Source organism: Cyprinus carpio, chromosome A23, assembly GCF_018340385.1.
Source record: "Cyprinus carpio isolate SPL01 chromosome A23, ASM1834038v1, whole genome shotgun sequence".
Taxonomy (NCBI): domain Eukaryota; kingdom Metazoa; phylum Chordata; class Actinopteri; order Cypriniformes; family Cyprinidae; genus Cyprinus; species Cyprinus carpio.
Genome location: NC_056594.1, coordinates 9,508,741 through 9,574,317, shown reverse-complemented (window position 1 = coordinate 9,574,317; position 65,577 = coordinate 9,508,741). Strand labels below are relative to the sequence as shown.

The 65,577-nt window shown below is 39.4% G+C and overlaps 2 protein-coding genes and 1 pseudogene across 2 annotated transcripts; 2 read left to right on the top strand and 1 right to left on the bottom strand.

Moving 5' to 3' along the window:
- Positions 1–5,247: 5,247 nt before the first annotated feature.
- LOC109055392 lies at positions 5,248–8,673 on the bottom strand (annotated as a pseudogene).
- A 1,490-nt stretch (positions 8,674–10,163) lies between these two features.
- fam120c (family with sequence similarity 120C) lies at positions 10,164–27,280 on the top strand. The gene is made up of 16 exons (XM_019072617.2): positions 10,164–11,469; positions 13,812–14,058; positions 14,144–14,226; positions 14,381–14,509; positions 14,630–14,732; positions 15,175–15,248; positions 15,340–15,626; positions 15,721–15,967; positions 16,373–16,544; positions 17,069–17,318; positions 17,461–17,575; positions 19,098–19,307; positions 19,398–19,623; positions 19,712–19,838; positions 21,910–21,973; positions 22,072–27,280. Exons 1-16 carry the CDS (start codon positions 10,954–10,956, stop codon positions 22,351–22,353), a joined length of 3,132 nt encoding a protein of 1,043 aa, XP_018928162.2. The 5' UTR covers positions 10,164–10,953; the 3' UTR covers positions 22,354–27,280.
- A 3,342-nt stretch (positions 27,281–30,622) lies between these two features.
- On the top strand, positions 30,623–34,323 carry hsd17b10 (hydroxysteroid (17-beta) dehydrogenase 10). Its single transcript, XM_042712956.1, has 6 exons — positions 30,623–30,833; positions 31,372–31,536; positions 31,692–31,870; positions 32,049–32,163; positions 32,599–32,707; positions 33,528–34,323. The coding sequence occupies exons 1-6, from the start codon at positions 30,810–30,812 to the stop codon at positions 33,716–33,718; spliced, it is 783 nt and encodes a 260-aa protein (XP_042568890.1). The 5' UTR covers positions 30,623–30,809; the 3' UTR covers positions 33,719–34,323.
- Positions 34,324–65,577: the final 31,254 nt, after the last annotated feature.

Genomic DNA, 65,577 nt, shown 5'->3' with positions numbered 1-65,577 from the left:
TGTAAATGTGGGGTATGGAAGGGAGGGTAAAAAGAGAGAGGAAAAAAAAGAGGAAAGGGCAAAGAATGAAAATACAAATACTGGGTTTTTGACAGTAAGTGTCAAAAAGGCAGCTTACACCATGAATCATATAACCTCCAGTCCTCTACAAAGCAAAGAGACAGGAGAGAAACAAAGATCAAAATGTTATGGACTGGTCTTATTAGGATTTATTTGTTAGTATATATATATATATATTATATATATATATATATATATATATATATATATATATATAATATATATATATATATATATATATATATATATACAGGTCCTTCTCAAAAAAATTAGCATATTGTGAAAAAGTTCATTATTTTCCATAATGTAATGATAAAAATTAAACTTTCATATATTTTAGATTCATTGCACACCAACTGAAATATTTCAGGTCTTTTATTGTTTTAATACTGATGATTTTGGCATACAGCTCATGAAAACCCAAAATTCCTATCTCAAAAAATTTGCATATCATGAAAAGGTTCTCTAAACGAGCTATTAACCTAATCATCTGAATCAACTAATTAACTCTAAACACCTGCAATGATTCCTGAGGCTTTTAAAAACTCCCAGCCTGGTTCATTACTCAAAACCGCAATCATGGGTAAGACTGCCGACCTGACTGCTGTCCAGAAGGCCATCATTGACACCCTCAAGCGAGAGGGTAAGACACAGAAAGAAATTTCTGAACGAATAGGCTGTTCCCAGAGTGCTGTATCAAGGCACCTCAGTGGGAAGTCTGTGGGAAGGAAGAAGTGTGGCAAAAAAAACACTGCACAATGAGAAGAGGTGACCGGACCCTGAGGAAGATTGTGGAGAAGGACCGATTCCAGACCTTGGGGGACCTGCGGAAGCAGTGGACTGAGTCTGGGGTAGTAGAAACATCCAGAGCCACCGTGCACAGGCGTGTGCTTTTGAACCAGAAACAGCGGCAGAAGCGCCTGACCTGGGCTACAGAGAAGCAGCACTGGACTGTTGCTCAGTGGTCCAAAGTACTTTTTTTCGGATGAAAGCAAATTTTGCATGTCATTCGGAAATCAAGGTGCCAGAGTCCGGAGGAAGACTGGGGAGAAGGAAATGCCAAAATGCCTGAAGTCCAGTGTCAAGTACCCACAGTCAGTGATGGTCTGGGGTGCCATGTCAGCTGCTGGTGTTGGTCCACTGTGTTTTATCAAGGGCAGGGTCAATGCAGCTAGCTATCAGGAGATTTTGGAGCACTTCATGCTTCCATCTGCTGAAAAGCTTTATGGAGATGAAGATTTCGTTTTTCAGCACGACCTGGCACCTGCTGACAGTGCCAAAACCACTGGTAAATGGTTTACTGACCATGGTATTTACTGTGCTCAATTGGCCTGCCAACTCTCCTGACCTGAACCCCATAGAGAATCTGTGGGATATTGTGAGAGAGAAAGTTGAGAGACGCAAGACCCAACACTCTGGATGAGCTTAAGGCCGCTATCGAAGCATCCTGGGCCTCCATAACACCTCAGCAGTGCCACAGGCTGATTGCCTCCATGTCACGCCGCACTGAAGCAGTCATTTCTGCAAAAGGATTTCCGACCAAGTATTGAGTGCATAACTGAACATTATTATTTGAAGGTTGACTTTTTTTGTATTAAAAACACTTTTCTTTTATTGGTCGGATGAAATATGCTAATTTTTTGAGATAGGAAATTTGGGTTTTCATGAGCTGTATGCCAAAATCATCAGTATTAAAACAATAAAAGACCTGAAATATTTGAGTTGGTGTGCAATGAATCTAAAATATATGAAAGTTTAATTTTTATCATTACATTATGGAAAATAATGAACTTTTTCACAATATGCTAATTTTTTGAGAAGGACCTGTATATATATATATATAGTTGTAAGGGACAGATAAATAGGTTCATTTTGTTTTTATTTCACATTACCTTGTTACCTTGTTTTTGTCTACTTTTCTAAGTGTATTTTTAGTGTTTCTTTGTCTAAACATTGACAAAAATCATTATTTTCCTTTAAATAATATTAACTATGATGACTAACTTGAACAGTTAACCACTTTTACAAAACATTCCTAATTTTCTTCCCTGTGACAGTTTGCTTTTTATGTCCAAGGTACAGATAGAAGGAAGGAGGAAAACAGAACAATCTAAGTGTTTCTTCTGTGAAGAGTGATGAAACTGCCATCCTCAGCACTCCTAGACTGAGAGACCGACTGTTTTGGAGAGCCCTCTTCTGTCTGTTACAGACAGCAAAATTACTTTTGGCCCTTTTCCGATTGATTCGCAAGCTGTTTTTCTCTGCGTTGCTGGAGCTGAGATGCTGAAGCTGTTTTTCTCATTTTACTTTAGAGGTACTTCAGTATATTACTAGCAAAGCGGTTGTAACAGCCCACCCGTGCCCCTCTCTCCCTCCTGCTGTGAGCAATACATATATATATTTTGCCAATAATTCAAATCATGCGAGAGAATCCATGTGTGATCAACAGAAAAATGTAATCAATATAACCCTGCTAAGGTCTTTGTTCTTCATTTCAGCATCATTTTTCCTTCCTTTTCACTGTTTTTTTGACATTCCATCACTTTCCTTTTCATCACCCTCTCGCTGGTAATGGCAAACTGTCTTTTTTCCACTCAATTGCTCGCTCATCAAGAGAGCACGCTTACATTGATTTAATAACCACAGGCTGACATTAGTTCCTCTGAAGACTTTCTCTACTTTGATGGATCTTTTTCTCATCTGACCTTTTTGTTTCTCCTCCTAACAATTAGTTGAACTCTTGCAGGTCAAAAACAAGTGTTACTGCTTGTCAAAGCTCACTAGTTCAGCCAAAATTCGCAGAGTTCCCTTTCTGTGCATCATTCATAAAAATAAATAAATAAATAAAAATCAACCTCAAAAAATGTCTATTATTAATAACAATCATAATATGAGAACTACCAAAAATCTTTGCACAGAGCACTTTCACAGGCATGTGTTTTGGGCAAGTATCTAAACCTCTTACTTTTGTATTCCTAATTCACTGAAGATAGATTTACTTACGCTCAACATTCCTACAGGATTTATGATGAAAAATATCTAACTGATGACCACCAAAGTTGAAAACACTCAAATGCCATGTCAAAAAAAAACCTTTTTTTTTTTTTATAGAATAAAAGTTTAATTTACATGTTCGGATATATATATTACTTTTTCCATGAAAATCACAAAGAAAACATTGTAGCTCACTCATTACTGCACACAACCACTAGAACTGAAAGTACACATTGCATGTCATGTTATCAATTTCAATAGCTTTTTATAATAAACAAATAAATGAATGCAAAAAGCATCCAAATTTGATGAAGCTGAAATGCAGCGTTTTAGTGCCACCTATTGGGGAAAAACTGTATTAGGAGGCATGAACATGAAGTTTGACGAGGTAATAGTGAGACATTTATTAATGAAAGTATTTGTTGCATCGTCAGTTAACGACAGGCAATAAATATAATAAATGAATAAGATGGAAACTTCAATACAGAAAGTGTTGGGTATGAAATAAAATATACACCAGTCCAGGTCTGGCTTTAACTCAACTTGATCATAACGGATAAATAACATCTGTAACATTTATACAGTTAGATACATAGATTTATAGATTAACCTACATCTTTACGGTCTCAGCATGTTTTCATTGAAGAATTCACCATGCGTCACGAGTATTTCTGTCACTTCCATGAGCTAGAGGTGTGTGTTAGCAGCTAGAACCTGCTGAAATGAAGTTCAGGTCTGTTCTGATGTGTGCTGTCCTCCTCTCTGGATCTCATAATGGAGTGGACCACTTCAGATGCTGTAACCCTGACCTCCCAAGTCAACAGTCTGCAACTGCAGGGATAGCAGATATAGAGACATGTGAAAACAAATGACTATTCAAGCAGTATGAGTATAGAAGAAATGTGGAGATGTAAAACTGCAGATGTGTTAGAGTGGATAAGAGGGTACTATAGAGAATTAGTATTTGATTTGGCTTGTCTTATAGGTGAGGTGAATGGCTTGCATTCTTATAGCCGCTCGACATAATGAGCATGTATTGTATGATACCCGAGTTACAGACAGTGTTCAGAAATGCCTTTCGAATCATCCTGGCATATGCATGAAACCCAGAAAAGCGCAAAGACAGCCAAGACATGAATGGAATGCACAATTCCAGTCCTACAGCAAACTTTTTTATTTATTTTTTTATAATTATGATTCATGTATAATGCATGAAGGAAATGAGGATTTAAACCTGGAATATAGGTAAAACCTCCAATGAAAACGATTCAATTAACAGTCACACACACTTTAATTGATCCAGCATCAGGCAGCTGGCCAGCAGTGTGGCCGTGGGGTTTGCAATTTTCTTGTTAGCAATGCATTTCCCAGTGTTGCTAGTGGCCTATGTAAAAACAAAGAATATCTCATGTGATCTCTAGTTCTCTAATGAATGACATAACTCCTGTCAACTGACATGACTCTATTCTTTCTTACAGTCTCAAAAACAGTGTAGTCCTTGCCATAGTTGACTCCAGGTACCAGACCTCGACCTCCAACAAGTCCAGCACACACATTGCGCACCACGCTTTCATAAAGATTACACAACTCCATCACAACAAACTGCTGGGGCTTAGCTATACCAACAAAAATGTATCTTAAAAAATTGGTAACATTTCAAGGCTTTTTCATAATGCACTGTAAAGGTATACTGTATAATGTAATTCATTATATCTTTTTATTAATAATATTAACCAACATTAAAATGCATTATAATATTTGCAGATTCCTTGTTACATCTGTAACTTGTAGTTTGTCATGTGTTTTAATGCATTATACTTTCTAAAGGTGTAACAAAGAATAGATCATTATTATAATGAATTAGAACTGTGGTTGCAGTTCTTCATGAGATCATGTAATACATTAAAAGGTGCAATACAATTAATGCATTAAAAACACTTTAATAATACATTATTTAAAGTAAGACTTCAGGTAAAGTGTAAAATATTCTCATTCTTATAATGTCTAATAGTGTAATTATGTGTAGCTTTTTATATTTCTGCTTTTTAAAGCCTTTTCTATGGACATACAGATGCTAATTACGCTATTATATCTATGTTAATACTGTCCCTATACAAATAAACCCAAAATAAATGAATAGATAAATAAGTAAACTTTTTATTATAACATTTAATACATAAAAACAAAATACACTACAGGTTAAATCTTTTAGGTCAATTAAATTTTCTAGTATGTTTTACATGTGCTTTCTAGAGTAATTAAATTATTAAATGTAACTTATTCCTATGATGCAAAGCTGATAGTTCATCTATAGTTTCTATACCTATCCTCTAGAACGATCCACGATCATGTTATCAAATGTGATTTCAGGATATCCAGCCGCCACCTCTTTACAGCACTGCAGGAAAAGGCCATCGCCAAGATTCCTATGAAGCACAGAAAAAACAATCCTTGTACCATAGAAAACCAAATTTCAGCAACATATATGCTGACATGAAGCAATGTTTTTGTCTGGTGATTTGGCTGAAAGTAAAGCAGAGATTGTCATTTTTAAGTAATAAGTGATATTAGCCTTATGTACTGCGGTGGCCTTTCTCTCTGGCCAAGTTAAAGGCATACTCAGCGATCCGCAGTGATTTCACACGTGTTATGATCTTCAGACACTCCACCACCCCTGGAACATTCTGGAAGAGAGGAGATTTAAACTTGAGGAATGAGTGTAACTGGTGTCCTTAAACTATAAGGGACCAACACACACGGACCTTGTGCTCCAGGCTGCTGTACTCTCCTTCTGTGTTCTCCCTAATGATGATGATGTCAGTGTCTTTGTGGTGGGTTGGGACTCCAGGAAGAGACTGACAGTGCATGACATTAGCATATTACAGGTCTAAAGATGTACTGTAGGAGAGTTAAAATCATTCATATAAATTAACCATCTGGATTTACAAGAGATAATCAAGTAAAAAAAAAAAAAACACATGGAAGATATCTTACCGAAGCAAATTGTTCCTGGATTTATGAGACGGAGGAAGGCTGTGTTTAGTCTCTATGCTACCTGTGAAAGATTTTTGATTTATACTTTATACAGTAGGAATGCACTGCAATTTAAAGGAATATTTCACCCAAAAAATGAAAATTTGCTGAAACTTTCAGGCCATTCAAGATGTAGACGATGTATAAGAATAAAAAATAAATCGTCAAGGTATTTTAACTTCAAACCGTCACTGCTGGCCAAAATACAAGTACATAATCCAGAATAACTCTTCCTCTGGTGAAAAAGTCCATCCGGTTGTTCTCTCACATCAAAATACACGGACATATTTGTTTAGTAACCTCTTAGATTGTTTTTGCATGTAAACGGTGCTTGATCTGTGCATATTTCTCTCCTGTTTAAGATGAGATTCAGATGATTTTGGCCAGAAGTAACAGTTGGTTAAAACGTCTTGATGATGGATTTGTTTATTACAGACACACAACTTTTCAGTTTAAGACTTAAATTGATGGACTGGAGTCGTGTGGATTACTTGTGGACTATTGTGATGGTTTTATCAGCTGTTTGGACTCTCAATCTGATGGCACCCATTCACATGAAGAGAATCCATTGGCGAGTAAGTGATGTAATGCTAAACTTCTCCAAATCTTTTCCGATGAAGAAACAAACTCATCCACAATCTGGGATGACCTGAGGGTGAATAAATATTCAGCAAATGTTTACTATTCCTTTAAATATAACGATAATTATTTGTATGTTATGGCCGATAAGTTAAGTGGTGATATTAAAACTCTATACCATTTTGTCTAAATACAATATAATACAATGAATTTTGGGATATTATACATGATTTAAATTATTATTGATTTTGAGATTTGCTAATGATGTGTTATTAAATGATTAGTGTTTTTAAAGGTTAACTTTAAGTGACTTTGTTAAATGATGACAAAGGTAATCTAAATGTAGAATTAGAGGAAATAAATAATAACTAAAATGCATCAAATTTCTGTGGTTGATGAACCATCTGTTCATGCTCACCATTAAGTGCTACTCCATTACGTCTGATTGCAGTAACAGCATTATTGATGTCATCCTCAGAGGAAGCAGATGAATCCACCCTGACAACCTCAAAATCCACAGGCACACAGCAGAATCTGTGAATATTACTGAATGATAAAAACATAAGAGTGCTACTTTATTGTTTTCTGGTGAAGTCTGTTTATAGAGAGCTTCATCTTCAAACCTGAGAAGCTCTCTGATGTGGTTCAGCAGTTCTGGTCCAATACCTTTTCAAGGGTGAAAAGTTGTCTTGTGTATTCCTCCATATTCAGCAGGAGGAGGCTGATGGGTAAAGATGCAAAACAAGACCATTGACAAAAGAAGGGAAAAAGTCAAGCTCACAACATTAAGTCAAATCTCAGGTACAAGAAATATTTAAACCCTACTGGTCCTAGTTTCATTATTTCACAATATTATACTTGCCTTTATTTATTTATCCAGATGTCACAGATGTCACTTTGTTCATTGTATTATTGATGTATCGAAATATCAAGCCCAGAGACATTACATATCTACACACATAGTTTGCAAAACCAGTACTCACAATAGTCTTGTCGTGGTGGTTTGATGAATCGGAGGAAATAAACAGAAGTTGTCAGTCAGAGGAGAGAGTCAAATCCATTCTGCTTTGGTTATGCTTACACCAATGAGCTTACAAGCACAAGAGAGAAGCAGGAGATTGGAGAAACAGTGGAGATGCATTTAAGTGCTTTGTTTAATTAAGATTTCATATTAACTACAAGGAAGATATTAACCAAAGTATATTACAGGCCTTAGATTAAAGTCATTTCAGATGAATAGGGAGAGGGAGTGAGGTGCCGGTAAAGGACTGCAGGAAAAGATTAGTCATGCTGTTATTTTTTTTTCATTAAATAAACCATCAGATGTAGGGCAATAGGGTCAAACATTATCATAAACCAAGACTTAAGCCCAAACCTGCTGTATATGAAGACTTCTTCCTCTGGCAACACACTGCAGGGCTCTTCAGCTGTCATTATGAGAGAAGAGAAAAGAAAAATTGCATAAGCAGGGTTCATTTTAACTGAGCCTTCAAAAAATATCTCATTCTGAACAGCTTTATAATTTGAATCATAGCATGGAATGTTCAGGTAAAGTCCAAAGTATCTCAATAAATGCATTGATGGCACCTGTAGCACCTGTGAGTAGACGGAGACCTTGTCACTGTCACACAGCGAGGCTATAAGCGCACCTTTCCCCGACCTGACTTTATGAATATCGCTTTCTGTATTCTGTGAACTAAATGTGCTTGACACCTGTTGACCGATACTTCAAGCGGAGGCTTACGTTGTTTGCGGGGCTCTTTGAGAAGAGGACGAGCGCTGATCTTGCTGCTATGGACATTTTGGATGAAGTTTTAAGCTTGCCGCTCCAGCATCAGCAAACACAACGAAATAAACGCCGCCGTGCGTTCCGTTTGAACCCGCGGAGCTTTTTCACAATCAGATGACAGGAGTTAACTTTCCTAACCAAACACTTTTACTTTGGCGCGCTCTAGTGTCGTTTATGCGTATCTTTATGTGTTGCGCAGTCATGACGTCAAGTTGTATGCCAACCACACACACCCTGCGTCTCAATGTGCCTACTTATACACTGTTTTGGTGAAGAAAAAGTACACACTTTGAGTGTGTAGTAGAAGAGTAGGCGAGCTTTAAAGGAGCGCTCTGTCGCACCTGTTACACGCACCCTGTCACTGTGAACTGGCCTGTCAATCATCTCTTCACGGTAAACATCCTCCACATTTAATTTAACTTCCTACCGTACTGGAGAGAAAATAAGTAGCTCGTTGATCTGCCAGTCGCGGGTCTTTCATGCGGAGAACTCTGCTCATATTTTCTGCATAATGATGCATTTAAGAGTTAACGACCAAATGGATGTTTATAAAAGTTCACATTGCTGTTGCAGATGAAATATAACACGGGTAACGATAAAAAAATATTTTTTTGCAGGATTAAATGTTGATTATTAGTAACTCAAACCCCTTTTTGTAAACCTCTACCTAACCTAGACAGTAAAAGAAAACCTAACCGTCGATCGCGCGCATCCGCCACGTTTGTAGTTTTTCTAACGCGTTTATTCGTGTTTGTAGTTCTGGACCCATAGTCTGGACCGAATCCTTCGCCAAAGCGCAATGGATTGTGGGCAGTGTTAGCCATTAGTGTGCGCATGAATCTACACTTCAAAAATCGACCTGAAATAGTAGACCATCCGGGGACTTTTGGCATACTCTTGTCATCATAATACTCTTATTCTAATCTCACATACTATTTAGGATGGATAGTATGAACATTGAGACGCAGGACTGTACTGAAGCCAACGAATGTTATTAAATATAACCTGGGAAATATTTATGATTTACTGTGTTTACAGGATGTCCTCTCTAGCTTAGGAAAAGTGTTATATATTAAGTTAGAGAAACATTTTCACTTAAATTCTTATTTATTTTAAAGTAGTTGAACAGACAATGGTAGAATAGGTCAACACAATATTTAAAAATCAATAAATATTATTAATATATGTAGACTTGGCTTTGATTTCTTACTGACAACCAGGACTGTGAAAACATGAAATAATCACTGAACAGTCTCTAGCAGAGCGAAAAATGAAACCGTAAAATAATAATAATTATAGTTTTTTGGTAAATGTATTGAAAATGTTGTGGTATAGGTAACTAATATCTGACAGCCCTTAAATAGGCATTTACATTTGTCACATCGTTCATTATTCTTCCTTATCTTAACTGCAGAGCCCCTGGTATCCGCTTGCGGTCCACCATTCCTAAATAGTGTATTTCCACACTAATTGAGAACTTCAGAGACAGTGATTTTAATCTAGCTTTTCCAACTTAATCAATTTTCCGTATCAACTTTTGAATGAAACGTTCCTTTAGGATATGGCACGCCACGGGTCTCTCCCTTTGCTGTACTGGTAGTTGTAGTCTTTTACTCTAAAATCCAGATACCTTTTCAGACGGAAAGAACTACATCCCCCAGGCACCGGGCTCATCGCTCCTCCCACTTTCCTCAGCTCGCCTGCCCTCCCACTTTCTGTCGGTCCGCGGGGAAGTCGCAAGATGGCCGACGTCGCATGAAAGTATGTTCCTCTCCTCAACATGAAGTCGTGAGTGAGACAGAGAGCGAGGGAGTTTACGTCGGGCTTTTGTTTTTGTTTTATTTTAGTTGTTTTACTTTATTTCCCCCTTAATTATTCATCTCATTCCGAATCGCGGCAGCCCCCGATTTGTCTCGACTAGTTGACGCGTCAATCACGCCGGGATCTTCGCTAACTGGCTAACTGCGCGAGCTAGTGTGTTAGCCACAAACTGTAGCTCTTATAACTGTTAACATCACAGTACATACTGTATTCACTAGCAGCTAGAGTTTGTTTGAATTATCTAACGCAGTCATGTTGGATATCAACGGCGTAGTTGTTGTTTAGTTTGCAGCTAGATGGGATACAAATACGATTATATTTTGATGTTACCAACATTTTCGACATCATAACTAGCGCGCGCGCCGTTATCCTCCATCGTTACGTTGCACACCGTGCAACACTGTAATTGATCAACATAGAAAGACTGTAGTGGGATTGTAATATTGGCACAGTAAGGAATGGACACAGATTGCATTTGCACGACCAAACGTACAAAATAGCCACGCGTATCTGGAATTTTACTGGGGGCGGTTCATAGTTAAATTTGTGGGATAATTTTACCAGACATTTCAGCTCTTTAGTTATCCAAGTATAACCGGACAGATCTAGTTCTGAGCACACGGCCTAGAAATCAACTTCTTAACAAGGTTCATCCATCTCACGCGCTCAGACACAATATGGGAGTGCAAGGGTTTCAGGAGTATTTGGAGAAGCGCTGCCCCGGGGCGGCAGTTCCAGTAGATCTTCTCAAGCTCGCGCGAACGGTAGGCCGTCAGCCCCCACATCACCACCACCACTACCACCATCCCCATCACCCCAGCTCGCTGCCTCCGCCTCCCCCGCCAGCGCGCATTCTGGTCGACGCAGACTCCGGCCTTCAGCGGCTCTACGGGGGATACCAGACCGACTGGGTCTGTGGAGGCGAGTGGAATGCAATGCTCGGCTATCTGGCGGCGCTCTCCCAGGCCTGTCTGTACCAAGGCGGACTGGAGCTGGTGGTGGTCTTTAACGGAACGCTTGGGAAGGACCGCTGGCCGGAGTGGGCGCGGCGGGCGCAGGGGCAGCGACAGACCGCACAGCTCATCGTCAACCACGTCGGAAGCAAGGCCACGCCCCCTCCTCGGGCCTGGTTCCTGCCCCCGGCCTGCCTGAGCCACTGTGTCCGCCTCGCCATGTTCCGTTTCCGCGTGCGGGTGAGTGGCCTGATGCCCTCTTCGAGAGGCATTGTGGATTGCGATGTCCGTTTAGCAAATTTCCTCCGTTTTTACATTTAAATGTGGAGACATTGTGCCAGTTTGTGCTGCGAATGCATTGTCAGTTTCAGTTATTTGTTTCATTGCAAAAATGTTTGGTAAAGCTAGTAAAATAATCTTCATAATCATCCATTCATTAAACCGTGATTTTAAAGGTGCACTCTTCCCTCTTCAAAGTTTTACACGTAATGCAATAATTAATATTTTGAGAGAGGTTTTAAATGATGTACAGATGAGACTCCAGTCAAAACAGAATCTTAATAAAATAAGTTTTATTTTGCACGGAGTGGGTCTCCTCATGAAGGCTGCCACGTTATGATCACATGACTAGCCGAATGCGCCTTGATGTATTTAGTAACCCTCTGACATTTTGCTTAAAGCTGCAGTCCGTAACTTTTTTTTTTTTTTGGTTGAAAATGATCAGGAATCAATATTTGAGCAAGTACATAACCAGCTAGTGTTTAAAGCTATCGCCTTACTTTAGCCTGATTCACAGCGGTTAGCTTATAACAGTGTTTATAATTTTAGTGGTAGGTTTTCGCGGGAAATTCGAGCATGCTGCCGCGTCATTACGTCACGTCTGTAAACATAAAGAAGTTGTTCCGGCTAGTATTCTATCATGTGAGGATCCTTCAGGTGGCCGATCGTTTATAGCCTTTTCTCACAGCAGCCAGAATAACTAAATGTAAAATTTTGATGGCGGATTGTAATCAATAAAGGATTATGTGTTTATGAAACACATGTGAATTAAATTATATTCCAGTTATAAATGCGCTTCTGATTACAGAGAGCCTGGGGTTACAAAGATTTGTATTTGAAAGAAAACCAGTTTGAAGGGAGTATAATCTGCTTTTCGGGTAAAATAATTTCTTAATATGAAATTCGAATGGTATGACAATTAGATATTAGACTGTGCAGAAACAGAAATCTACACACTAATGCACACTATACTCATAGTCACCAATGCTGATGTAGTTAACATTAATCATTTGAGAATAAAGTATAACAGTAATAATCATTTTCACTGTTTGATGTGATATGAGCTAACCGATCTTTAGATTTAATCACCATTGGTAGTGAGATTTATGGTAATGCTTTTTTCCTCAGTTGGTCAGAACAAATGTGCCAGACTTGTTACTTACTTGTTCAGATGGCAATATACAGTGAAAATTCTTATTTGGGTCGTATTCCAAGACGTAGGCTAGAATCTGTGATTGCAAAGTACAGTAAATATCCACACCGGTGCGGTGACTGACAGCCACACACTCCTAAAAACATGACATTCATCCGCACTGGAGCCGCGCCGAATCACAACCCACGCAAGGAAGATAATTCTGCACACAGCTGCAGTTCCGGGTTTTCAAACAGAGATGGTGACAAAGAGGCTAAACTTACGGACTGCAGCTTTAAAAAAATAAGTTAATCATGGCTCACAGTCAACAGTGGATCTTTAGCTAATATGCAATATAGAGTTGACACAATATTGGAATTTATAACTTTGCTACAGTACCTTGTAAAATATTGATATTCAACACAGTTTTTGACACTACAAGTCAAGGAAAATTGCTGCAAAACTTTATGCAACATTCAAAGTATTTTCTAGTCACCTGAAACTCTGCTGTCCGAGATAGTCCTGATACCGCTGAGTAAGATTATATAATAACATAAGACAAACATATCACTATTACTAATACACCCAAACTTTAAAGTAAAGTAAAAAAATAAAAAAAAAAAAAAAAAAGAGAACATTTCTTGAACAGTATATGAATTAAAGTATCTGTGACCACAGGTTTACAAAGGCTTCTCATTAGAAATTAGTTTGAAATGCTGGGATTATCTGTCCACAAAATTGTTGAAAATTATGTAGATGTGAAAAAGTAACTGGCAGTGCGCATTGTGTTCCAAAGTGCATGTTAAACTCAGAGCACAGAGATGGAGTTTGCTGCGTTTACTTTCAACCAAGCCACTCGCATTTAAAAACACAGTGATGCATTTCACCTTGAAGCAACGATGTCAGAGCTGGTACCAGTGTATAATTGCTGCAGAAAGTTTCAAATTTTCAGAATTTATATGTATTAAAAAAATATATTTTGACATCACTAATGTGTTAGTATAAATCCAAGATGACTGTCACATCAGCCAGTGCAACAAAACAGTACCTAGGTGGACCTTCAGGCTGGATGGTCAAAGTGCTGTTTGATCATAAATTCAGAGCAATAGGAGCTTGTTTATCAGTAGATCACAAGAATACATGGTCTCCTTCCACCCTGCTTGTATTGTAGGTGGTGCAGACCCTGGAGGACCACCATCAGGAGGTGCTATCCCTGTACAGAGACTATGGTTTTCAGGGTCTGATTGCACAGGACTCAGAGTTTGCCCTATGCAATGTTCCGGCCTATTTCAGCTCCCACGCTCTCAAGCTCTCCTGGAATGGCAAGAATCTGACCACTCACCAGTACCTGCTATCGGAGGCGGCTCGCCAGCTCGGCCTCAAGACCCAGCACCTTCCCATCTTTGCTGCTCTTCTTGGTAAGCGACACTGCAGATTTCTGGTCCAGACTTTGCTTTTTTTCAATATATTGTTTGGTTCTAAATGTGGGTCTTTAAAAAACAGGTAACCACATTATGCCAGATGAAGACTTGGCTGCCTTTCATTGGAGTCTACTAGGCCCAGAACACCCTCTTGCCTCTCTTAAGGTGCTTATACAATTTGTCATTTCACAAATTCTCAGACATTTTCATTCTTCTGTATTTGTAATCAATCATATAGACTTAAGCATCCTTGAGCATTAGTTTTATCAATATAACCCATTCTTTTAACTTCATTCTTTGTTTTCCTTTCTCTGTTCAGGTAAGGGCTCATCAGTTAGTGCTCCCTCCATGTGAGGTTGTTATTAAGGCTGTATCTGAGTACGTGGCTTCCATCAAAGATCTTGGGAATTTAGATTCGGTGGCCAAGGATGTTTTCAAGCAGTCACAGGTGAAGCATCGGCTGTGTTAACATGTGCATTTTCATGTACTTCTTTTTTTTACACGTTTAGTGTTATTACCTTAAAAGCTTATCATTACATGGGGACTGTGCCTTTTTTCTAACCTCCAGTCACGAACCGAAGATAAATTTGAGAGGTTTAAGAAGGCAGTGGAATATTTTTCAGCAGCCAGTAAACCAAGACCTCTCTCCATGGGACCTTCTCCTTACCTCTGTAGGTATAATGTGGTGTTTGAAGTCCATTCACAGTACATACACTACCGTTTCAAATATGTTCAACAATAATGATATTAATAAATGGTTAATGATCACCAAATCAGCATATAAGAATGATTTTTGAAGGATCATGTGACACTGAAGACTGGAGTAATGGCTGATGAAAATTCAGCTTCGCCATCACAGGAATAAATTACAGTTTATAATATAATCAAATAGAAAACAGTTTTAAATGGTAACAATATTTTACAATATTAATGTTTTACGGTATTTTTGATTAAATGCAGCTTTGGCAAGTGTAAGAGAGTTCTTTAAAAATGTAAAAAAAAAACAGACCTCCAAACCTTTGAACAGTAGTGTTTGTTTATTTTTCAGAAGTCATAAAACAAACTTTGTTATACTCCTACAATATTCATTTGGGTTCCTGACTCTTCTTTCAGTTCCAGGCTTTGGGCCTAGTCAGTTTAGCGGACCTCCAGGCCATATGGGGGCAATGCAGCCTATAAAAGCTCAAGTAATTTTTTTTTTTACTAATTTTTAAATTTAGTGCTGCAAATCATGTTTATTTTCCAGAAACTGATCTCTTTTTTTGCTGTTCTCCACAGTTTGGTCCACCCCAGGTGTCAGGTGTTAAGGTGCCTTATCCAGGTGGGCTCTACGGACCCAGCCCTGCCACTGGTCCAGCCCTTTTATGCCAGAACCCAAATCAGCCTCTGCAGGACTGTAATGATTCACTAGTTGGGAAAATGGGCTTTGCTGATTGGTCTGCTCCATATGATTCCTCTCAAAGTGGCAACCGACAGCCCAATCATCACACTGCTGCTCCTACAGGCCCCTCCCCCTCATCATCGTCATCTTCAGATGGGGAGGACCAAAATGACACCAGCACTAAGTGAGTCTATAGTGTACAGAATCTGTTCATTATGTTGTATACCTGCAAGCAATCTGCTATTCGGAGTAGAATGAATATTCATTTTCTGTCGTAGTCATTTGGCTGACAAGTCTACAAGATGGGAAGATCCCAGTGGACGGGGTGGCAGTGGCTCTGGGGATGGGCACCATGGTAATGGAAGTGGGCCGTCCATTCCATCATTGCTGTCCATGCCTACGCGGAGTCACATGGACATCACCACTCCACCCCTTCCACAGGTCAGTGCCGAGGTGCTGAGAGTGGCAGAACACAGACACAGAAGAGGACTCATGTATCCACAGATCTACCACATCCTGACCAAGGTACCACAGTCACACAGCATGTGCTCACAAATTCTGGGAGGGTTTCATCCCTAATATTTTTTGCTGCTGAATCTTCCATATCACAGCCAAAGAAATGACTTTTTACTCAAGTTGCGGGGTTTTTACTTTACTAAATGAACTCTAAATTAACATGTGGTTCAATTTTTCTTTTCCCTCTTTTTATGCATTTAAGATCAGTATTATGACTTATGTTTTTGTGATGTGTATTTCAAAATTAATTATAAACTTCAGTGTTTAAATGGGAGTTTAATAAGGGTATACCAAAATTTGTTTACATTTATGGTGACCGATGCCCTGATAAAACCTGTCAGAGCTCTAACACTCTTCTCTCTGTCCCTTTTGCTGTTTCTCATTTCCCTTTCTCTCTGTTCTGTCACCTCCCAGGGGGAGATGAAGATGCCAGTGTGTATAGAGGATGAGTGCAACCCCGACCTGCCTCCTGCTTCTCTACTTTTCCGTTCTGCCCGCCAGTATGCCTACGGGGTGCTGTTCAGCTTGGCTGAGACCCAGCGGAGGCTGGAGAGACTGGCCATGCGCAAGCGTAGTCCAGTTGACGGTGAGCAAAGACCTCGGTTTGGTTAGATTGTACAATAGCATGCACGTTTCAAGTGTTGTCAGAATTCCAAAAATCAACAGCTAATATTAGTGCCAGGCAACTTTTGAGATTCTCAATACTGATTTCAGTACCACAGCGAAAATGAATGTGCCATTCAACGTTAATGTTTAGATTAAATATTAGCAAGTTACATTAAGACAATGGGCCATTACTTGTTAAATAAGTAAACATTGCTTGTTTTTATGGTTATAATAATAATAATAATAATAATAATAAAAGGTATGAGTAAATATTAATAAACACAAATTGCCAGATAAAAAGTTGTAAGTGTATTTCTTCTCTAAACATATCTAGATAATAAAAATATTGTCACATTTATGTTCGGAGAATTAGCTCTTGTTTTGTGTTGCTTTTAATAATACAGATATTTTGTCCAGCTGTATGTCCTCTGGCTGTGAGGAAGAAGGCATCAAAGTAAGATGAAAATGAATCCAAATGTGTCTCATTTCTGTATGATTCCGCAGTGCCTCCGGTGATTGTAAAGGAGTGGTGTGCCAGTAAAGCTAAATCTGCCCTGACCCCAGAGCTCGTTCCAGCCCTGTGTTTCCGCGAGTGGACATGTCCCAACCTGAGGCGGTTGTGGCTGGGCAGAGCGTCTGAGGACCGTAGCCGTCGTACACGAGCCTTCCTAGCCTGCATGCGCTCTGACTGCCCTGCCCTGCTCAACCCAACCTGTGTGCCATCTCACCTGCTGCTCATGTGCTGTGTGCTCAGGTATCTTGATGAAATGACATCACTGTAGACCTGTTTCTCATTGGGCATTGATATTGGAGTGGTTCTTACTGAAAGATTGGATAAGTAGGTCAGCACTGAATCAGTAGCTCTTGGAGTCTTGAACGGTATTGTGTGTTTAAAGGTATATGATGCAGTGGCCGGGGGGTCGCATTCTTCAGCGCCATGAGCTTGATGCCTTTTTGGCTCAAGCTGTGTCCAACCAGCTCTATGAGCCTGACCAACTTCAGGAACTCAAGGTAAAGCATTTCTAATTAACTCTAAAGCAAACAATAGACTTTAAAATGACTTACAATACATGCATAATAGCAATGAGGCAATAATAATTGGTTCAAATAAAATATCAAAATCAAGTAATGATATGGTTTTACTGAACCAAACAAGTAAAATACATAATGTAATAAAACAATATAATCATAACTTATGTTCATTATGTATTATATCAAATGCCTGCAGTGGGCGACAACGGCCTGACGATGTTTTAACACTTCACAGCATGATCCTTGTTTAACTAAACATTTCATTCAAATGTCCACTTTATTTTTTTATATTTGGCCACTTCTTTAGGATAGAAATACTACAGCCACTGTAATTTCTTGAACAAGAACATGTGGACATCAAAATGTGTAAACTCAAAGCAAGGGTTTAACTTTTATTTTGAAGTCGCGATGAACAATTAGCATATTTAGAGAGATAGTGATGTATTCTCCTGTGTTGGCATAAGTTTATAAATGTATTACTCTATAAATCTGATAGAATGGTGCACATTGTTCCCAGATGAATGTTATAAGCAACTTCAGACTCACAGCATATGCAAAGATGGAGTTTGAGACAGTCTGCGCATGTAAATGATAACTGTTTGTGTGGAGCAGCATTTACTGTGAACAGAGCACGTAACCTACACACATATAAAAAAAATGCACATTAAACCCGCAGCGCATATATTTATTTAATTGAATCGCAACTTTTGTGAATTTACAATAGCACTATGCTTTATTATATATTATTAGCAACGAGAGTTTGTGTGGAGCAGCATTTACTGTGAACTGAGCCTCTCTGTGACACTGAAAACACTGGATCATCAGCTGTTTACGTGTAATGTAACGGAACACACTAAGCTAAATCATGACTTCGGTTTGACATTGCTTTATTGCAAATACATTTTTTTTTTAATTTTTTATTCTATGAATGTGAAAAGATCCACAAAAAGTACTTTTCATATTATTGACCAAATACTTACAAATGGCATTTACTTCAGAGAAAAATGAGAAATATATACTTTTAAAAGTGTTTCTGATTAAAAAGATTAGATTTTTGAGTTAAACTGCTAAAAGCAGATGGATAGAGAGTTGTGGTTTGAGACTAAAGCACATTTGCATGTGTTTGCATGCTCTTATATAACTGTACAGACCCAGATTACAGTAAAAAGCAGTGGGAGGCAGGATTGAATTGAACACTGCACTCAGCATACCACATGCACTCTTTATCTTTGTATCTTTCAGGTTTTATTAAATGTTCATTCACAACAATTTTGACAGGTTTTTGCTCAGCTCAACTTCAATAGCTGTATGTCACAGAAAGCAAAAGGTTAAAGGAAAAACATTTCTTTAAAATAGATGCTGTCTTTCAACTGTCAGGTTGTCAGTAATCTGCTTTGAAAGAGCTCTGTGAAATCTGAAATGACACGCTACTGTGACATTTACCAGGCTCATGCCAAACATGCCGCTGGATCACATTTCTTCTCTTTGACTCTGGTATCAGGTGGAGAAGGTGGATAACCGTGGGGTGCAGCTGGCCTCTCTGTTCATGAGTGGAGTGGACACTGCCTTGTTTGTGAATGACGTATGTGGACAGCCCCTGCCGTGGGACCACTGCTGCCCTTGGGGCTTTTTCGATGGGAAGTTGTTCCAGAGCAAGCTGGCTAAAGCCACCAGAGACAGAGCCTCCTTACTTGATATGTGTGAAGGCCAGGTAACAAACGCATAGGTGCAGGCACATTTGTTTAGTATTTGTCAGTATTTAAGGGTTTTTTGTAATCGTCTTTGTCACTTTTTCCTACAGGAGGAGTTGGTTTCAAGGGTGGAGAAAATGCGGCAGGCCATTCTGGAGGGCATCAACCTGTCCCGGCCGCCTCCCCCACCTCCACCACTGCCACCCCCTGCATTCCTCCCCCCTGCCATGGTGCCCCCTTTCTACCCCATGCATCCTCTGTACCCTCCTCGCCCATTGGGCTCTATGCCACCACCTCCTCACCATCACCACCAACACCGGCCCAGGGCCTTCCCAGGTTAGACCTTCCTCTCATTTAGCACATTTATTTCATTTTCTTTACTGCCTTTTGGGTGTCACTTAGTCATTTTCTGTAACCCTTTTAGGAATCCAGTCTATACCTCCTCAGGGTGGCAAGCTGGAAATAGCTGGCATGGTTGTTGGTCAGTGGGCTGGGAACAAACCAGTCCGTGGCAGAGTCAATATGCAGGTGGTGTCAGTAGGAGGGAGAGGGTGAGTCCATTCTGTGTCATAAAATGGTGGCCATATAGCTGATAATTTATGGTGGTATTTATGGTTATTTATGGACTGCTTGTGAGGGCTCCACTCACTCTGCTGCACTTGATCTTTATTAACTCTCAATTGCACAACGTACTGGTGAGGTTTAGTAGCAGCAAGTGGAGATTTTAAAGGGGTCATATGATGGTATTTTAAAGATCATTATTTTGTGTATTTGGAGCAACAGAATATGTTGACATGCTTTAATGTTCAAAAAACACATTATTTTTCAAATACTGTACATTATTGTAGGTCCTCTATGCCTCGCCTCTCTTAAACGCGCCGTTTTCTACAAAGTCTCTCCTTCTGACAAGCGCAGTCTGCTCTGATTGGCCAACTGACCCAGTGCGTTGTGATTGGCCGAACACCGCAAGCACTAATCGGAAATGCAATGCATCTTTCCATAATTGCGAGCTTCATCTTTCAAAATAAATTTAAAGTCAAACTAAATGTCCTTAGTTTTACCATCAGTTCAAGCCCGAAAGGGGAACAGAGTCCGTGACAGACACAGTGATGATGCTTGTATGTGTTTGCAGTGCACAAGCCACGGACGGTTAAGACAGCTGACTCCACTGTGTGACCCTGTCTCTCTCTCTCTCTCTCTCTCTCTCTCTCTCTCTCTCTCGCGCGCGCACACACACACACACATCTCTCTCTCCTCTCATTTGAACAGTCAATAGCAAATACTTAAACTAATAACAAAACATACTTACAGTAGCTGATTCAGAAGCACCAGACTGTTGTAGCAAAGTCAGAATTACCTCCTCTCCTAGGTTCACGAAACGGTGGTCCATAAAATGCATTACTGTTCTGTTGTAAGTATTCTTAAAGATTCCTAAATGCATCTACTTTCGGTAGGCCAAATAAAGTGCTTTTGCTTTCGCCTAGATACACACAGCATCTCCCTGACATGACTGCTTCAACATTAACTGCGGTTACTGAAACCACGCCTTCTTTCTTTGCATGAACATCTGGGCGGCATTAAGCAAATATTTCCACATAGTGACGTAGAGATGTGGGGGCGTGTTTGAACGAGCCATTTTACGGGGGCACGGCAGAGTCTTATCTTTGATAAAGAATATCTCTTTGGATTTGAGACTTTAGTCTTTGCAACTTTACAGATCTTCTTTATGCACCAAGAGCTTGTAACACTCCAAAGAGAAAGGAAATATTGAAATCGCATCATATGACCTCTTTAACGCAGTGGACTCTTATGTACACCGATTGCATTTGCATTTCCACTATCATCTCAGAGCTGTATGAGCTGATGTTATCGCATAGCAAACTGTGGGAGTAGCAAACTCATATATCTAATAATTGTTGATCACAAATAATTACAATACATTATAATGTCATATACTCTATTAGCTATAGTAAACATTTTAGTGTATTAAACTGTAACATATAATAACCAGTTCCAGAACCTTTAAATACCCTTAGTTTAAAGGTGTTTCGTATTAATATTGCTTCGGCCTGTCATGTAATACTTTCTCAAGATTTCTTTTTGTGCTTTATTTTTTCACATTTTTTATACACTTCGCTGCACTGGGATATGCAGTGGCTCATGTATTGAGACCATTCTTAGATGTTCAAATTCCAGTTTAATTTTAACCACTGAAATTGTGGAGGTTAATTAATAAAGAAATGTTTAATGGCCTAAATTTACAAAACATTGTATTACCTGGTGAAGATGGTATATACTTATTTATATTAAATAAATATGAATGAAAATGTGCAGAGTTTTCATTTGAAATAATTAAAAAATTGCTTAAATCTACAAATGTTAAATTGCATCCCAAAAAAAACCCAAATATTTAATTCAGTCATTAAATGTGATTGTTTGTACCAAAAACACTTTTCATAAATATATAATTCTCTCTGCTATTGCGCACATTTTACTGTGCTTATCTGTTAATATAGAGGATGTTATTGTTTTATTATTATTTTTAAGGATGATAAAATCAGACAAAATATAGTTGTATCCCTAACACACATATGTATCTGTTCTTTTTTTATTGTTTCCCAGAAGGGGTAAAGAATTGACTGTGAAAGGAAGGGGAGGGAAGAAAGAGACCACCAACAGAACACAGGTCGGTCCAACTCTGGCATTAAACACTCAACATTCATATTAATGTTAAGATTTAAGATTTATTTATTTATTTTTCCCTTTTCCCAATGTATCTTGTAGACTCTGTCCTCTTCACCACCCTCCTCCAGCCCCCCAAAGCTCACTGAGGACGCTACAGCGGTGGGGCGGCCCACGGAAGGAACGGGGACTGTGTCACAGCAGCTGAACGGCAGCTCTTCAGGAAGCGCCACTGGTCAAGCTCTTGACCTGCCACCACTGGCCCAGCCAATCCAGTGTGCCTTAGCCAGCAGAGACAACCAGTCAGGAGATGGTGTGGAGGTAGAGGCCCATTGTTGCCTTGACGACTGCCCATCAGATGGTGCACTACAGAAAGAGGAGTAATTACATCCCATAATTTAATAAGGAATGAGAGAGTGAGAGGGAATGATCTAAGGTCGACTGCCTTTTCATTGCAAAATTGAATATTTAGGGCACAGTAGCCACTTTGTGTTGTCATGGTATACTTTATGATGCTGCACATGCTGGAAACGACAGATGGACAGTGTCAGGAATGCGGTCTATGTGTCACGTTTAAATAACAACCCATGATTGCACGTTGCCCTGAATCTTCGGATTCTGGACCTCATCCTTTCCACTGGCCCATCAGTGTTGTAGCATCATGAAAAGCTCTCGAGTCTTTATTTCGACACTGTTTTCTTTTCAGACCTTAGTACATTAATGGTGACCTTATATGTATGAATTGCCTAAAATGGCTACGAAAAGCCCCTTATTGCCCAAAGTATATTTGAAAATTGACCTACAGAAAATAATTGCACGTGTCAAGTAGCACAGCTGCTCTAAAGTTTCCACCACACAGCAAGAATCACTTTATTTGTACTACACATGGCTGTATCTGCAGTGTACCAAGGATTCAAAGTCAACACTGCCCTGAATACAGTAGACGAGTGGAAACTGACGGAGAACGTGGGTTGTATTTGTATGTCACAGTGTGCATTCACACACATGGTAGTCCCTTTGTTTTTGTTTTTTTGATTATCTTATCAAAGAGTGATTTGCATGTGGAGAAGTTGCTATTGTCTTTAGCACAGGGGCCACGGGCGGCCCGAGAAGTTCAGGTTCAGAGAGGCATGTTTGAGTAACGACGAGCAAATGGAACAGAAAGATTCGTACAGGTTACACTCAGAATCACATAGCTAGCTCTACTTTGTTGCTTTCTCTCACATGTAGACAATTTTCTTTTAGGCCCACATCCCCTTGAGGATTCACAGCAGTACCAAGTAGTTCTAAATAAGATATTTAAAGCACCTTATGCCCGAAATTATACATATGCAAGTTCACCCCCTCGAATGAGGAAGAAATACCCTTAGAAACTGATTGTATTGCAACGTAAAGCACTTAAAATGTTATTAATGATAGCTCTGCGCTATATTGAGACAGTAAATTGGTTAACGTCCTTTTATTGAGCAGCAGACCGTCATTCCTTTTGACAGTTTAACTGTCCAGATACACTTTACCTTGCGTGTTGTTTACCAGTATGACGTACAAATCAACACCAACCCACTTGAATGTGAGAACGGAGTGCGTCGTAACCTGCACTTTGTTTTAAAACTGAAAACACACTGGGTTGTCCTCGAACCAGGATAAAGAAAAATTGAGGCCTCTGGCATAGTTAGGGAGGAAGCAGTGTGTTTGGAGGGAACTGTGATACTGTTTGACATCCCAGCCGTTTGTATATAGACCCAAATGTACATGATCCTATTACGCAATGATGTGATTTAGGAGAGTGATTTTATCAGTGGTCGAGAATGCACACAGTCCCTCAGACAAACCTGCCATTTATCATCTCTCTGCTTCACAACATTTTGGTTTTGGGTTTTAGCAGACGCAACCATCCCCCACCCCCCCAACTCACTCGCCCCCACCCATTGTACATGTGTACCATGTGGATGATTTTTTGTAAATGTGCATTCTCCCACCATCGCTAAAATAATAGTAGTTTTGTTACGTGCAAAATACATTTAATTGAACCGATCTTAGAATCACCTTTTATTGTGACAAAATCATTTTAAAAAAAAAAGTCATTTAAAAAAAAAAAAAATGGAGTCTGTGCTTCTCCAGACTGTTTTGTAATCAGTCCGTCTCGTCTTGTTTTTGTGACAGTCCTATTAACTCATGCACTTCTATGTTCAAAACATCTAAATCTATTGAAGCGAATAGGCTTTAAAGTGAAAACGAATGAAACACCCTGATAATTAAAACAGCACTTGCCGTTAGATTGACCACTTTGCATCAGATGGTTAGGAGATTAATTTTACTTACATGTTTTAAATGAATTTTAAAAACATAATACATGTTTTGTACCAATGATTTGTTGGATGTAATGAATGAGAATTTAATTTTAAGAATAACTAGTACACTTGAGAGAGGCTATTGCATTTAATCATAGTTTAAGATCTGTACAATTGACAATGTCAAGATTACATCACAGCTTTCTATTGAAGTTATAAGATGCACCTTATTTTGCTAAGAAGTTAATATTATATTTAGTGCCAATAAAAATATATTGAAAGCTCTTTAAATCAAATTATGGAAGACGCCCATTATAGTTACATGTCTATGTATATTCTGCAAATTTTCACTCTTGAGGAACCCAGACAGATCAGCCCATCAGAAATATCATGATGACCTGAAGAATGCATTGTTAATCCAGTTTGCTCTAAAATAAGTTAAAAAAAACAAATGACAGTGATATATCAGTGTCAGAATATGACAATACTGGACATACCGGACAGACTTTAAACCAAGAATCTTGACTGTAGCGTGACCGGTACTATTTGTGAACTTAAACGCTACACTCTCATGCACGCTAGAGCATTTTAAACCTCAACCTTAGGTTGTCACGTTTTACTACGTGTTAAGTACAGTAGTGCTAGTTTTCAAGAGAGGATTTCCAGCATGTTAGTGAATATGAACATGCATATGTACCCATTAATGAAATTTCGGTTTCCTCAGAATAACAGTAGATCCTTTTAAAGCATTCAGTCCTGTTTCATCTGTGATTTAACAGCCGTTTCAGTTAGTTGGGTTTTTTCTCAGTGTGTTTGTCATAGAGCATTAGTAACTCCTTCACATTTAGTTATAAGTGTAATCTAAGAAAGGAACAGCATAAACCGAAATATACACACCAAATAAAGATATAATCTTTCTCTCTCTCTTCCTCTCTCACACACACCTTATACCTTTGTTATACCTGTAGAGAGACATCGGTTAGTATGAGGGAGAAAAAAAAAAATAGTAAAACTTTGGCATATTCAGATATTAATGTATTGTCCAGAGTGTTCATTTCTCTTATGAATATTTGGTTTCTTAATTTGCAGTTTCAGATGCTTGGTTCCAAAGTTACCCTCTCCAAAGCTTCTCTGCTTTGCTGTTTTAGATTGCTGCTTAAACTCTCATTCATGCATTTATAGAGATTCATGTGAGAGTAAAATATAGACTAAGAAATATTGAGTTTTTAATTTTGAATCAGAAGGATTCTCTGGAGATCAGTGAGGTTGTTAGAATGACACTGTTTTGCTCCAGATGTTGGTCTTGTTAAAACCGATAAAACATTTGGTAACAAACGCAAACCCCTATGCGTCCCCCCCCCCCCAATAGTCACAATAAGTTCAAGTGTTCTCCCTCTTCATAACTCTCGTCTCTTCATTCTTTTATTCTTGCCTTTGTTTCCCCCGCAGCAACTATCCTTACATTTTCATACTAACAGTGAGAGATTTGAACTTTTATAATTAGTCTATTAATCTGTCTGTAAGTAATCTTAGACAAGAGTTGGTAACATTTTCAACAGTGAATCGAGAAATTTAACTTTACCATCTTTGGTTTCATTCAGTTGTGAAATTGTGTTTTTCTTTTTTTTTTTCTTTTTTTATGTTGTTACAACAGCTACTCCTTTGACCGTTGCTACATTTAGTATTAACATTTGCTTAGCTGAGATAGCTAGATATTTTCAACTGTAATGATTGCGATTTTCCTCACCTCTATTTTGTATGGTATCGTTCAAACCACTTCACCATTATGATGTAATTGTCACTTATAGAAATAACGTAGTACATTGTGTTTGGACATCGATTGTTTTCAGTCTCTTTAAAATTGTCAATTTAAAAGCAGAATTATTTTGAGCAAATTATGCGTCCTTGCACACAAAACAGACTAATACACATTTGTGCAACATATTAATTTTCAACCAAAGTCAAAGTTCTGGATACTACTATTCCAGTATATAGTAAACACTCTTGATTCTCTTTCTGGATCCTGTATATATAATTATACAGCTACGTGTTTTCATTAATTGAGCTATTAGAATACGTAAGGGGTCCGTAATCAGATACTAAATGAAGAAAATGTGTTTACATCTTTTTGGTGAACAGTGGCTAGATCTTGTATCGTCCAGTTTTATTGCTAAAATTAAGATTTCTTTATTTCCTCTCAAGTGGAGCCTTGGACACAGCTCTTCATAGCGATTAACCCTAGAACACTTCTTCAGCTCCCATGCACATGTATCGTCCCTCTGAAAAAGTGTAGCTTCAGTGTAGTCATGGATAGGTTAACTGTGAACACATACTGTAACCATGCACACACACACACACACACCCAACAGCTATTTTGGTAAAGAGTTTTGCCTGTGCATTCCTGTAGATTTGTGTCTGGACCTCAGATCTGACTCTTGCTTTATAACTGTTATCCCTGTATCCTGGCTCTGCCGCCCTTCACTCCACAGGACCACTGGTGTGGTCAGGTTTCGATCCTAGTCTGATAACAGCAATGTGTTGTGTACAGTGGCCCGCTGACATCCTACATTTTCTGGAAGTATCTCGTCCCCGTTGCTTTCTAGCATGTGCCCCCAAGACCATCAAGTCAACATCCATTTGTAGGCAACACATTCTGTCGTCTGTTCTTGGAAAACCGATCCGTTCATCAACACAAACGCATTGATGCATGCATCAAGATCTCCAAAAGCTCCAAAAAACTTGTGAAGTGAAGGGTAAAGTTCATTATTATTATTGCTGTTATGGTTATGATCGTTATTAACAATTTCTCATTTTTAGTATAAAGGAAGCACCTGATTGTTTTGGAAAGAAACTTTTTCTTTTTAATTTGTCTTGCTGTTGTGGTCTGATTTCATTGTGGATTGGGGAGAAAGCCAAAAGGCTCAGAGAGAGAGAGAGAGAGAGAGTCAAAGTTGGCAGTCATGTTTGTATGGTTGGGAAATGACTTACAGTGCTGAAATAAAATTTATTCTTTTAGTAAACAGGAGTTTGGGTTTTTATTTTTGTTTATTTTAAAGACGTTCATTATCTTACCCAAAAAACTGAATAAGGAAAAACTCGAGCTTTTTTAACGTTGATAATAATAAGAAATGTTTCATGAGCAGCAATTTGCATATTAGCATATTAAAATGATTTCTGAAGACTAATGACTGCTGAAAATTCAGCTTTGTCATCACAGGCATGCATTACATATTAAAAAAAAATGTAAATGGAAAAGAGTTATTTTAAGTTGTATTAATATGTCACAATATTTGTTATTCATTATGCCTAATGCTTTAACTGTTAACACACTGAACTGTGCTGTAAAGTGATAAAACTAATACGATGTCGTTAAACTAAAAATTTCAAAACATTACTGAAAAGTATTACAAATTTCAAAAAGGATAATTAAGTCCCATATTTTTGTAATATACTATTATTGCATGCATTTTTTTTAACAAATAACTTGTAGAAATATATAATTAGAACGTTCTCGTCCTAATAAATATCTGATGTCATGACCTTGAGCAGAGAGCTAAATTAACTGCGTAACAATCAGATCACATTTGAAAACTTTTTAAGCTTAGCTTGATAAAACACTATCAACACTTAACCACACTTGTAGAATGTTTAAAAATAGAATATTTAAAATATACTTTTAATTTCCTTTTAATAATTACCAAATAGAAAAACAACCTCCGTGCAAAGGCCAATCATATTTCTAAGCATTACAAAAGCTGATGCAGTTTTTTTTTCTCTCTTTTTTCAATTTGCGACATTTGACAGACACTACTTAACTGCACACTCTGTAGTCCACTTAATTATCTAGTCATGACCTGAACGGAAGGCGGACCGGATCACTTAAGGAGCAGGTCACCTCAGGGGTAGATCTGCGAGCCTGCAGCAGCTGATGTATCTCTCTTCTCGCTGCTGATGTAAGATGGCGGTATCATGTACAGTCGCGGTCTCAGGTGAGCGAAATAACACGGTCTCTCTTTGAAATCTCATTGCCGCAGTCACCGCGAACACTGGCGCCGCATTTGCATTCTGTCTTGCACTTGCCTACACACATTCCAGTTTAATTTGAAGAATAGGTTTGTGTTAGAATGCAATTTAATGATTTTCATACCGGGTGCAGTAGTGAGGCAAGCGCCATTTTTCGTATTTGATAGCTTAACTAAAGTATATGATCATAATGTCATGCGAAAAGAGGAGCAGATCATGCATGCAGGTCTACAATTTCCTCTGAAATATTAGCCGACAGAATGCTCCATTTCAAGCGGCAAGGCAGTCAAGTTAGGCGCTCGATTTGATTTGTAAAGCTGGAATTTCTTGATAAAACACTTGATAATGGCACGCGTGTCACTGCTTGTCATGATAAAGTTAATCTGGCGGCCAGAGGATTTACGCCTCTTGTGATTCAACATGCATTATCATGCCTCTGTCAGCTGTTGATTCCTGAGACTCAAGCACTAAGCCAGTATGGATGGTTTGCAATAAAAATACACCATGTGGACAGTCATCATCAGCTGTAGTATTCAGTTCACATGCAGATTGTTTTGATGCAAATATGTTTGTCTTGCATTGCTTAAATGTGCACATTAGTCAATATGGTATTAGAGTTTTGAGATTCTAGCTGGTACAAACTGGTAGACCATCATGGATCAGCAACAAACAGATTCAAGAAACCAGTTAACATGTTCTGTAAATCAGCCATCATCTTAAAATGGATTTTCCAACTGGGGTGCATTATAAATATGTTTAAGAGGCCACTGTGAAGTATGTGAAAATTGCCTAATTTCACTCGTTCCTAATACATATTGACACCGCTATTTCCTTTCTTGCATCATCTTTACAAATGCAGTGCACTGTATAATGCATATAACCAGGGATGTAGTCATGCAGTGAAATACAGTTGTGCATATACTGTAATGCATAATATATTATCGCAAATCAATATTTAATACCCAGCGTTCATGATTTTTTTTTTGCCATTGCTCTTTAAGTGTAATTAATGAGCACATATAAGTGGTACATTTATCACATAAAAACATCATGTATCACATCAGATCCTTGATCCATTTTGTGCAATCTCTTTGTTCTTCATCTTCATCGTGACTCATATTTCAAAAGATGAGCTGTATTGCCAGAAATCTGCCCACATGGTGTGGATGTTTGAGGAAGGTTAATACTGGGTTAAAGGATGATGACGACGAACGGCAGCGTTCACTGAAGGATTTATGAAAATCAAATTAGCAATGGCAAAGGTGGTTCATTAAATTTAGAGTAAGAATAGCACAAGTAAGCATTTTATTTTTAGCTCTGACATGTCTTTCTGCCTCTCGTCTCCTCCCGCAGGGTACCAGACAGAGAGGCTGCTGCGTTGGCAGCTGTGGAATGAGGTAGTAGTTTGTATAGTTTGGGATCACACCAGATCTGGGAGATAACTATACAGCCTACTGTCTTTCTCACAGCTGCTCCCTCACATCAGATACAACAATGACGTACCTTCATTTGGGATTTGTGGGATGGCCGAATATATGCATCTTTGTTCTGTGTGTGCTTTCTGAGAATGTAAATAGTGGAGAATTTGTGATTGTCTCATTGTACAAACCACAATAGCTTAGCCCCCAAATAAAAATATCGATGGTCATAACTGAAGATCTTAATTTAATTAATGCGGTCTTTATGGAATGGTAACAGATGTGTAATAATTGGTGATTAGAATTCAGACTGCCCTGTCACTATCCAAAATGCTGTAACTAGGTTGCTACATTATGTGATTATATGTTGTCTGTCGGTTTATACATTTGAGCATGTTGTGTGACTACTTATGTTATTATTATTGTTTGTTTACACCTGCTGTAAGATATAAAAGTAAATTAAATAGACTCATTTGTGTCTCCTGCCTCAATTCACTTTATCATTGATTGATTTTTAGGCCCTATAATATTTAATTTTTAGTATTCTTAAATGAAATGAGCTCAGATCAAATCTCTTCTCAAAAGGTGAGTATTCAGGCAACCTTTAGCAGATCTTCAGGGGCAAGATATGTAATGTATGTAACGTATTGTTTGTTTTATATGAGCCTTTGTCTAATGAAGACTGTATAAAAGGTCTGTATAAACAGTCATTTTATTTCACAATAACTATCAGGTTTTTTTTTATCTTTAAGATGCAAAATAGAAACAGGAAAAACAGTATATTAAAAAATTAAACAGTGATTTCATTTTTTGAGGTAAAGACTATTCAGCAATAGAATTCAGGTACGAAATACTGCGCAAATTGACTAATCAAATGTAAAAATGTTTTGAAATCTTTAACAGATCAATATATTACATGTAGGTCATTAAACGCTGAATGATATCCGACTGGCGTCCAATACCGTGCGACTTCCTGTGAAGTTGTCAATCAAATTAACTAGCCAATCGCCTTAAAGGGCGTTGTCGCGTCCGTGTTTGTGATTGGGCGGCAGAGCGCGTACGCGCGGTGACGTCACCACTGGTAGCCAAGCAGTCGCAGCGTGTGAATATGGCGAACATCAGAAGTGTCAAGGTGAGAGAGAAATTGAATGAATTAATAGAAATGTTTTGCCTCAAAAAAGTCGTCTGTCCTGAAGTTCAGTGTTTCAAGATTGCTCTGCAGCTCGCCTGGCTCTGGACGTCAGTGCGTGGTTGTATTCCACTTCTTCTCACCATATTTTGGGCTGTAGCCGCAGTGCTAACTAGTTCAGTCAGTGGAACTTCTGTGCAGTTATGAGTTTGACCGGCAGACGTGTAAACATCCGAAACAATGGCGAATAACCAGCTTTGCTCTTACTTAAAAACCTTAAACTCCGGTGCTGTAAGCTTAAACCACATATTGTTTTGCAGCATATTATCATATTATAGTTGAACCATGACTGAATTGTTTGTTGTATGATGAAACATAACCAGCTCTTTGCAGGTTGTGTAAGTTTGCTTTCCGCAAACTATATATATATATATATATATATTTGTTTTTTGTTGTATGATGAAACATAGTTTGCTTTTCGCAAACATACAATACACATAAGCTTACTTCATCCAGTGTGACCTCACTGACTGTGTGGCAGGGTATGGTCGGTCTGGTGACAGGAGGGGCCTCTGGTTTGGGCAGAGCCACTGTGGAGCGGCTCATCAGTCAGGGGGCCAGCGCTGTGATCCTGGACCTGCCCAGCTCAGATGGACACAAGGTGGCCGCTGCTCTCGGAGACCGGTGTGCATTTGCACCTACTGATGTGAGTGACACTTATTGTTAATGATCCTTTTCCATATTTTGGATATTTAATGATATTTTCCACTTTCTCTTCTTGCTCTTTTAGACAAGCAGTGCTTGGTTTGAAAATATGGACTATTTGTTTTCTTCTGATTGGGATTTTGTTTTTTAATTCAGGTCACGTCGGAGTCAGATGTGAGATCGGCTGTGGATTTGGCCAAGGAAAAGTATGGGAAAGTGGACTTGGCGGTGAACTGTGCTGGGATAGCTGTGGCTGTGAAAACATACAACTTCAAAAAGGACGTTCCTCACAGTCTGGAGGACTTCACTCGTGTTATTACTGTAAGCCTCGCTGCATTTACAGTGTAACTGTAATTGAACCTCATATGCCACAGCTTCAGATTTCTACAGCTGATGGCTATTTCAAATATACTGAAGCAGCTGTCATTTTTATTAATTTTTTTCAGCTGATTGCTGTTTAGATTATTGTGAAGCAGCTGTCATTTTTATTAATTTTTTTGGTTACTGTAAAATGACTTTCAATGTGATCCGACTGGCTGTAGGGGAGATGGGAAGGAATGAGCCTGATGCAGATGGACACAGAGGCTGTATCATCAACACAGCCAGTGTTGCTGCTTATGATGGACAGGTATATCAGCCGTACATTTATAATGTTACGGAAGATTTCTATTTCAAATAAATGCTGTTCTGAACTTTCTTTTCACTGATAATAATAATAAATAATAATAAATGTTTCTAGAGCAGCAAATCAGCATATTAGAATGATTTCTGTAAGATCATGTGACACTGAAGACTGGAGTAATGACTGCTGAAAATTCAGCTTTGCCTCACAGGAATAAATTAAATTTTAAAATATATTAAAGTAGAAATCAGTTATTTTAAATTGTAATATTATTTCTTAAAATTAATGTTTTTACTGTGTTTTTATCAAATAAAAACAGCCTTGGTGTGAATAAGACACTTCTTATCCCAAACTTTTGAACAGTTAGTGTGCTTTCTTTTGCTAACCTTACAGATTTGTGACACTGCAGCACTGTAAAGTTTTCTTTTAATGTGTTTTAAGGTGGGTCAGGCTGCATACTCTGCCTCTAAAGGTGGGATTGTGGGTATGACACTTCCTATTGCTCGGGACCTTGCACCAATGGGGATCCGTGTGGTCACCATTGCCCCAGGTCAGTGTCCCTGAGATGCATATTGTTTCTAAACAGCATGATCTCGTCATTGTGTCCCATTATTGGTCTATCAAAATTCATTGTTTGATAGGGATGTAATGATTCACTCAACTCACGATGTGATATGATCCACAATATAATTTTCTCACAAATTTTTTTTTTTTGGACATTTAATTTTGAAATGTATATCTTTTATGTCAAATAACAGAAACAGGCTGATAAATAAATAAATGATTCATATAAAAACTAAACAAACTAAGGCTTTGCCTGTGCTCTTTCCTAGCTTGGATTTTATTTATATTTTTAAAGAAATATCAGCATGTCCACATTTTCCAGTTGAAAATACTCTTTGTACAGAAGATGCATTTGAAGCAAAAACAGAATTGTCTGACTTCAGATTTGTGAAATTATGCTACATAAAACAGACTGCCTGAATGAAACGCAAATTCACTCTCTGCCAGCAGGTGGAGCTTATGGAACAGCAGGGAAATAGAGTTCTAGAGTTTCCATGGTTACAGCTGTAAACAAAAGAGCTCTGCATTAATATGCATTATACAGATGGCAGATGAGAAGAAAATACCATCCAAACTTCTTAAGACAGTCAGTTCCCCTCAGAGATACATTCATTTAAACCCCCACAACAGATGTAGCGCAATTCGTTTAACATCTCAACCGACTTGAATCATCACATATTTTCATAAATTGTCAACCGCCTCAGGGTGTATTGTTACATCCCTATTGTTTGAACACGGTTAATTCAGTATTATTGTGACCTTTTCAATTATATCCTCCATGCCTTTGCCATTTTCTTTCCCTACAGGTCTGTTCTCCACCCCACTTCTAGCAGGATTACCTGAGAAAGTGCAAAGCTTCCTGGCCAGACAGGTGCCCTTCCCTTCACGTCTGGGAGATCCGGCCGAGTTTGCACACCTTGTGACTGCAATAGCAGAAAACCCCATGATCAACGGCGAGGTGATTCGCTTGGATGGAGCCATCCGCATGCAACCCTGAAGGAAAAAGGGAGCAGATCAAATGCCTAAAACTGGTCTGTGACTGAGGACTTGACACATATCAAGCATTTTCAGCATAAAGTCAGGATACTTTGTATCTGAGTGGAAGTATTACCACTCGCATGTTTTTTTTTTTTTTTTAACCACTGTAAATCTTGTAGATTTTTCAAGTCTCGAGTCTGTCTGGTATTTATATACTGACTGCACTTCTGTGCCACTGAGGTACTGTCCTCTAATGACTAATGATTGATGTGTTTCCATAGTAAATGCATTTATACCATCATAAGGTTGTACAGGAGTCATGCAAACTCAGTGTATGTGTATCCACTTATCTTTTTGTGTAAAATAAAATATTTAAAGCATAACAGGATGAGTTTAAATGAATGTTGTTGTAGATAAGCTCATATATCACTGCAGTGAACTAAATATAACTCCAGGAAAGATGGTCAAAATGAAATGTTGAATTTGCCACCATACTGACTTGCATATATGACTATTGTATCACTATTATATCAGTGGTTATTAACCAGGGTGCCAGGACCCACTAGGGTCTTAAAATGATTCAAATTAAAATATTATTCATACAATTAAAATGAATTTTATTGCTATTTACTGTTGTCACAATACTAAAATTATGACTACGATACAATACCAATTACATGGATACCAATACTGAACTAACTGAATAACAGATGACAGAACTCAGAACATAAAATTCTTTGCTTGCAGTTTAAGGTAAATTGTTGCCAGTGTGGATGTTTTTTTTTTTTTTTTTTATAGAATTGTTTACAGCAGAAAGAAAAAAGTTATTTTTGCTCTCATTTGCTTTGCCAGATTCTGATGGTTAAAAAAAAAAACACTTTACTACAAAATTAACCTCTTCCAAATGGAAAATTATTTATTTGCATTTTTGTATTGTTTTGTTTATTTTTACTGGTGGCTCATATAACTTTGCATATTATCTATGTTGTGACTATGACTGGGTCAAAGATCTTTATTGCAATAGTATTATTAAAATACTTGCAAATGCCATTTCTGATAGCTGGAAAAAAATCTAAATATCCATTCACATCTTTCAGATAAATAATTATATCTTTAGATTTTAGATCACAAATTTTTGTGGATTTTTTAAATTACTAAATTGTGGCTTAAATATACAACTACTTAAACAACATGCAAGACTCGTCATCGGCCAAAAAAAAAGTAAAAGTGCAAAATTGGCAGCTGTGCACAAAAGTCCTGCTAAATCCTTTACTGAACAGATTGAGCATAATTAAAGTAAGCCCAGATTGATGTTAGTAAATCTGCTTTAGACACACACACACACACTGATTGATTTCTGTCCACAGGGTGGCAGTTCCACTGTAATCAGTTTCATTTATTTCAGTCCACCCTAAAATCTACACAGGCCATGTTAACATGATTACACATCTGAGAGGTTAACAGTTCTCACAGTTACCATTTGGTTCTGGATCATGCAAGAATGGTCATGTTTTCTAGTTCACATTGATACTGGCTCAGGCAATATTATTAATGTTTTCTGACAATTTCAAAATCCAATTTACCATATTACTATTTTATTTTATTATTTTTTTTTTTTTTTTTTTATAACCATATGATATGGGTCAAACAAGCATTTGTGGAGTGTGGTGTGAAACAGATGCTAGATCAATCTTGCCATACTTGGTTTGAATCATGGTCATGTCATGTGTCACTGTGTTGTATCACTTCACTCCGATGTGTTGCCCAGCGTCTGCTCCATCATGCCATGCATCTATCAGGGGGCCATAAGTTAGGACAGCTTTGATGGACACTTCTTGTCATCCCATAGATCTTTGCACTGTGAGGAAAATTACTTTCACCATTAACAATGGAGCGCTGGCTTCCGCAGAGGACAAACATCGAAGACTGTTTGAAGACATGGTTAAAGACTGAGGGGTGCAGAAAAGAGACGTCCTGGTGCTTGTTCCCAAAAACAACTAAAGGTTTTGTCTAGAATCACCAGAGGTTTCAAGAGCACACTAACAGGCTGATTCATCAATATGCATTATTAATGTGCTCGGGACAATTCAATCCCCCCGGACTGTGTAAATATGAGTTTGGGTGTAATCAGAACACAAGGCCGTATTATGCTGAACCTCTAGAGGGCAGACGGCACAAGCACACGACAACCTGATCGGCCTTTAGAAACACGTGCATCGACAGCATGTACATGCATCATTTGGATAACAAGCTGTCTCTGAAAATCCCTCAAGATACAGAAAAGACATTGCTTCACGTTGATTTTATCAGTGTAGATCCCCAAGACGTCATGTCTAGCCCGCTGTGTGCCCCTCGAAGTGGTATAAAGAAAACAAGGGATATAGACTAGGACTCTTTTGGAGATGAGGACAGAAATAAGGAGGAGAGAATGTGAGCTGGAGGAGAGAATGTGTGTTGATTGTGATTTTTTTGGGTGTACGTATATTATTGAATAAGTATTGTTTATTAGTTTGTTTGTGTGAGGTTTGGTTATTGTTACAAAACAATGCATGAAGCCCATTTAAAGATCAGCTGTTTTTTTTTTTTTTTTTTTTTTTACACACTCAATTGTAATTGATTATTTAAATTTTGTAATTTAAATGATACTTCATTGTTATTTCCAAATAACAGTATGAAAATATAATACTGGGAATGAGAGTTTTTTGCATTATGGTAATGGTAATTTGGAGGGAAATGAACTCAGAAATCATAATGAAAAGAAAAATAAACTTCATTTTCTTCATGCAGTATAACTCAGAAATCATAATGAAAAGAAAAATGTGAAAAAGTTCATTATTTTTCCATAATGTAATGATAAAAATTAAACTTTCATATATTTTAGATTCATTGCACACCAACTGAAATATTTCAGGTCTTTTATTGTTTTAATACTGATGATTTTGGCATACAGCTCATGAAAACCCAAATTCCTATCTCAAAAAATTAGCATATCATGAAAAGGTTCTCTTAACGAGCTATTAACCTAATCATCTGAATCAACTAATTAACTCTAAACACCTGCAAAAGATTCCTGAGGCTTTTAAAAACTCCCAGCCTGGTTCATTACTCAAAACCGCAATCATGGGTAAGACTGCCGACCTGACTGCTGTCCAGAAGGCCATCATTGACACCCTCAAGCGAGAGGGAAAGACACAGAAAGAAATTTCTGAACGAATAGGCTGTTCCCAGAGTGCTGTATCAAGGCACCTCAGTGGGAAGTCTGTGGGAAGGAAAAAGTGTGGCAAAAAACGCTGCACAACGAGAAGAGGTGACCGGACCCTGAGGAAGATTGTGGAGAAGGACCGATTCCAGACCTTGGGGGACCTGCGGAAGCAGTGGACTGAGTCTGGAGTAGAAACATCCAGAGCCACCGTGCACAGGCGTGTGCTTTTGAACCAGAAAACAGCGGCAGAAGCGCCTGACCTGGGCTACAGAGAAGCAGCACTGGACTGTTGCTCAGTGGTCCAAAGTACTTTTTTTTTCGGATGAAAGCAAATTTTGGAAATCAAGGTGCCAGAGTCTGGAGGAAGACTGGGGAGAAGGAAATGCCAAAATGCCTGAAGTCCAGTGTCAAGTACCCACAGTCAGTGATGGTCTGGGGTGCCATGTCAGCTGCTGGTGTTGGTCCACTGTGTTTTATCAAGGGCAGGGTCAATGCAGCTAGCTATCAGGAGATTTTGGAGCACTTCATGCGTCCATCTGCTGAAAAGCTTTATGGAGATGAAGATTTCGTTTTTCAGCACGACCTGGCACCTGCTCACAGTGCCAAAACCACTGGTAAATGGTTTACTGACCATGGTATTACTGTGCTCAACTGGCCTGCCAACTCTCCTGACCTGAACCCCATAGAGAATCTGTGGGATATTGTGAAGAGAAAGTTGAGAGACGCAAGACCCAACACTGGTCGGATGAAATATGCTAATTTTTTTGAGATAGGAATTTTGGGTTTTCATGAGCTGTATGCCAAAAAATCATCAGTATTAAAACAATAAAAGACCTGAAATATTTCAGTTGGTGTGCAATGAATCTAAAATATATGAAAGTTTAATTTTTATCATTACATTATGGAAAATAATGAACTTTTTCACAATATGCTAATTTTTTGAGAAGGACCTGTATAAACACTACCACTCAAAAGTTTAGAGTCAGTAAGATCTTTTTTTTTTTTCAAAGAAATTACTACTTTTATTAAGCAAGGATTCATTAAATTGATCAAAAGTGACAATAATGACATTTATAATGTATGAAATTATATTTCAAATAAATGCTTTTAAACGTTCTATTTATTAAAAAATTAAAAAACTAATTAATAAAACAAAAATAGTCCTGAAAAGTATTCGAGTTTCCACTGTTTCTAACATTGATAATAATAAAAAATAAATGTTTCTTGACCAGCAAATGATCAGAATGATTTTTGAAGTATCATGTGACACTGAAGCCTGGAGTAATGATGCTGAAAATTCAGCTTTGGATCACAGGAATAAATGACATTTTGAAATATATTACAATAGAAAGCTGTTATTTTAAATTATAATATTTCACTATATTACCGTTTTTACTGTATTTGTGATAATAATAATAAATGCAGCTTTGGTGAGCATAAGAAACTTCTATATTGTATGATAATGTATACATACAGCATGAAAAAAAAGCTTATTTTTAGGATCATAAAAAATGTGACAGAGGAATCATACTTGGAGAGTCGTTAGAAAACACATGAGCAGAAACAGCTTTCAGAATTGGCTGTTTGTAATTAAACGGCACAGCGACGTCCCACTGAGACGTTCAATCCTTAATCTCTAGAGAATACTGCAGTGAGAACGCTTAGGACAACAGGATCCCTCCTCCAAAAGCAAGAAAAACACACAAACTTTAGGGAAACTCAAGAAAAACACCCCACAAATCTTCAAGGGACAACTGCACCCACTAAAGAAACAGTGAAAGGATGACTCCCAGTCATTAAATCTAAAGAGTCCCAAATGATACCAGATGTGTAGGACCATTGGCTGGTTTGAATATGAGCATTATCACTCAATCCCACATTTACAATACCTTTCACATCTGACAATACTGTAACCCAGCCTGACACTGCTCATTTACATCTTATCCTTCATGAAAACAAATACATTTGTCTGAAACATTGGATATGGTGTCTTTCTGGGACCTATTAGAGGCATTGTGTTGGTTTTATCTGTTGAGCGCAGGCTACAGTAGCAGTCTTTGTGCTGAGGGACAGTAATCCTGTATCTGTATGTGTATTTGTGCCCACTTGAGGGTTCGAGAAAAGAGGAGGGAATCCACTAATGCTGCCCATGCTAGAGAAAACAAATCAACACAGCAGACCTCCAACTAGCCACGGCAGAACAAATATTCCCATGACATTCAGTCTTTAAAAGTGTATGCTCAAATAAAGCTATTAATCATGTCTGTTATGAGACACATGTTCTATATGGCCTTTTGTAAACTTGGTTGTCGATTTGAATGCTTGTAGCTTGCAGGATAACAAACATACACGGGCCACATGAGGAATCACCTCCGGTGGCTTTACCACACTGTATATATACAGTATGTTGCCGGCAATGGGATTCATTTGATATTTACCGGGCATTCAGTGCACCATTAAGAGCCAGTTATGTTCCTGAGAGGCTAGTGAGCATATCGTTTTCTGGATGGTCTTTGAAACACCCTGTAATCATAGCTTTGAGAGTGTGATGAAGATCCAGCACTCCTTTAGCAACACACACTGACTTCTGACCTCATCCAGCGCTTCATTGTAGCATGACCATAAAGCTGATAGAGGTTATCCGATTTAATCAGAACACAGTAACAGCCTCTCCTGAGGGTCAGACACTGACATCCTCACAATACCGCCGTGGAAAAAGCTTCGCATCTGAAGTATGTGTCTCCTGAACACGGCGGAATGATCTCTAAAGTGATCCCCGTCACAACGGTGCCGTGGTGGGTGTAATTTCTTTACAACCTACTTTCAGACACGGCAATGTGGAGGAAATCATAGAAACAGTGTTATCAGGTCACCACAATTACAAAAGCATTTCAAACTGAGTGAAAACATGGTGAAAATTAATTTAACTTCTTATTTTCTCATTTGGAGGATCTTATCTGATTTGTGTGAGGCTCAAATTTCTATCAAAGGAATAGTTCACTCAAAAATGAATATTTGCTGAAAATGTACTCATCCTCGGGAATTCCAAGATGCAGATGAGTTTGTCTCTTCAGATTTGGAAATACTTAGTAGCATTACATCACTTACTTACCAACGGATCCTCTGCAGTGAATGGGTGCCGTCAGAATGAGAGTCCAACCGTTGCTTCCAGGCTAAAATACTAGTCCTTTATCCATAACATTGCTCGAAACAGTTCTATACAAATATGTCAGTGGATTTTGAAGTAAGAGGACAACAGTGAATGGATTTTTTCACTGGAGGAAGCGTTTTTATGGATTATGGACCTAGAAGCGACGTTTTAAAGTTAAAACACCTTAATGATGGATTGGTTTCTTACAAACATGCTTTTCACTTCACAAGACATTATTTGATGGACTGGAGTGTTGTGGATCACTTGTGGACTATTGTGATGTTTTTAACAGCTGTTTGGACTCTCATTCTGACGGCACCCATTCACTGCAGAGAATACACTGGTGAGTAATTTAATGGTAAATTTCTCCAAAACATTCAAATGAAGTAACATACTCATCTACATCTTTGCTGGCCTGAGGGTGAGTACATTTTCTTAATTTTTGGATTGAACTATTTCTTTAAAGTCACCGTGAAATCAAAATCAACACTTCTTATTTTTTATGTAATATTGCAGTTTATTACAAATGATTCAAATAATGTAAATCATTATTTTTATACCTGATCTGTGTGAGGCTCAAATCTCTATTAAAGTCACCATGAAATCTAAATAAAGTTTTATTTTTGTTACAGACTATTGCAGTTTTTTTTTTTTTTTATAAATGATTTATTCATACACATTATTATTTTTTTTAATCAAATATCACAGTGATTATAAATTATTAGTGTACATTATTTTTTTGTGAAATATTGCAGTTTATTAAAAATGCCTTATCCTTGTACATCATTCTTTTTTATTGAATACTGCAGTGTTTATTATAAATAATATATCTGTATGCATAATTTTTTCTGGTATACTGCAATGTTTTTTTATAAACGATTTATCCATGTATTTTTTTTTTTTAAATTCATGTGCCCTTATAATCTTTAATTAAAAACATTAACTTCCCCTCCCCCTCACACAACACCTCTTCCCTGATGACATGTGCACCGATGAGATGGCGGCACAATAATGCTTCTCTTCCAGCAACCTGTCACTCAAATGAGATTGCAGCAATTAGCAAATGACAATAATCCAATCAATCTATTCCCAACAGACAAATCAAGTCCCGCCCTCGTTTGGGAAGCTGTTTCACTCAGAAATACATCAATATAGGGAAGAAAATACGACAGCAATTTTCGTTTCATGCTAACTTTAAAATGGTGGACTGGCAGCCACACTGATGACAGGTCCACTTGGAGAGAGAGACGCAATTCACTTTTGGCTTGGAGAGAAAGTGGGGAAAAGACAGAGAGAAGAAAAAAAACAGACATATAGAAAAAACAGAAGCACAAAAGCACAGAAGCCTAGTTTGCATAAAAACACACGACTTGGCCATGTTTGAACACTGATTCAAACCAAAAGATTCATAAAGCTTTTAAAGCTTCATGAAGCAGTTTCGAAAGTGTCTATCACTCGTTTACATAAAGCATCTCTGTTGAACATATATGCTATTTTGATATGACAGCCTCTAGATTACATTTATGAATTTGAATGATGCTGTTATCTAAAGTGACTTACGCTGCATTCATGATATGCAGTTCACGCATTCCTTGGAAATCAATCCCATGACCTTGACATTGCAGCATAGCGGACTGTTTGAGCAACAGGATATGTTGCATGCTTATATGTTGCATTTTAAACATGCTAAATAAATTAATATTATTATACATGCATGTATACCTTTTCAAATAGGACACTTCATTCACCTCCCAAGGCCTTTTACGCATGCAAAATCAGACTGCAAAATAATTACCTTGTCCATTTAATTACCATGTGCATCTGGAAAATGAACACTGAAAATCATAGCTTTGTTAATGAGAACGTATCAGCATAAAATGTCTAAATGTGTATTGCTAGCTTGCAGTAAAAGAAATGCATTTTTAATTTCAGAAACTGCTGAAGTTTTTCAACCTTTTGAGCCAAATCATAGAGCTTACAAATACTCATCCCCAGCGGTGAGTCAGTGCCATGGAGCACGAACTGTCTTTATCCATTTATGGCACCCTAACTCCAGTTGCTTAGTATTTCAAAGACATCATTACCACAGTACGCAAACATCGTGATAGTCTGGGATGTAGTCAGTGAGACTTCATTAGCAAAGCAGTTTCATGTAGAGAGCCCAAAGGAGAGCCAAATTCAGCCGCTTTCCATTTCTTCAGCAGGGTGCAGTTCTCTCAAACTTCCCCTTGAGAGCAAGAAACTCAGGCTGTAAGAGATGCTATTAAAGGCATTACGGCTGGTCTGTTATACAACACTACTCTGGAATACCTAACCCCCCCTTCCCAAAGTTCAGGCTCAATTATGCATAGGCTAATGTCATAACCGAAGTACAGTTTACATGGGGATTTTTAAAACCTGTCTACATGATTCATATCAAAGACACGTCGCTGATGAATTAGTTACTGATCTGGGAATGGAGGGTGATCCTGAATCACAGTTCAGCATATCGTTTTTGCACCTGAATTGCCTGCAGAGATCCATTCAATATGCATCTCTCTGTCTGCCACACCTTTTCTATCAAACTGCTTTTACACATCTTTTCCACACATCTTTCAAACAAAACTCATAATAATATCGGATGGCATTGATAATCACCTTAGAGACTGGCATGAAAACCTGCAGCTGAATATAAAACACTTTTGCTCTAGTTTATAACACTTGTGTGTCCAATCAACTTTAATATATTGAAATCTATTCAAACGAAGCTCAATTATGCAAAAGAGTCTGAGTCAGACGAATCTGATACAGGACATGGCAGTAAGCCTCAAAACAGCCATCAGTATAGGGCTAACATGAGAGACACAAACACGCATGTAGGCTTACTGTCCTGAAAAAACTGCTGGGAGAAGACAGCAAGTTATTATTTGCAGCATGTAAATAAATGTTTGCATCCAAACAATAATCAACGTATAAAACCAAGTCTCCGCCTTACTTTTTAAAAAAGTTTTTGATATTTAGTTTTACTCAAATTTATTATAAATGTTTTTGATGTTTAGTTTTGCTAAGTTTTAGTTCTTTTTTTGGTTTTTATCACTATTCATATTTTTGCATTTCTTTGTTTTTATTTGGATTACAAAAGTGTCATTCAAGGTACTGCTTTTGCATTTCCTCTCTCACAATAAAACCAAAACAATAATACAGTATGTTAGAGTAAATAGAGGGCAATAACTTGAGTTTGAGATCTTCTGTCATTTTAATATGCATTTGCCCTCAAAACATGTTGACTACCAAAAAAAGGTGTTCTTCTACATAAAACCTATTTCTGAAATCGAAACTATTCAGTCAGTTACACGAAACTGAACAGCCAGCTCTGTGGAAACAGGATGATTGTTACACATTTCAAGTGTTCTTCAGTGAATGAATCATTTTGATGAGAGGGGACAGATTAGCTCTCCTATCTCCTATCTTCTTTGTCAAATTGGCTCTTCTTGTTGGAAATCATACACAGTCTGAAATTTATCGCATTTATCATTCAGTGTTTCATTGTTTCTAATGGGATCACAGGTAGCCAATTTAGGGCAAAGTTTGTACATCAAATTTGCAACCAGTACTGTGTGACGTGAATGATTTAGTTAAACAGATGACATATTAGGTCCCTTTTCCTTCATTATGCAATGTATGGACTTCATGGACACTCTCTTTAATAGAAAAACTTACCTGACCAACAGTGCATGTCATCTGGGTTGTGTCATCGCTGGCTATGAGATGATGAGGCTGCGTGATCCTGTATTCAAGAGTATGAATAGAACATTAGACCATGTTACATGACTGATCTGAATTCATAACACTGAATTCCGGAAAGCCATCACCCCTCACTGAGCAGTGAACTATGAAATGAATACCTGTCCTCTCGCTCTTTAAAAGGCAGGTTCACAAGAAGCTGGACAGAAGTGAATTTAATGACGTCTGAATGATGAAGAACATGCCCTTGGTTTGTAAAACAATGTAAAAAAAAGGAACTTGGATGCAGTTATCAGATAATGAGCCCAGGTCGTTGGGTGAAGCAGGACCATATTTGCAGCTAATGTCTTGGCCGAGATCCTAATCGAGTCCTGAACAATCTGGCTGCTGGAATGATCCACTCAACTAAAGGGATAATTAAAGATAAAGGGCTCCCATTTTTCTATTCAGCGCTAATGTAATTGTGATGGTCTTGAAAAAAGTACAGTTTGGAGAGGACATTATCTTGCTGTTGTTAATATTCTCTGAAAACTCCTGCCGTGAGGTAGCTGCCTCTTAACTGTATCACTCATAGAGTGCTTGATTTATGTAAAAAAACTCCAGTTTCCTGTGGCTGGAAACAAAATTCAATAAAATATTCATAGATCAGTCAACCTTCAATGTACTTCATGCGGTTTTGATTTTCTGTGGTTGTCCTTCAAAGCAAAAAATACAAATGAAAATAGTTTTAGAATCTAAAAATAATTTGTGGCAATCACAAAAAATCAAAAATGGCATTCTAATATTTAAGATGTTTAAGTTTTCAGATTCGGTGGAGAGTAGATGACCCAATATTCTGCTTACCGTTATGCCTTTTAGCATTATTCAACATAAACTACAGTTCGATAGTTTAAGGGTGGGTAAAATTGTAATGTTTTTGAAAGTCTATTATGCTCACCAAGGCTACATTATTTAATCAAAAATACAGTAAAACAGTAATATTGTGAAATATTACTACAAATTAAAATAACTGTTTTCAATTTTAATATATTTTAAAATGTCATTTATTCCTGTGATGTTAAGCTGAATTTTCAGCACTCATCCAGTTTTCAGTGTCACATGATCCTTAAAAAATCATTCTACTATGCTGATTTGCAGATTTCCCCCAGACAGTAATTTCCACTCATCCCTTAGTGTCTATAAATGAAAAGGAAACATTTACAATAATGACACAAATGAAACCTTGCAATCAAGAGCGTTAAAAAGAATGTGAAGCTCATAGTTTAGCTCAGGAATTGTTCTGTAAAAAAATGTTTGTTACTTGAGGTGTTAAGTTGCTACCAGTGGGAATCCACATAAATGAGGTTGTAGTGCCAGGAGCAACTTAACAACTCAGGCAACAAATATTTTGCTGAATTCAGCTCTGTGTAAACAGCAGATACAGATGCTGGTATTACTTCCTGCTACTTCTGCAAAGACACTTAAAGAAATCATGTTTACCTGTGCAACTGGTTGACATGAGTTAACATGTATTGATGTAACATGTACTGCAAGAGTGCTATGGTTATATTTGCACATTTTAAATATTCTGCTTACCTGATGAGATTTTTGTCACAACTATATTTACTGTAAACATTTCCCATTCGAACACACTAAGGTATGAATTATTGTCTAAAATATTAACAGGGCACTGTCAGTGCGATTAATGTATAAAAAGTGTCTCTAAAAGAAAAACCACAATTAAATAAGGCTGAAATGTGTGATTTCTGTGCAATTAGTGTCATTAAGCAGAAGTAAAAATAAAGAAAAAATACATAACTATATTTTAAATGAGTATACATTTGAACTGACTCAAGCTAAATAACAATGGTATTTTGTCTTCTGTGGAGCTGTTTATAGCTGAAATGAACTTGTTTCATAATTGATAAACTTTAGTTACCGAACTGAACTGAATCAACACTGAACTGACTTGAGCTGAATAATGACACTGTTGTCTTTTTGGAGCTGCTTTACAGCAGAATTTGAATTTGTCTAATATTTGATGAAGTTTGCATCATCAGTTCTGTTATTTTCCTGTTTATTACTGTCATGCTACTGTGAAAACAATCTGTATTGTATACAATAGTGCATTGCATACATAAAGGTGACTTGACTTGATAAAATAAGAAAATGATATAATTATATCAACAGTAATGTTTCCAAATAGTTTTCCCAAAACCAACAAAGCATCAGTCTAATATGACAATATATGACAATACACGTTAAACTGGAATAAAATAAAATATTCTAAAATGTAAAAACAACATATAAATGACCTTTTAAAGTCACATGGTAAAGTTAGATTTAGAATAATTGTATCCATTTTAACGTGGGAAATGTATACATAGCATAATGTAGCAGCAGAATGTATATTTAGAATAATTTTTTCGTTGAATTGGATAATTTATGGTAAGTTGTGACAAGGCCATGTTCACCACTGTGTGGCATCCCTCTTCTTTTTATAACAGTCTGCAAACGTCTGGGGACTGAGGAGACAAGTTGCTCAAGTTTAGGAATAGGAATGTTGTCCCATTGTTGTCTAATCCAGGCTTCTAGTTGCTCAACTGTCTTAGGTCTTCTTTGTCACATCTTCCTCTTTATGATGCGCCAAATGTTTTCTATGGGTGAAAGATCTGGACTGCAGACTGGCCATTTCAGTACCCGGATCCTTCTTCTACGCAGCCATGATGTTGTAAATGAAAATGCAAGGTCTTCCCTGAAAGAGATGACGTCTGGATGGGAGCATATGTTGTTCTAGAATTTGGATATACCTTTCAGCATTGATGGTGCCTTTCCAGATGTGTGAGCTGCCCATGCCACACACACTCATGCAACCTCATACCATCAGAGATGCAGGCTTCTGAACTGAGCGCTGATAACAACTTGGGGTTGTCCTTGTCCTCTTTAGTCCGGATGACATGGCGTCACAGTTTTCCAAAAAGAACTTAGAATTTTGATTTGTCTGACTACAGAACAGTTTTCCACTTTGCCACAGTCCATTTTAAATGAGCCTTGGCCCAGAAAAAAACGCCTGCGCTTCTGGATCATGTTTAGATATGGCTTTTTTTTTTGACCTATAGAGTTTTAGCCGGCAACGGCGAATGGCACGGTGTATTGTGTTCACTGACAATGTTTTCTGGAAGTATTCCTGAGTCCATGTTGTGATTTCCATAACCGTAGCATTCCTGTATGTGATGCAGTGCCGTCTAAGGGCCCGAAGATCACGGCATCCAGTATGGTTTTCCGGCCTTGACCCTTATGCACAGAGATTGTTCCAGATTCTCTAAATCTTTGGATGATATTATGCACTGTAGATGATGATAACTTCAAACTCTTTGCAATTTTTCTCTGAGAAACTCTTTTCTGATATTGCTCCACTATTTTTTGCCAAAGCATTGGGGGAATTGGTGATCCTCTGCCCTTCTTGAATTCTGAGAGACACTGCCACTCTGAGAGGCTCTTTTTATACCCAATCATGTTGCCAATTGACCTAATAAGTTGCAAATTGGTCCTCCAGCTGTTCCTTATATGTACATTTAACTTTTTAAAAAAGAGATTTTTTTTTGAAGAAGCTTTTGCAAATAATTTTTGAACAAACTAAATGAATCAGATCCATCCAAGGGGTTTAATGGACCTTTCAGAATACCTCTACTAAGTTACACAGCTCTCACTTTGAACTTGAAGGCTGAATTGCTCTCACTCATTACTCACACTCGCACACCAAAAACAAAAGAGAGAAACGTCTCTCAAAAGACCTCTGCTGAACAGTTCCTCTGAAAAATTGCAGACTTATCAACTGATTGATGATGGCACGTATCTATCAACGGGGCATTACGGGGCAGGGGAACGGCAGCCTCTCGGCGCTCTGCCTTCTGCAGCAAAGCACCGTAAATTTACAGGGCAATAATTATGAGTCTTTTCAGGAAGATAAAGGCAGGACCCTGTTTCCCAAAAGTAATAAACCTGACTCACGCAACCCTAGTTGAGGATGAAAAATGTTCCCCTGGCAACTGCGTTTGTCGTGCATGCTGGTTTTCCTCAACTGGCATGCTAGGCAAGCAATCTCCTTTCATCACAGGGAGAGAATGCAATTTCAGGGCTCATATCCACCAATTTTGTGCTACTCACATAAGGGAAGAATTGGAATGTAAGCTGAAAAACATAACACGGGGTGAAAAAATGGGATACTAGACACATGTCCTCTTTTAGGACTGTAAATACTCCACTTTTCAGTTCAAATATGAGACACTCCAAATCGAAAACATTTCAGACTATGAAAACAAGATCTTAGAGAATACACTCATTAGATCCTTGTTCAAGCGCCACATGATGTCAAAATGTTTTCTTGAAGTTTGGTCAGATTTACACTGGCAGCCGAAAGTTTGGTATAATTCAGATTTTTTTTTTTTTATGTTTTTGAAAGTGGTCTCTTATAATAAACAAGGCTGCATTCATTTGATTAAAAAACAGTGAAATATTACAATTTAAAATAACGGTTTTCTATTTTTAATATATTTTAAAATTTAATATACCGTATTCCTGTGATACAAAGCTGAATTTTCAGCATCATTACTCCGGTTTTGCTCCAGTCTACTCTAATATTCACATGTTCACAGTGTCATATGATCCTTCAGAAATCATTCCAATACGCTGATTTGCTGCTCAATTAACATTTTCAATGTTGCTGCTTAATATTTTTATGGAAACCTTGATACACTGCCATTCAAGAGTTTGGGTTTAATGGGGACCTATTATGCAAAATTCACTTGGTTTGGACATAACTGTGTGTTGGCAGTGTGTGTACACAACCACCCTATAATGATAAAAATCCACCCACTCCTTTTTTTTTAAAATCCCCATAGATCATAAGCAGTGTCTCCCAACTGCCTGTTTTCTGACCTGGTGTTAACGTGACGTCACATTAGCCACAGGCCCCGCCCATGAATGATAACATAGAACCGCCCCGAGCGAGCCGCTGAAGACTAGGTGGATAAATTTTTTTTTCAAAGAAAATGCTCCCTCAACTCTACCAAAATTCATTTATGTCTACGCGAATCATTATACACCGGACTGCTTTGTGAATGAGGGTCAGTATAAAGCAGGTTTTGTACAAAAGTTGCTCCTGAAGGATGGAGCAGTGCCAACTGTTCGTGATCCAACTACATCTCCAGAATAGAGACCTGCACTTCTGAGGGAGTACTGCGGGACCCGCGGGACCCAGCGCAACATGGTGCGGCACGGGACAAGTCTTGATGGGCGAGTGCGGGTGCGGGCGGGAAAAGACTCTTGAGCTCTTGAAGCTCCGCCCTCTTCTCCATGAGCACCAGCTCATTTGCATTTAAAGGGAAAGACAAAAATGGCGCGTTTTGGCTCATAACCTTAAATGCCATTAGAGTAACAGCTGCTGAAGTCAGCTTTGCCATTACAGAAATAAATGTCTTTTTAAAGTATATTAAAACATAAAATAATTTGTCAATAAATGCCAAGAAAATAAAATAAGGTATCGAAATCTTGAAAAAGTAAGCAGTATTCTCTGCTCTCTAAAATGTTGGGGGTGTGTCCACTGTCAGCAGTGAAACCACGCCCACTCATGGGAAAGCTGCCTCTCTCAACTGCCAAATATTGCTACAGCCTGAATGGATGCTCCTTCTAGCAGCTTAATTGGATTTACACAGGCTTACATGTTTGGTAATATGCATTTACGTGACGAAGGCATAGCTATAGCTAGCAAATTGTAGGGTGTAGTAATTAAAGGTAATGACAGTCACTCGCGATCGAGCTGGCGAACCACTGATGCTAGTTAGTATAGGGTTAGGGAAGGGGCCATGCTCAGTGGCTCCAGTGCGTCACTGAGACATGGTTTCTAAACTCAAAAATGGTGCAAAACTGTTTAACTGTCTAACTCCACAATTCAGTACTACATAGTTTACAGACTTTGTAACGTGTTTTCAGCAACACATTTATAATGTGTTTAGAAATAATTATCTGAATTACCAGATGCAATAAGCCCTCCTAAAATAGTTATCCTCTCTAGTCTTTTCTCTGCCACTCTGTAGTTTGTGTTAGGAGAATGACACCTCTTCCCCCCAAAATGGAGTTGGTAAACTGGTGTGTGTTTAAAGAGAGTACGCTATTCTACATCTGTGTGTCCCTGCAGGCATGTTCCACTGACAGGCCCAGTGCAAGATCTGTCCATCACCGTGTGCCTCTGCTCTTTCCCTGCTAATGTCCTTCACCCCTCATTTCACAAGACACAATCACACCAATACATCTGTTTAAAACTAGGAAAACCAGGGATAGTTCAGCTTCGATCAGCGATGAGATACAAACACCCCAATGTAATTTCTTGCATGTCCACCAGTTATCCTTAAACATGAATAAATACAGAGACAATTTCAGCCATTACACACTTGTGTTATTAGAGAACCTCGCTGATGTGAGAAATAAGTGTGCCGTCTACTCTATTCAGGTCCTTTGTGTCAGGAATGAAAGCCTCAGACACCAAGCAAAGAACTCAGCCATTTCAACAAGTCTTGTGAAAGAAATGGACTGAAGCTTTATACTGCAGCACCTTGACATTTTCACTTAGAATGCCAATGTGCCACTGACACAGAAAGAGATGTATCTGAATTAATCAGGTATCCGCAAGCTTATGCAGTGTTGGAAAGGCAAAGCTGTTGATACAACACTCACCACTGAGTTTAAAGCAATGCAAGTTCCTCAGACATAAAAAACTGAATTAAATTACAAGTAAAATTCAAGTAAAAACCAGTAAGAACGTTTTTGCACAAAATTAGTTTGAGCATATTTCAATGACAATTTAAAAATGACGACTTAAAAAAATACATTAAAATGTAATAAATTGAAATGAAAAGATTTGTGATACAGTGCCACTTAAATAAACCTAAAGCAGCAATTAAAAGAACAATATATAACTAACAATATCCTTTAACACACTTCAAATGCATAAATGCATAAACACATTTTGTTTAAACTGTGATACAACATGACCTTAAAATACAATACCATTTTAAAAGATATTTTTTAATACTATTATTCAGCAAGGAAGCATTAAATTGATTATAAGTGACAGTGGAGACATTTCTAATGTTACAAAAAAATTATATCCCAAATAAATGCATCCAAAAATCCTGAAGGGAAAAAAATTATCACAGTTTCCACACAAGTATTAAGCAGCACAGCTGGCTTCAACATTGATAATAGTAAGAAATGTTTCTTGAGCAGCATTTTAGAATGATTTCTGAAGGATATGACATGAGTAATGAATCCTGATTCAGCTTTAGCATTACAGGAATACATTTTAAATATATAACAGAAAACAGTTCTTTTAAATTGTATTTTCATTAAATAAATGCATAAGAGCCTGCTTTAAAAAACATTAAAAACTCTTATCAACCCCAAGCTTTTGAATGTTAGAAGGTTAAGGAAATAAGACACCCACCCACACACAGATCTTCAGTTTAACATGAATGAATCATTTTGAGTAGATGAGTTCAATGCTTCACAAAACAAACCACAAAACTTGACAAAAAAATATCAACAATAACAATGCAAATAAATAAAAAAGGAGCTTTCATTTCTACAGACTTGAACTGAAAACAAATGTAGAGTAAGTTTAATATTTTTAAGTTCACACTAGAACAAACATATTCACTATAGAAAGTACCAAATTTTGTCTGCTGTTTTTACTTCAGAAACACAATCATTTTCCACAGTGCATTCTATTATTATTGAACATCTTAAATGCACTTTCATGCAGAGGTTTAAAAAATCCCTTAGCGTAAATAACAAAGACTCCAAGGACTGCATAACTTCCAATCTGATAACACCATCGAAACCTCTATGCAGTGTCAGAGTGTCCATGTCCACTCCATGTGATCTTAAAATGTCACTTAGACCTCTTACACGCTCAAATCACTTTTTGAGACTTTCACTTTCACAGGGCTCTCAAAACCCATTTAGATGCGAGGCCAAGCGAGAGGCTAAAGCTGGGAGTCAACTTCAAAGGACACCACATGGTGTTACAAATATCATTCTCAAAGCTCTCTTCAATGTGACACAAGAAAAGTCCTTATCTACTCACTCTTAGTCTGCACCTGAATAACATTACATAGAGAATTATTCATAAATATATAGTATGCCTTCCACGAAAGGTGATATTCTACGAGAAAATAACTGATTGGGCATCTGATTTAAGGTTCATTAGTGTGAAGTGAAGACCAGAAGCTAGAGCAGATGCTCTCTCTGGAGATGTTCATCAGCATTCTGGACGGAACCTCTACAGTCATATTCCATTCCATCTGCCTGCTTCTGTCTTTCAGCTGGAAATGGAGCACCTAGGTCCATTAATTCCCAAATAAGTGCTCTGCGCATTCAAATGCTTTGAAAGAAGGGCATCCATTGTGGACCGTCCGTTAAAGCACATTATCTGGGCCAGTCAAAAATGACAGCAATCAAGAGACTCAGTGGCAAGGATGAAGCAATGCAGTGTGACGTGATATGAACTGGAAAACTCTTTTTGTAACAGGACAGGATGAGATAAATTTTGACTGTAAGGCATGATTGGACAAGAGGTGGAGCAGATGTGATAATACTAGTGCTTTACCCTCAGCACTGTGATTGGGTCAATGACATAGAGCCTTTTTTAATTAATTCATAATTTTACTTGAACATCCCTCTACTATGATGAATATGTCCTTATTTCTGAATTAAAATGGATTTTTATGTATATCCACTACAGAACAAATGTATGGCAGGATTTTTTAATCATATTAGTCTTATTTATATGATAAAAATGTAGTGATATTGTGAAATATAAAAAAAAAATAAAACAATTGTTTTCTATCTTAATACATTTTAAAAAGTGATTTATTCATGTAATGGCAAAGCTACATTTTCTGCAGCCATCACTCCAGTCTTCAGTGTCACATGATTCTTCAGAAATCATTTTAATGCTCAAATTTCTGATCCTCAGCATTGGGATTTATTATCAATGTTGAAAACAGCAACTATTAAATGCAGTTTAATATTTTTGTGTAAACCATAATATATCCTATTTGTCATTGACCCGATTGAGTAGGATTCATTGCGCTCTATTTCTTCTGTGCAACCATATTTTTATTCATTGCCTGTGGGAACACCAGCAAAGGACAAAGTGCAATGCTTATTAACGTACAGCATGTGATCACACTTGCTATCTCTCCTCGACTGAGCTGATGGTCTACTTTAGTTGTTCCTTGCATGTATACGCGGGAGCTGTCCACTCAACAGCAGTGCTGAACGGAGGCTGCCTCTGTCCATGGTACTGAGGATTATCTGAAGCCAGTACCAGCTAAAATGCCCATTGACAATCACTCCAAAAACTCATCCCATCCATCATCCATCACATACTTGCCCTTGGCGCATCACTACTCTTCAAGCCCCCCACCCCACCCCCCCAAGCCTCTTCCATCTTCCTCTCTCTTTACATCAAGTCCCTCTCATCTGTTCTCAGACACCACTTGTCAGTGAGATGTGCAATGTGGTCGGATGAGAATGTGGAAGTGTGTGTGAGGCCCACAGGGCATCTATCCCTCCATTGAGAGATCAGAGCAGGTGCCAGATGCCTGGAGCTCATAAAAAAGAACATCATGCTTTTCAGCTCACCTTCAGCTCCTCGGTGCCCACACATTACTGCTGACAACACCTGCACATTGCACACTGCACCACATTCTCACACAGTTTTTTTCAGAGGATTTTTGTCTCAAACGTCATGTGGCTAGAGCTCTTCTCAGAGCTGCTTTATGTCATTCATAATGCTGCTTGACAGAGGTCCCGAGTTCATGAACACTGCATTTTTATGCCGCAGAAAGTACAAAATAAACCAGAGCGACTTCAGGATAAATGACTATTTATCATTTGTCATCATGTTCAGCAGATGGAGTGAATATATGGGGCTAAAAAACATGAGCCACATTTCTCTCAGACAAGATATTAAAACATGGTAAATTATTAAAGCGTGCCCTCTTGACCCAAACATGCTCAGTCAGACACAACGTGCAGATATCTGATGTTTAATCAGACTTTTCATCATTTCATATTAGAGACTCCTACACCGAAACTGTCCATTTAAATTCACCCGTCGTCCGGCTTCCCTAATGAAAATAAAAAAGCAAATCTATTGAGAGGACTGGATTCAGATGGATAACGTTGATGGGGCCAATGAAATACAAATGCACATGTGATGCAAATCCCTGGCATACCATTAAAAATATACTCTCTAATAGAGCATATGCACAGCAAGGACGTTTGGAGGAAAGAGAGAAGCTGTGTGTTTTTTTTCTGCTGTCATTAGTAATCTCTTCAGGGCAGGTAGGAGAAGTCACTGATGGGAGAACCGGCTGAGAGACAGACTGTATTAGAAATGAGATAGTGTATCTGGCAGGCTCACTGTGAAATGTAACTGTCAGCCATTAGAAAGAATCAGACTAGAGAGATTTGTGCTCATGAGATAATGAGTTTCAATCTAATTCCATTCCATACAGAAATATTCTCATAAGACTGACATTCAATTCTCACACAAGCAGCGGAAGTATTGACATACGCATTTCCTTTGATTTCCCTTTTGTTAAAATCCACATCAATCACACCCCAAAAGGAGTAAATATTTAAAAGTTTCACGGAGCTCATTATGAAAATCCTGCTTTATCGGCACTAAAGCACATTTCCGTTTTTTTTTTTCTCCCTCAAATGCCTCTAGTTCTCTAGTTTCCTCAAAACTCTTGCTTCTGGGATTTGTCTTACATGGTCCCCTGGTTTTGCTGAAATGTCTTTATTGCAGTGTTACCCAAAGAATTACATCCTGATCCTGTATTCCCTCAACTATATCCTGGTGCTTTGTCTCTCTAAACACACCTCCCATAGATTGAGGGTAACAAGGGAATCAGGAGAGATGCTGATGCTGTATCATCTCAACGGGTTTATCTTCTTAAAATCACTCAAGTGCAGCGCTCAGAATAAAGCTACATAAAGACCTCTCTAGCAATTTAAAAGTCCAGAGATTTCAGAACATAGTTTAAATTATTTTTCTATTTAATGCTGGTTAGTTCATTCTAATAAAGTTTTTTAATTAAACTGAAGATTTTGAAATGTCATTTAAATCACACTTCAATTCATCACAAAATTCACAGCATAAACAACAACATTTTTCTTCTAATTAGTGCACGGAAAAGCACATTTCCTCATAAACACCTTATACACATCATGCTGATCACAACCCTTAACCAAAAACACATGCCTTATGTGTGATATAAAATCCAAGCTACAGCACACAGCTTGAGTTTCAAGTCATAATGGAAAACAAACCCAAAAACTAAATAAAAAATGAGTTAGAAACATGATGAGCGTGAAACATGCTATTGTATTGTATATTAGACCCTTAAAAATTCACTGTAAGAAAGTAATATTCCCTAAATTTTGCTCGGACATCTTCAGAAAATCTGACAACTGTGAATCGTTGATAACCAGTGATAAAATCTGAACATATTAAGAGGAATAACGAGGTGTCAAAGACAAGCACAAGAATATGTCCATGAGTTTAGTTTAAACCAAATATTAACATTGCAGGCTTGAAAAATACTGGATATGTTTGGGAATTGTAGTGATTTCAATCAATGATAGCCTCACACGGGGCATCAAAATGTTGTGATTTTAGATTTGAGTAGCACCACCAGTGTAATAGCTTTGGGCTTAAATATTAATATATAGTTTGATCACACTATTTTACAAGGCACCAGCCAGGAATTTCACCTTGACAGTAAAGAATAATTGAAGATTGTTGAATAAATAAGAATTACAGAAATTTAAGGACGTAGTCTGAACAATCTGAAGGATTTGAGTGATATTGTTAACTTGTAGAGCCTCTTACTGAATTATCAACACAAGGAAGACACAAGTGTAATAAAAGGGGTTTTATTAACAAAAGGATAGACAAGAGTAACTAACAACTACTAAATGGGTACAATGAATGGATAAAGTGCAAAAGATTGATAAATGCAAGTGACTGAGTTTGATGTTACAATGGACATTAACTTATGGAAAGACAAATGAATTCTCCTGGAAGTAATAAGGTGAACTTTATTATAGATTCAGCAAATAAATCAAGAGATTATTTGTTATTAACTGACATCAGTTATATAAAATCTAATGCAAATTAGATGATCATATTTTGACAATCCACACTATTGCCAATGGTCTCTGGAAAGAGGTTTAGAAAGAGTGTACAAATTGGGACACTGTACAAATTGTAAGTAAAAAAGGAATGGAATAATTTACAAATCTCATAAACTTACATTTTATTCACAATAGAATATAGATAACATATCAAATGTTGAAAGTGAGATATTTTGAAATGTCATGCCAAATATTGGTTCATTTTGGATTTCATGAGAGCTACACATTCCAAAAAAGTTGGGACAGGTAGCAATAAGAGGCCGGAAAAGTTAAATGTAGATATAAGGAACAGCTGGAGGACCAATTTGCAACTTATTAGGTCAATTGGCAACATGATTGGGTATAAAAAGAGCCTCTCAGAGTGGCAGTGTCTCTCAGAAGTCAAGATGGGCAGAGGATCACCAATTCCTCCAATGCTGTGGCGAAAAATAATGGAGCAATATCAGAAAGGAGTTTCTCAGAGAAAAATTGCAAAGAGTTTGAAGTTATCATCATCTACAGTGCACAATATCATCCAAAGATTTAGAGAATCTGGAACAATCTCTGTGCATAAGGGTCAAGGCCGGAAAACCATACTGGATGCTGTGATCTTCGGGCCCTTAGACAGCACTGCATCACATACAGGAATGCTACTGTAATGGAAATCCAAACATGGGCTCAGGAATACTTCCAGAAAACATTGTCGGTGAACACAATCCACCGTGCCATTCGCTGTTGCCGGCTAAAACTGTATAGGTCAAAAAAGAAGCCATATCTAAACAAGATCCAGAAGTGCAGGCGTTTTCTCTGGGCCAAGGCTCATTGAAAATGGACTGTGGCAAAGTGGAAAACTGTTCTGTGGTCAGACAAATCAAAATTTGAAGTTCTTTTTGGAAAACGCCTCCGGTTACTATCGTAACCTCGGTTTCCCTGAGAGGCGGGAACGAGACATTACGTCAGCTAAGACGTATATGGGAACTCCTCCCTTCTCCACTTTCGCTGAAATCTTATGGGCTAACGCCAGCTGGGGACAGCTGGCCAATTGACGCGAAGCATGCAAAATACTGACACGTCACCGGCAGTATAAAATGCATGGGGCGCGAAAATTACGTCAGAATCACGACTGAACGCTAGCACAGCTGATCAAACAGCAACCACGGCGGCTAACGTAATGTCTCGTTCCCGCCTCTCAGGGAACCGAGGTTAAGATAGGTAACCGGAGGCGTTCCCTATCAAGGCGGTAACTCAACATTACGTCAGCTAAGACGTATATGGGAACCGTATTAAATCCCGCCGTGAGAGCAGTGAAGATAAGCCCTGAACGGGGTCAATCACACCCACACATAAGCGAGACAGTTCCAGCCAATAGCCGCGTCGCTAAGAGTACTCGCATCTGATAGGCGGAACTAGACCAATGAAACATCTGCTCCGACCCTAACAAAATTTGCATATCTTCATGCAATGAACATGAAGGCTGCACTGACTAGGGCAGACACAACACAATGAGCACTCAAGCATGAAAGTTAAACACAGAGTCGACAGCGTTTGCGGTGACAACTGCATAATCTTATAAACCATAACACAGAGTTAGCAGCTATGGTAACTACTGTATAGCTGTTTATAACAGTTAACAACATATGAATGAAACTTAACTCACCGAAAGTACATGTGACGCTACAGAGGGTACATCCAGCTTGTAAAACCTGGTGAATGTGTTCTGGGAAGACCAGCCAGCAGCAAGACATAAATCCTGGATAGACATACCTATAGCCCAGACCCATGAGGAAGCAATTGCCCTCACAGAATGAGCTTTGATGTTGAGGGGACAATCTTACCCCTGGCATTCATAAGCCAACATAATAGCATCCACAATCCAGTGAGAAAGTCTCTGTTTTGAAACAGCACGTCCCTTATTACATCCACCAAAGCACACGAACAGCTGGTCCGACTGACGAAAGGCGGCCGAGCGATCCACATATGTCCGCAAAGCCCTAACAGGGCAGACAGTGCTCTGAGCATCAGCATCACGCGAGGCTGGCGGCTCAGCAGATAAGGCGGGCAGGGAAACAACCTGTGCTCTGAACGGTGTATTGAGTGACTTCGGCACGTAACCTGGTCTCGGCTGGAGAGTGACATTACAGTCGCCAGGTCCGAAACATATGCAATCGTCGTTCACCGAAAACGCGTGTAAGTCTCCAATGCGCTTCGCCGAGGCGAGAGCAAGAAGCAAGGCCGTCTTCAGGGAAAGCTCCTTAACCGCAATCGAAGCTAAGGGCTCGAACGGTGGTAGAGATAGAGCCCTCAAAACTAGAGCTAGGTCCCACGGCGGTACAGAGGGCGGCCGTGAAGGACACAATCTCCTCGCTCCCCTGAGAAAACTGATAACTAGAGCGTGCTTACCGATCGATTGCCCGTCAACCGGGGAACGAAAAGCAGCAATAGCAGCCACATACACCTTCAGCATGGATGGCAAACTCCCGCAATCCAATCTGTGCTGTAGAAAGCGCAAAACATCCGACACGGAACAGGTCCCCTGGTCAATACCAATGTCCTGACACCATTTTGTGAAAAACTCCCCATTTCAGAGCGTACAGGCGCCTGGTAGACGGCGCGCGCGCCTCCTCCCGTAAGTGTGCTCAGCACTCGTGAATGCAGAGCGTCCCGCTCATTTTAGGGTCCCCGCAGCGGCCACACATGAAGGTTCCACAGCCCGGGGCTGGGGTGCCATATCGTGCCATTCGCCTGAGACAGCAGGTCCTTTCTGAGGGGAATTTGCCATGGGGGAGCCACCACTAACTCTCTCAGGTCCGCGAACCAGGGCTGATTCGGCCAGTTCGGGGCCACGAGTATAACTGACGCTCTCTCCTTCCTGATTTTGCACAACACCATAGGCAGAATCTTCACCGGAGGGAATGCATAAAGTCTGGCTTCTGGCCAACGCGATGTCAGAGCATCTCCCGGCAGCGGGGAGTGAGATAGCAAGAAGAACGTCTGACAGTGCGTGTTCTCGTTTGTGGCAAACCAATCCACTTCCGCCCTCCCGAATCGATCCCAAATCATTTGAACTGATCCTGGGTGAAGCCATGAATTTTGCAATCTCCACTCTCCTTGAGGAATCCCTTTCCCCGAAAGCATGTCCGCCCCAGGGATGTGCGCCACTCTTAAGGAGAGAAAGTGTCGGTCCGCCCACAACAGGAGACTCGCTGCCTGTTTGAAAAGAGCTCTGGAACGCATGCCACCCTGGCGATTTATGTACGAGACCACAGACGTGTTGTCGGTTCGAATCAGTACATGTTTCCCGCTCCAATTTCGACCGAAAGGCTTGTAGGGCTAAGGACACCGCTTCCAATTCCAAACGGTTTATGTGCCACCTTCTCTGTGACTCCGACCACAGGCCCTGAGGCAGGTACGCCCAGGCATACTGCTCCCCAGCCTGCTGTCGACGTGTCCGTCGAGACCACGGTGCGCTGCGTCACTATACCCAAAGGAACTCCTGGGCTTGAACATATCCGGGCTGCTCCACGGTCTCGGAGTGCTGACGCAACTGTGAGTGACCGTAATGCGCTTGTGGCCTGAATACCACGCCCACGGCGGAACTCGGGTCTTCAGCCAAAACTGTAGCGGCCGCATATGCAGCAGACCCAGATGGCACACTGAAGAAGCCGCCGCCATCAGTCCCAAAAGCCTCTGAAATTCCCTCAGTGAAACCGACCTGCCCGGTCTGAAACGACGCAGAGTCGATGAAATTGCCTCTATTCGCTCTTGAGAGAGATGAGCTCGCATCGCCATCGAGTCCAAACATACTCCCAGATATGTTATAGTCCGGCTCGGTAAAAACACGCTCTTCTGCATATTCACACGCAGTCCCAGCGTATCCAAATGGCGAAGCAGTGTTTCCACGTGACTGATTAGCACATCCTTTGAGTGGGCTAAAATCAGCCAATCGTCCAGAGAATTATTGAAATGTGGTGTTACTTTTACGCCAGACGTAATGGGACACACACCTTACAAACAGCAGAGTATTTTCCCAAAAGTCTTGGGGATCATCAAGATGTTTTCTGGCACAACTAAGACGAGCCTTTATGTTCTTTTTGCTCAGCAGCGGATTTCGTCTTGGAACTCTGCCATGCAGACCATTTTTGCCCTGTCTCTTTCTTATGGTGGGGTCATGAACACTGACGTTAACTGAGGCAAGTGAGGCCTGCAGTTCTTTGGATGTTGTTATGGAGTCTTTTGTGACCTCTTGGATGAGTCGTCGCTGTGCTCTTGGGGTAATTTTGGTCACTCGGTCACTCCTGGGAAGGTTCTCCACTGTTCCATGTTTTTGCTATTTGTGAATAATGGCTCTCACTGTGATTCGCTGGAGTCCCAAAGCTTTAGAAATGGCTTTATAACCTTTTCCAGACTGATAGATCTCAATAACTTTCTTTCTCATTTGTTTCTGAATTTCTCTGGATCTCGGCATGATGTCTAGCTTTTGAGGATCTTGTGGTCTACTTCACTTTGTCAGGCAGGTCCTATTTAAGAGATTTCTTGATTGCGAACAGGTGTGGCACTAATCAGGCCTGGGTGTGGCTAGAGAAATTGAACTCAGGTGTGATAAACCACAGTTTTAACAGGGGGGCAAACACTTCTTCACACAGGGCCATGAAATTTTGGATTTTGTTTTCCCTTAATAATAAAAACCTTCATTTAAAAACTGCATGTTGTGTTTAATTGTGTTATCTTTGACTAATATTTAAATTTGTTTGATGATCTGAAACATTAAAGTGTGACAAACATACAAAAAAATAAGTCAGGAAGGGGACCAACACTTTTTCACACCATTGTGTATATATATATTATATATATATATATATATATATATATATATATAGTATATATATATATATATATATATAATACACACACACAAAGAAAAACAAGTAGATAGAATAGAAAAAATAGAAAGCTAGTGTTTGTTTTTTTATGTTTTTTAAATCAGCGTATCGCCATTTTGGCAAATCTGAAGAGAAGAGAGTACGCCTTCAAAATGCCAAAATGGCACTACGCTGATTTTGAGAGACACAGAGGAGAGGAATTGTTGAATAAAGTCGTTATTTTTGTTTTCTTCGTGTACAAAAAGTATTGTCGTCGCTTCATAACGTTACGGTTGAATCACTGATGGCAGGAGTATTCTGACGATGCTTTTCATACTTTCCTGGACCTTGACACTGTTGTTTATTTGTTTGTCAGTGGGTGGGTCTATATCATGCCTGTTTTTATTTAATATATCTTTATTTTTGTTTGTGTTACTAACGAAGCTTTTACAGTTTTGGAACGACATGGAGATAAGTGATTAATAACAAAATTTTCATTTTGCGGTGGAGTAACCCTTTAAGAAGTGGGTTTATATGAGCCTGTTTAAATGTTGAGGGAAAAACACCAGTGTGAAGGGATGTGTTAACGATGTGAGTGAGTGCAGGTACAACAGCAGGAGAAATGGCTTGAAGGAGATGAGATTAAATATATATATATACTGTATATATGCATATATATGACAATATATATATATATATATGATATATATCACACACACACACACATATCTTAGCTGTCCATCGTGTTCGATGATAACGCTTGCTCCAGGGATAGGGATGGGGGGTGGGGGTTCAGCAACCATGCCGCTGGGTGCCACTTTCAGGGGCGTAAAGTCCGATCCTTGATCCGCACACTCGACCGCAAATGGAGCAGGGGAAACCAGATACCAGGGGGGTGCCAGCCGCCCGTTGGTGTCTCTTGATTCGCCTCATGGATCGTTGGTCTTGGTTGGTTTGGTGTATTTGAGAGACCGCAGCGGCACAGGTGGCCTGCCAGGCTGATCGGGTCAAGTGCCAGAGATTCTAGCTTCGTGAGGGGGATGTTTTGCCGCTTTAGGAGGTCCCTGGTTAATAGTCCTTTAAAACGAACGCTTTTGCCCTCCAGCGGAACGTTTAGCACCCACTAGTTGACTGTAAAGGACTTGGCGGGGCAGGCGATGTTCAGGCATGCGTATGGTGTGCCCTATCCAACGCAGATGTTTTCTGGCCACAGCACTTCCATGCCATACAGATTGAGTCGGTGTTGCTGAGGATGACTGTTTGGGGGGATTCGATCTTTCCAGGACAAGCTGAGGATTTTTTGTAAGCAGCGAATATGGAAGGCCTCTAGGTGGATGATGTGCTGGCGGTATGGGGTCCATGACTCTGCCCCATAAAGAAGAGTGGAGAGACATACCGCATTGTAAACAGCAACCTTGGTACTGACCTTCAGGTTACGATTTTTTTTTTCAAAGACCCTGCTGCGTAGGCGTCCAAAAGATGATGAGGCTTTATTTATCCGAGTGTGTATTTCTGTATCAAGGGAGCTGCTTGAGGACAGAGTGGAGCCGAGGTAGGTGAAGTGGTCCACTGATTTAAGTGGGACACCATTTATGTGAAAACTGGGGGCGGTGAAGGCGGGAACAGGGGTGGTGAGATGGACATGACCTCGGTTTTTTGAGTGTTAACCTGTAGGCCGAAAGATTGGTACAGACTGGATATTATGTTAAGGGCGTACTGCATAGAGTCCTGGGCTGTGGCTAAGATTGCACAGTCATCAGCATACTGAAGCTCACAGATCTGGCGGATCTTTGTCTTTGTGTGAGCTTGGAGCCGACGAATGTTGAAGAGGCTTCCGTCAAGTCAGTCGTATTCCACATGGACACCGTCTTCATGTCCCAGGACACGTGGAAAAGGCATGTGATGGCAGAGAGGAGGATGGGTTAAAGAGCATCGGAGCCAAGACACAGCCTTGCTTCACCCCAACGTTTACCCCGAAAGACTCTGATTGGAGTTCTCCCATGAGGACTCTGGCTTGCATCCCGTCATGCAGCTGCTGTAGGATGCTGAGAAACTTGGGTGGTACCCCAATTTTGGATAGGTGTTTCCAGAGCAACCTCACGGTTGATGGTGTCAAAGGCTTTGCTGAGATCGATGAAGGCTACGAAAAGGTCTTTGTGATGCTCTCCGACTCTTCTCCAGCAGCTGCCTCAAGACAAAAACCATGTCTGTTGTGGATCTGGTCTTCCGGAAGCCACACTGCGTTTTTCCGGAAGCACAGTTTCCGAGATGTGCTCAACCAGTCTGCTGAGCATGATCTTGGCCAGTACTTTCCCTGCGATGGAGAGGAGAGATATCCCACGGCTGTTGCCACAGACTGCTCTGTCTCCTTTCTGCTTGTATATGACAACAATGTTAGCATCCTTCCAGTCCTGTGGGAGGGTCCCATGTTCCCAGATGTTTTGAATCAGGAGGTGCAGGCGACGCGTGAGGGTGTATCCTCCATGTTTGAAAACCTCTGCAGAGATTCCATCGGGTCCAGCGCTTTTGTTTGTTTTTCAGCCCTGAAATAGCTTGCCGGAGTTCTGAGAAAAGTGGTGGAGTATCCAGGTGCATGGTTGGTGGCAAGTCTGGCAGATTATCCAGGATGTGTTGGTCAACAGGGTTGGTGTGGTTGAAGAGATTCTCAAAATGATTTTACCCAACGGGGCAAGAATCTCGTGGCGGTCCTTGAAGAGCGTAGACCCCTCAGCTGATGATCGAACTGGAGGCAATCACCCGCTTCCTGGGGCCGTACAATGCTTTTATGGCATCGTAAAAGCCTTGAGTATTATTGCAGTCTGCCAGGTTTTGGATTTCGTGCGCCTTTTTCACCCACCAGATGTTCTCCATAGTCCGAAGGGCTCGCTGGGTTTCTGCTCTTGCAGCAGTGAAGGTGGCTTTATGGGTAGGAGATCCAGGGCAGGACAAGAGAGCTTTATGGGCTTCATGCTTGGTTTTAAGAAGTGACTGTATCTCAGCTGAGTTGCAGTCAAACCAGTCCTGGTGATGTTTCCTTGATTGGCCCAAGCGCTTCTGAAGCAGCGTTATGAATAGCCTGGGCGTAGAGCTGGCCAATCAGCTGATTCCTCCGGGATCATGTTGAGGTTTTCAGCAAGAAGCCGTCGGAGGTTGTCTTTGATGGTGAGGTTGTTCAAAGCTGTGCAGTTTAGTTTCTTGTTTTGGACTCGCCTCGGAACACGAGGTTGATACTCATGAGTAATTTGGATCTAACCATGAGATGGTCAGTCCAGCACTCAGCTCCGCGCATAACACGAGTGGTAAGGACATCTCGTCTATCCTTTTGACGGACAATTACGTAATCCAGGAGATGCCAGTGTTTTGAGCGGGGGTGCTGCCAGGTGGTCTCTTGAGCCTGTTCTTCATCTGGAAAATGGTGTTAGTGATGACCAGCTGGTGCTCTGCACAGAGAGAGAGGAGTCTGAGCCCGTTGCGGTTCATTTTCCCCCACACCATGCTGGCCGATGACTTTACTCCATACCATATGCTCCGACACCCACTCTAGCATTGAAGTCTCCCATGAGTATGAGCCTGTCTTTAGCCGGGGTTTTCTGTAGGATGGCATCAAGAGCTCTATAGAAATCCTCTTTGATGTTGTACTCGGCATCAAGAGTTGGAGCATATGCACTAATGAGAGTGGCGAATCGTTCCTTTGCCAGGGGAATGCGCCATGTCATCAATCTTTCATTGATGCCGATAGGGGTTTCCGGAATGCGCTTGCAGCAGTTTAGACTTCACAGCAAAGCCAACTCCATGATTACGACGACTGCCTTCGGGGACCCCCTTCCAGAAGAAGGTGTACCCAGCACCAAACCTCTGTCAAGGAGTCCTCCCCATGTAGTCTGGTCTCGCTGAGAGCAGCAATATCGATATCATATCTTGCAAGCTCCAGGGCCACCAGTGCTGTCCTGCGGTGGGGCCTGTCCGGGGTTTCGACCAGGTCCAGCAGTGTTCGAACGTTCCACGAAGCAATGCTTAGCTTATTTTTTTTCACTTTAATTTTTCGACCGCGAGGGGGGGATGCTCCGACGGTTGCGGTTTACCGTCCGGAGTGTAGGGAGCAGACAATTTTTGGACCACCTTTTTCCAGGTCCTTCCCCATCACAGGGGTGAGCAGTGTGGGGCTGCTCAGTCGCAATGGAAGCTGCCGAAAAGACTCGCTGCTCCATCCCGCAGTCCTAGCGACCATCACTCCATTGCCGCCTGTGTTGCATAGTTTGGCTAGACACTCCCAGCCACATCCTTGGCCTGTGCCCACCACCATTCCACATCGCCACAGGACTTTTATGGGGGGGGGGGGGGGGGGGGGGGGGCAAGAAGCTTGCGCATAGGTGAGGATTAAGGTGAGGGTGAGGGTGCGCAAACCTAACTCCCACCATCTTCACTCCTGCCAGATGGACCTCCAGTGGCATGAGGGGAACCCATGACGACCTTCGTCTGGCAGGGAAGTTGCAGGGGGCTGCCGGTGGTCCGGTCAGTTGGACTCCGCCTATGCCTGTCCCCAGGTGCAGGTTTGTGTTCAGGTTTTGCTCCCCTAGCTACTGTACCCTCCCGAGTTAACCCACGTGGCAAGGGGTTTGCCTTCTTCCGCCTTCCCAGCCGTTGTGGTGGTTCTCACACCACCATCTTCCGTCTGCGCCGCCGTTGGGGTCTTTGCTATTTGCCCATAGTTGTGG

Excerpts from the sequence above, each read along its gene's own strand:
- fam120c (XM_019072617.2), top strand. The coding sequence starts at position 10,954 with ATGGGAGTGCAAGGGTTTCAGGAGTATTTGGAGAAGCGCTGCCCCGGG. Across the intron at positions 14,733-15,174 it reads GGGACCTTCTCCTTACCTCT|TTCCAGGCTTTGGGCCTAGT; the intron begins GTAGGTATAATG and ends CTCTTCTTTCAG. Across the intron at positions 15,249-15,339 it reads TGCAGCCTATAAAAGCTCAA|TTTGGTCCACCCCAGGTGTC; the intron begins GTAATTTTTTTT and ends TGTTCTCCACAG.
- hsd17b10 (XM_042712956.1), top strand. The coding sequence starts at position 30,810 with ATGGCGAACATCAGAAGTGTCAAG. Across the intron at positions 30,834-31,371 it reads CGAACATCAGAAGTGTCAAG|GGTATGGTCGGTCTGGTGAC; the intron begins GTGAGAGAGAAA and ends ACTGTGTGGCAG. Across the intron at positions 31,537-31,691 it reads GTGCATTTGCACCTACTGAT|GTCACGTCGGAGTCAGATGT; the intron begins GTGAGTGACACT and ends TTTTTAATTCAG.